Below are 71452 nucleotides of genomic sequence, written 5' to 3'. Positions count from 1 at the left end.
CGGATTGGTTGGAACTCTGACATAATCCTAAAAGTCGGCGCCCCCTCATTTACCCCAGCATCATATTCCCATCCAGTAGTCGCAACGCAGAAGGTAGCCCGCCAGGGAGACATGGAATCTTTCAGATTCTCGATCAACTTGGGCGCCCCCTGACGACGGGTCAGGTTCACCTGTCAGTTACACCCTTGGCGCCTCATGTAGACGAGTTCGTAGAAGTGTAGCACTTCCGCCACGGTCGGCCCCTCACAACCTGACAGACGCCACAGCGAGTTCAACACCATCAACAACCGCCACATGTTGGGGCAAATTTGCCCAAACGCATGATCGAAATCGCAGACCAAGATTTGGAGGTTCGGCAGTAGCGGAAGAGTGACCCCTTGCCGGAAGATGGCCTCGTGAACGGAGGCGTGTCCCGCTGGCAGAATCGATGCCCTTTCATCCCTCGTCGGCGGACGCAGCTTCACTACGCCAGGAAGGCGAAACACCCGCTTCGGTCGATTAACAGCGGCCGCAGTCATCGGCCCTCCTGCCTCGTCAACTGCAGTACCGTCACGAAGGACCCAGGATGACTCTATCTCCTCCCTGCCAGCCTCTCCCCCATCAGCAGAGCCGCTAGCGGCGCTGTTACTAGCCAGCCTCTCCTCGAGCCGCTGGCGGGCGACAGTGTCCTCCCTTGCCCTAGAACTCTCTCGACGCCCAACACGACCCATAGTACTTCCCAGGGTATGGTCTGTAACGGCTCGATGTTTAGCAGTGCCGACAGTGAGGTTCCTGCAGGGGCAGACGAACGCAACGAGTCAATAAATATCCTATCTGAACCGCTGAGCGACACGTCAGACCCGGAATCCTCACTGCTGGAGATCTCTACGACGTTAGCCATCACAAACCCTAAAACCCAAGTCAGTCAGTTCCAACAAGATCTAAACTATCCCTACGACAGTTTTCATCCAAGAATATCAAGAACAGTTACCCAGAAAACACCAAAACAAGAACACAATGCATATACACTCGAAACCCAGATGCGACCATCTACCAAATCCCTAAACCTCAACTCTCTACCACACACCTAAACCCATCCCCAAAATCATCTTAAATCCTCAGACGCACCCGAAAATAGCAGAAATCACTCCAAATACCAAAAACAGAAACTGACAGAAACAAGAACTAATAAAATAGGGACGGGGCTCAGATAACCAACCTGAAATATGGGAACTCTGGTGCGCTTGATGATACTCGTCTTTGCTTCAAGAGGTCTCCGTCCTCCAAAGATCAATAACCTCACACGAATTGCAGAACCTTCTTCTCAGATCTCAGAGAAAAGCTTGAAGGCGACGATATTAGTTCAGAGTGCAGAAAGTGTTGAACCACTCGGTTTCCCTCTCTTTTATGTCAACATCAAGCAAATCTAAGCCGTCCGCTAAAAAACGACATCACACGACAGCCGTACAAGTGCCCCACGATCGCACTTACTCTTCTGATTAACAGAGGCGTCGCCTCGGTTACAAAATCCATAATGACTCGCATTGATGGTGAAGATACGGGCATGCTGAGGAGATGTTATCCCACATGCTAACCCAATGCATGATGACCACGTGTCGGGCACCGTCAGACGAAGCGTCTATCCAAAGTAACCGTCAAAAAGGAAGTTCACCAATCATCGAGATAGTCTCCGCTAGGCGTTTCTCCCTTCCATCTTGCAAGAGAGAGGCTCCGCTAAGCGCAACACCGCTAGCGGGATTTCTCCCTTCCATCCTGCAAGCGAGTCTCCGCTAAGCGCAACACCGCTAGCGGGACTTCTCCCTTTCATCTTGCAAGCGAGAGTCTCCGCTAAGCGCAACACCGCTAGCGGGACTTCTCCCTTCCATCTTGCAAGAGAGAGGCTCCGCTAAGCGCAACACCGCTAGCGGGATTTCTCTCTTCCATCCTACAAGCGAGTCTCCGCTAAGCGTAACACCGCTAGCGGGACTTCTCCCTTTCATCTTGCAAGCGAGAGTCTCCGCTAAGCGCAACACCGCTAGCAGAACTTCTCCCTTCCATCTTGCAAGCGAGTCTCCGCTAAGCGCAACACCGCTAGCGGAATGTCTCACTTCATCTTACAACAGTCTCCGCTGAGAGTAGCACCGCTCGCTAAGCTTCAAGCCAGAAGGTCCCCGCGACGCTTCTTATCGCTTTTTATTAGCGAACGGACTTCCGTCAACGGCGATTCCCAAGGCAACGCCTCATTCTGACAACGACCGCCACGCAGCGTTACAGTCAAGCTACGTCCCTCCGGGCCAAGTAAAGGGACATATCAACCGTCTTCGGCGGCCCTGATCAGGCACGTTGACCCCCGACACTCGGGTATCAAAGATTGGGCTCGCTACCCAACACCCTCTGTTCAGTACAGATCCCCCTCATCAAACAATATGTCGGCCAAACGGAGGCCCATCTTAGCCGGGGAGTGGGGGACTCCCTGGGGGGCCTAGCAGGGGCCCACCTGAAAGGGTATAAAGTGTTCGCTCAGAGAATCCATGGTTAACAACGCACTGACGCTAATTATGCTGTCGCAAGTCTAGCAGAACGCTTCGAACCGCTAGGCAACTCCCCAACCAAGATTGCCCTCCTTGATTGGGGACTTGGGGGACTTGTACTTACATAAGCATTTGCCAAGCATAATTAGCTATAATGAGTCACGCTCATGCTACCGCCAGCAGTACCAACTACCACCAACGGTATGACCTACGGAAACACAGCCAAGCAGGCTACCACCTGAGCCCCAGCTCACCCCTAGATCACCGCTGACGCTCAGCCACGCGCTGCGCCAAAACAGCACCAGAAGCTCCACAAACTGGGAACTGAAGCATATCAGTTCTACATCGAAAGCAAGGAAGAGGTCAGCCTCTTCCCCACCTATAAAAGGTTCACTCATCTCTCCTCATTAATTACGCATTAACTACTTACCTACTGTTATTCTGTCAACATAAATACATTGATTAACTTAGGCATCGGAGAAGAGAAGACCGCCCAGCGCGGTCTCCCTCTGACGCCCTTTGTATTTTACTTGACAGGTAGTTGGAGTATTGAGCACATCATAAGTAGCGGTCCGCCCATCGGACCAGCATTAACCAAGATTTAGCCACCGCTGGATTTTAGACATTAACAAATGTCAACAAGTATGGTAAAGGAAAACATACGAAAACCGAAATCAGAAAAACTTCTTCAAAATATCGCAAACCAATACCCGAGTACGGTTTCGAACAGTACTCAGAAAATCTTAAGTGAGATCATTCTCATAGAACATGAGAAAGAAAAATGCGATTATTAAACATAACACTATTTTCCAAATCGTTAAATAATAATGCGCGAGATTAACAAAAAGCAATAAACATGTTTTAGAATTCTCTTCAGAAATCACAACATCTTAACAAGCCATATAGTAAAACCATTTCTGAAAATCACAACCAATATCCAAAAATAATACCAATCTCAAATCATTTTCCGAAACCAAGTCATAGTCCAAAATCATATTATAAGCTAGATAAGAAAAACGATATTACGAAAAATCATGCATGCATTTATCTAAAACAAAATGTCCAGTCACTATATAAGGCTAACGTAGCAAAGTGTAGATATCCTCGTTGAGCGATGGCTAAGTATATCGTCCTGTACAAAATTATAATTCATAAATGATAATTCAAAATTTGAAAGTTAAATATGAATTCTCTAACGAACCTCGGAATTCCCTCTAACATAAATTCATCAGAGTTCCAAAATCACATCGGAATCAACCCAAACTTCAAGGGTTTCGTCAACTTAATTATTTTAACATCATGAAGAAATACGAAGACGATCCAACTGTCTAATTTTCCTTAAATCGTAACCCAAAAATCTGAAACACAGAAATTTTCAATCGATTTCAAAAGTTCACCATTCACAACAAAAACCATATCAACACTTTGGTACCGACAAGCTCTATCTGACAAGCCAAGGCAAAAAGCCATAAGCGGCCTTATGCGCCGTCGATTTCTGACTCATATTCGGGTCACAACACCTATGTCAAATTGTTCATTACAACATCCGCAACAACTTTTACAACTACCACAAGGTCCAATTTCAATCGAGGCCGCTGGAAATTACCTCAAGCACTTCAGGAATTTGAAATTCAAATCCCTTTGATTTCTCCTCCACACTTCGATTTGATGCAAGAAACTTGTGAGGTTGGAAAGAGGATGGAAGCAACTTCAAGACCCAGGCTGTTGATGAGGAAGTCGGGAGCCGCTATCTATAGAGTAATATGTCTGAGTGCTCTATCCTGATACCTGTTAAGACAGAAATATGTCAGAGGGAGACCGAGGTTGCCAGGCTATAACCCTCTGATGCCTAAGTCAGTATCTGTTATGAGATCAAGACAGGAAACAGTATAGAGTGGAATAGTGAACTTACCTGATTGGGAAGGATTTCCCCCTTTTATAGGAGATGTTGGGCGATGTGCTTGTTTGCTCTTCGATGTGGGAGTGCCTTCCCTCATATGTCAAGGTCTTCAAGGCTTCGATGCGTCTCTCTGGGCAATAATTGATAAAAGAAAAGGCCAGAAAACAAACGAGGAGGAAGAGGCGCCTTCAATCAGGTCGACGAAAGAGAATTGAGTTTCTGAAATTAGGGTTCAGGTGAAATGGAAAATGAACTTATCGTAAGTGGAAACTTTTCCTATTTATACTAAGGTTCGAAAATGGTAACTAGAGATTTTTAGCCCATAACTTCTTCGTTCGAACTCCGATTTGAGTGTGTCACATGTTCACAAACTCGTTTTAACATCCTCTACAACTTTCGTGAATGAAGTCTTTTTTTTTTTAAATGAAAGAAACAAAAAGTCAACTTGGAGCCCCTCTAAAAGTATCGAAACAAAGTTAAAAGTGAAAATAATTGTAGTTTACCGTCCAAATGACTTGTAAACTGTTAAATTAAGGGTCCTTGATCCAAAGCACCAAAATTGCCCAAAATTATCCTACTTACCCCACCAACATATTTTTATTCACACTAACCCAATTTAAAGAGAAATGACAACTGTGCCCTTAACATAATTAAGAAACCACATCATTGTCCTCTCTCTATCTCTCTCTCTCTCTCCTCCAAAATCCAATTCCAGACTCCGACGTCCAGCATCAAAATTCGAAGTGGCGCGGCATCCTGGAACCGCAGGGCAGTCTTAACAGTGGCAGCTGCGCCGGGCAGTCTTAACAGTGGCAGCTGCACCGAGCAGCAGGTCTCGGCTTCGTTCGTGAACTCCTTTCGAGTCACCGCCGTTGCCGATCCAGTCTGGAATTTGAAGTAGTTCTCTCCGGTATCGCACCTATAGCTCCAAGTCTCCTGATTTAGATTGTGTCATTGTCAACATCCTCTCACGACTACCGGCCAAATATCTGCTTCAATTCCGATGAGTGTGCAAAGCATGGCAGGCCTCGATCTCCGATCCTTATTTCATCCGAAAACACTTAAGCTGCATCAACACCAAAATCAGCACCAGCTACTCTCTCCTTATCAGAGATGAAATTTTTCGATCTGCAGAGTACGAAGCCATATTGAAGTGTTTGAGCCATGATGGTCCTCTTCCGAGCAGAAGGCTTCATGGTTTTCTCCGATTTGGTGCCCAAAGCATTTTCTGGGTAGCCAAATCATGTTTTTTTTTTTAGTAAACTGTGGGCTCCGAGAAGGAAAGAAAAAAAAAAAGTTTTATACAATTTTGTCTTGTTTTATACATGCAAAGCTTTGAAAAGAATTCCATCATGTAATTTGGTCTTGTTTTCATTATACAATCTATTCTTTTTCTTCTTCGTTTTTTGGTAAAATGGTGGCAGAAGGCCCAAAAGGAAAGAAAAAAAAAAGTTTTATCTGGGGGCAATAGAGGTCTATTAAAGGTCTATTGGGGGGTAATAGACGTCTATTGGGGGCAATAAATGTTTTGAATTGATGTAATCTCCTCTTTTTTTTTCTTAATCAAAGTTTTATTTGTCTAATTTTAGGGAGATTAATTCTCATTCCGGTGACTGAAAGTTCTATTAGGGGGCCATGAACTTCTATTGGAGGGCAATAAACCTCTCCGGCCGTCCCCCTATGAGGGCTCCGGAGAGGTTTCATAAACTTTAATTGCCCCCCAATAAAAGTTTATTGGGGGGCAATAAACGTCTATTAGGTGGAAATAAAGGTTTGTTGGGCGAGGAGGCAATAAACCTCTCCGGTGATCTATGAGATCTCCGACGACCTCCGGCTCGGTTTTCAGAGAAATCTGATGGCTGATGACCGGATTCCTATGATCGGATTCCTGCGATCGTTGACCGTAATCTGGCGGCCGATGACGGGACTCCGGCGAAGTCTCTTATGGCTTCTCTCTCTTCCATTCTCTCTCTCTCTCTCTCTCTCTCTCTCTCTCTCTCTCTCTATGTAACAAAGGGGTGAGGGTAAAATAGTCTAAAATTAAAAAATTAAAAATTAAATAAACTTCATTAGGTATTAGGAAAGACCTTATTGCCGGGCGTGGGGCTGAGCCTCCCAGCTAGGCTAGGTTCCAAACCCCTTTCAAAAAAAAAAAAAAAAAAGGAAAGACCTTATTAGAGTCTTTATGTGTAAGGGAGAATTAAAAAAAACTTAATGGAGTAAGTGAGATAAATGACCCAAAATTAGGATAAATTGACAAAAACCCTTAAATTAAGGTACAGGGTGTAACATTTGCTATGTGTCAACAAGAAAAATTCCAACACACGTGTTATTGAACGTTTAAGCTTAGAGATCTACACATATTTGCTCTATTTATGAAGATAAAATTCAATTAAAAATTCTTTGAATAAATACAAATTAAAAAAAAAAATCAATAGTAGTCAATTTCTTTATCTACTAGATATAGGGAGAATGTCAGGAATAGTCACTGAGTTATGACATATTCAACACTTAACTCACTGTATTTTCAACAATATCACATAACTCACTCAATTTTGAAACCGTCTTTCACATAACTCACTACCGTCTACTTGGTCGTTAAATAATTGATCACATGTAATATATTGAGGGATAATTTCGTCCAATCAAGCTATTCCTAAGCATCTCTCTCTCTCTCTCTCTCTCTCTCTCTCTCTCTCGTCCTGTCACCTTCAACCCGAAAGCCCCAAGCTTGGGCTCAACCAAAATCTGGAATTTAAGTCAGCAGCTAACCTCAAAATTCATTAATTTTCATTGAATATTATAAAGATTTTGTTTTTGTTTGGGGGTGAGGAGAGAGAAAGCTCAATGTTTTCAGATTTGATTACATCTAAATGAATGACTACAAAGCTGGGGGCTTTTCACAGCTGAAATAATGGAAAGAGAGAGAGTAGGGGGGTAGAGGTGTAGAGGTCCACTTTTTCCTCTTTTGTTGGTTTTAACCTTTTTCTTTTCTTGGATCTTTGTTTTCTTGTTGCTCAGAGAATTTAACTCACTGAATCAAAGCCCTTCTTCTTATTCTTCTCTCATGAAGTTCAAGCCTTTATTACTTTGAAATAGCACAGTCAATCAAACCAGCAAACCCAGAACACAACACTCAAACAGAAACCCGAAACCATGAAAGACATGGAGAAAAGCGTGGATCCTCAGCTATGGCAGGCCTGCGCCTGCGGCATGGTCCAAATGGCTCCGGTGAACTCCAAAGGCTTCTACTTTCCTCAAGGCCACGCCGAGCACGCCCAAACCACGTTGATTTCCCAGCCTCCGTCAGAATCTCATCTCTCATTGTCTTCTCTTCCTCTCACTCCCACTCTCGTCTCTCTCTAGTTCTTCCCCTTTTTGTTTTGTGATTTGAGAAAGTGGGCTCTAACTCAACTAAACAATATTTTCACAGTGAATTGGACAAAAATGACCCTTTCAGTTCAAATATTTAACAGATAATAAACGTTGTTAGACGATAGACGATAGTGAGTTATGTGAAAGACGGTTTCAAAATTGAGTGAGTTATGTGATATTGTTGAAAATATAGTGAGTTAAATGTCGAATATGTCATAACTCAGTGACTATTCCTGATTTTTTCCCACTAGATATAACTATATTTAAACTTTCAACTCTTTTATTCACTTCTGAGCACCACATATTACAATAGATGCTAATAAACGCTAACGTACAATAATTATTCCGTGAGTCGAATTCAGGACTTTCTACTTACTAAATAAACATTAATACCATTGGACCAAGTAATACTGAGGAAGAGGTGGGATACTTTGTTCATGCTTGAAAAAGTTTTGGAGATCAACCTCGGTCTTCACACGTACCAGCCTTTCAAAATTACCTTCAAAGTATTTGCTTCCATAGACTCTAGCAATGTTAAAGATGGTCTGATTATCCAAATTGGCCCCAATGTCAAGATCCCTATAGTTTTGGAAGGCCTCTCTTGGTCGCTTGGACACAAATGGAGTCATTATTTTGTGAAAATTTCTAGATAAGCTAAGGTACTTGTTTGTGGCCTCAATCCCTTCTTCTTCCCACGACCAAGAATATTGAATCATGAACAGGTTTCCGGCTCGGTGAGGGAAGGGAGTTGCCCACTCGGAAATCTCACTCATTCTTCCACCATAAGGGCTCCATTGCATCCAAGAGTTCTCCATCTTAAGTAGCTCCTTCAATATGTATTCTATGTCTTGTTTTGGAATTGGTTCTTTCACGTAGTCAGACTTACCTTTCATGCTGTGGTCTGGCCCCCTGGGCCTTTCGAGTAGAACATCTATGGAAGTTCCAACTGGGTGATCATCCCAAAATACCGTAGATTCTACCCAACTCATTTCAAAGCAATCTGTTTTCTGCAAAGCCAATTCAGGAAGACTCTCATTTATCAGTGAAAGAAGCTCATCACTTTGTCCCAAGAAGAAACCAATGAATGACACTTCCAAAGTCTTGTTACGCAAACTAGTACTCAACACTTGAGGCATTGCTCTGATGAAGACTTCTTTAGGTAGATTAGGCGCCACATGTTGCCACCGGTAAAGAACATCTGTAGCGCCTTGCTCAAGGGTCCTTCCGATGTTGAATACAGTCACCTTGGCTGGCACTGGAAGTAGCTTTATTTTCCATGACAAAATGACTCCAAAGCTTGCTCCACCACCTCCTCTAATGGCCCAAAAAAGATCTTCTCCCATAGACTTTCTGTCAAGAATTGTACCATTCACATTAACTAGTTTAGCATCTTCAATGTTATCCACTGTGAGCCCATATTTTCTCAGCATGACACCATACCCTGCACCACTAAAATGACCACCAACACCAACAGTTGGACCAGTTGCAGCTGGAAAGCCATGAACTTTACTTTTCTTTGCAATTTCATAGTAAAGTTCACCTACAATAGCCCCAGACTCAACCCAAGCACTCTCATCTGCGATATCAATATGAATGGCGCGGAGGTTAAACATGTCAAGAATAACAAAGGGGACATATGACACGTACGATAGACCCTCGTAATCATGGCCACCACTTCGGATTCTAATCTGCAAACCATGCCGCTTTGCGCAGATCACAGTTGCTTGCACATGGGATTCATGCTTGGCTGTTACAATAACCCATGGTTTCGGAGTTGTAGGGGTGTAATATCTGCTGTTTCTGATGTATGCCAGCAGAACGGATTCAAAAGTAGCATTTTGGCAGGTGTAAATGGCTTCAGAGATGGAGTAGTTGGAGTGAGATTGTTCTGGAAGGCATTTGAGGAAGTTTTCGAGAATGGGATTTGAAGTAGTTGCCCATGATTCTGAGAACCAAAGGGTTGAGAGAATGAAGAGTACTACTGCTACAGAACTTGGTAACTTCATTAGTGTTTTTTTCATTTCTTTCTAGTTGCTAGTGCTGGTTTTTGATAGATTCTACAAGGTAAAAGGAGTCTAGGACAAGGTGTGTAAGAAGGTATTCAGGTAAGGTGGTTTGGAGTTTGGACAAGAAGAAACAGGGGCCTTTTTGTGTTTTAGAAGCATGGTTGTATTGCTCCTTCCTTGATTATAGTGTACAAGAGCTCAGACATATTTATCGAAGTTAACCGACTTTGATGGACTGTAAGTCAATCATTAGTAGAAAACTCTATAACTCACCAAATGCACTGACGGACCCAGCCTTTGTATTACTATTGTGATAGTTCGATGTGATTTAGTTAGACAGTTAGTTTTGATAGTTAGTTGATGTTATTTTAGCTACCACAAATTTAGTCCAATGATTAACTGATTAACATATTCAAATCAAAATAAATAAGGAGATATGCGGGGCCATTGTTTCACAATTTCTGTCTAAATATGATACACGTTGATTAAGTATCAAGGAGATCCTTGGTTTTCTTGACTTTGAATCTAGGCCATTAGCCAGCCATCCAAAGACCCATAAAGGATCTACAGTTCTACAACTACAATCAACTTATGCTTCATAATTTCTGTATAGAAATGATCTACCCATTGTTCCTAAGAATTAATGAAGATTCAAGCATGCAACGACCTTATTGCAGACCTGTTTTATGGGCTTATCCCCAAGTTCTCATTCAGCAAATTTGATGATTGTGTGAGAAAATTGAACACCCAACTGAAAACCCAGATATAATTATAAATTTGATGATCCGATCAGGTCCTTTGGAGGCCGAAGAGGATGGTAAGGAGTTCCAAGAGATGACGGCGTGGGGATCCTATAGGGGTGGGTTGGGTTGGCCAATTAGGCACCCTAGTTCTCTTCTACATCCAGTTAGGTTGAGAGTCGTTGAGGCTGTGACTTCAGGAGATTGTTGGTGGTTGGTCAACGACTTGGCATCGTGATGCTTCGGTGGAGGCGCGGCTTGGTCTGGGTGGCCACCCGGATCTGATCTGGATCAAGTCCTACTGAATATAAAATATAAAAAAAACAAAGAGGAGCAACGACATCTTTTTTTTTTTTGAGAAGAAGGAGCGACGACATCTGGAAGTGAGAAGATCGAAAAGAGTTGAGAATTTGTGTATTTCAAACTTTTTCTACTGTGGGATATTAGCTAATAGCTACAGACTTGTGGAGAAGAAGAAGAGGTAAAAAATATAGGTAAGGATATTGACGGGAATAGATGAAAACAAACGTCTGTTTGTCTTGGAAAGCCAAAATTTTGTATTTTAAGTCCAATGCTGACATGGAACCTTATTGACCTTTGGATATGAAATGAAGGGTTGCGATTTAAACTCAAAGACAAACAAGGATGAAATGGACCCAAGGAGAGGTTCCAGATCCTACGGAGAAGAAAAAATTAAAGACCAAAACCTGCGGCAGCCAAAAAGGCTTTTTTGGTCAAGTCAATTACACTCGGAGCTCACAGACTATTTGTCTGTGGAAATGTATAAAAAAAAAAAAAAAAGTCAAAACAAATGCCGAGCGCTTCCTCATCATGAAAGCCATGCATGGTGAAAGAGTTCCCAAGCAAAGCTTGTTCCTTTACTTATCCAACACCGTGAACCATAGCTGGCTTCTTAACAAGAATTCAATTCTATTAAATTGGGTTGTAAGTTTTGGAATTGGGTGGTAATCACCCACCGGAGTTGCTGGCGGGAGAGTTCTCTATTAATGGAGGAATTGGATCTTACAAGTATAGGCTTTGACTCGAATTTGTCATGTCAAACTGGTATGAGCTTTATTCTTCTAAGTTTCCAAAAATGTAAGGCCTAATTTGGGATTGGTGTGCTGTGGATAGAAGTGCTTTTAGTTTTGCTGTGACCAGAAGTGTTTTTAGTTTTGTTATGAGAAAAAGCAGTGAGTATTTAGTAAATTGTTTTTTAAAAGTGCTATGAGAATGAAAAATAGTTTAAAGGTGTTTGGTAAACTGAATGTAAAAACCAAAAAGGATATGAATACCTAAACATCTTCAATCCACTCTCACTTCAAATATATCAATATAATTGACTTTATACTTTTACAGTCACAAATAAATTCTGTCAGTAAAAAAAGTTTTTTTTTTTTTTTTAGACTCAAATTTAAAACATTGATTAGCTAGAATATCATCTTAAGATTTTATTCAAAAAAAGAAAAAAAAAAAAGAATATCATCTTAAGATTCTGGCCATTGTAACAAAAGCATTCACAGATGTTTCACATAACAAGGGAAACTAGCGGTAGCAATATATATACACACATAGTAAAACACCAAACCAGTAGGAGGTCAATATCTTGCTCTTTCAGTTCTTCTCAATGATGCTGGAGAGTATAATCAATATCACCATCACAATGATGCTGGAGAGTATATCTCCATCAACACCTTCATCTATCTTTTTCACCTTGGTAGGGTTGCCAGACATCACAGTCCAAGTCACAGAGATTCTCAATTATTGGATCATAGTTGAATATAAGACTGTTGGAAACAATTGAAAACAATTGTTAACAAACACCTCCGTTACAAACAGTATACAAACCCCAACAACGATTGTAGATAATGCAACGTAGATTATAGATACAACATGCTGCTCCATTCAGTGATTGCAGTTGTCAGAGTAAAAAACAAGTAAAGAGCACATGCCTGCACACACCCACATCAAAATAGAAGCAACTATAATAATAAAGAAGGTACCACACTCATTTTTCTTTCATTGTTCCTGTTATAAGTGGTGGGTGCAAAACAATATCATATACAATTGGTTCGACTTAAAGTATATACAAATTTCGCCATCTTCAACCTTCTAGCTTAAATTCAAATGTGTCACTTGCTGGTGTAGCCCACTTGTTGGTAATTCCAATACCAACTAGAAAGGAACTAAGAATCTGAACTGCTCCATTGCAAAATCTGAAGCCATGACAGCTTGTCGAGCCTCTTGGCCACTGATCCCAACTCCTACATCAACCATTTGGATCATCAAAACATCATTAGCACCTAATAGTATTATGAAAAAAAGCTTCTAATGTAAGAGCAATCACACCAATAAAGATAAGCATTAAAGAGAGAATACCCAACCAAACAAAGGAAGGAAAAAAAAAAAAAAAAGGCTGTGTCAAAGAGCATAGAATCAACACAGGATAAGCCATAGAACAAAGCATCCAAGAACTTGTGCTGTAATTCTGCAAAAATTCATACCAAAAGCCAAATTCCAAAAGAAAAAAAGGGTCAAATAAGAATTGCAAATACATATAATTGAATAAGAATGGTCATCTGCAAGGGCGGAGCCACGTTGGGGCACGGTGGGTCTCATGCCCCAGTAAAATTTAAGTATAAAACTTTGCTAGTTTCATAATAGGAACGGTAGCTGTCTTACTGTAGTGGTAGAGGGTTTCCTCCATGTGAACTTGGTCCAACTTGGTCTCAGGTTTGAGCTATGTTACCAACAATGCACTTTTGTTTTTGTAAAAAAAAAATTTTAACAGTAATGTTGTTCTTTCTTCCCAACAAAAAACCATTAACACTATTCTTTTTTATGATTTTAAAATTCAAAGATAAATCATATTTCCATTATGAAATATTGTCCAAAATTTAAAAACTATAAGTTTGATTAATAAAATTTTATTTCTGTTATATTTCCTTAATTTTATTATAATTTTTATTTTTATTAAAATTTTGATATTTTTAAGTTTCGATTTTTTTTAAAACTTTCAAGTGCCCCACTTGAGATCAATTTCTGGCTCTGCCAGTGGTCATCTGGCTCATCTTGTCTACAAGTGTGGGAAACCTGGACTAGATAGAGGATGAACAGCCGGCATGGTGATCTGTCGATAGTTGCAAGTAAGATCGAATGTCTGAGATCAGATTAAGCTATAAATCATTACAACCCATATCAGAATCCCCCGAAAAGCGTCACTCATCCCCTAAGAATCGGTGAGACAATCACAGAGAGAATGAGAGGATGCTAAAAGAGTGTGACAGAACAAAGGACCTATCAATGTAAAACTTATAAAAGCACTAGGACTTATAAAAGCACTAGGACAATCTGGGCCGTTCATTATGTTTCATTAAGTCTTCCGCGTTCTTAACTTGATTCTCGCAGAAGCAGAAATCAAAAGCTGCTATTTATAGCTTCCCTATTTCCGCAGTTTGAAGAATCGCTTCTGGCCAAAAGCTGACTCTAGATAGTTTACCAAACACCTCAAACAATTTCAGAAGTGCTTTTAGGATCAAAACAGTTTTAAAAACATTCCCAAACTAGACCTAAGTCTTTTTTTTTTTTTTTGAAAAGCTTATTATATATATTTATATGCATGCTTTGCAGCAGGTAGCTAAGTTACCGGTTGGATGATCAAAACTCTACATTAATTGTTGTAGTAGAATTAAAAACCATTGACATGAATTGACCAAATTGCATATTTGGATTGGTCAAGTAAAGTCAAGTTTCCATTCTGGATTGTCCTAAGCCATGGTGTTGAGAATATATAGATCCCACATGGAAAATGGGAGATCTAGCCTATGCGTTTATAAGGGTTTGAGTCACTCCATCCATTGCCAACTGGTTTTGGATGTGAACTCCAAATTACTTTATCATGGTATCAGAGCGGGTTATCTCACGTGTGCATGTCTCACGACCACACGGGCTTCATGTCACTCAAAGTTATTTATGTATATGGCTTGAAAATTCGTCACACGTGCAGAGACGTGTTAAAAATATATAGATCCCACATGAAAAAAAGGAGACCTAACCTATGACATGGAGATATAAGTTTTGAAGAAAAAGTAAACAAAAGGAAAGATGAACTAATATTACTATAGCATGAGATACCATAAGCAAATTTCTTTGGGAGATTACAGGTCCACCACCGCTTCGGGGCATTACAGATGCGCCCCATTAAATAAGAGAAGAAACAGAAAAGCTTATGACCTAGATATAACCAAAAATATATATATATATATATATGATATGACCTACAAGCTTGACCGATAGAAATTAAACAAGGCAGCCCAAATTCCTAAAGCTAAATAGAATAAAATAAAACGTGAAGAAAAAATAGAAGAAAATATTCCAAGCAGAAGTAAAAGCTTTGACTCGTTTAGTTGGGACTAACACTGGAAGACAGAAAACTTTTCAAAAGCAACAAAAAGAAGATTTGTTTCTACTTCTTCGCTCTGAACCACGATGGGTTGGATTTTCATCTTCTCTCTATTTAAACAACAACTTTTTTTAATTTTCTAAAAGTGCCAAGTACGACTATTGTTGGATGCTTTAATAGTTTTTTAGATTATAAAAGATTGGCCTTCAATTAGCTAACAATTTTGATGCATGGTCATGATTTGTTACAATTTGTCCAGTAATTAATTTTATATTTTCTTGTATTTGGTCTTATTTATATCTTTTCACTTAATTGAATAGATTAACTTCATAAGTATGGCAAACTCTAGCCTCTCTCTAACGGCGCTCTCTCTTGCGCTGATCCTAGTGCTGTTACCGAGCGGCACCAAATACAGCGGCTCTGGCCAATCAATATCGAGACGCCTATGTCCCCTCCCTCTCGATGGTGTTTCGATTTCAGCAATGGTTGGACCGCCCTCTTGGGCTGGTTCCTCTCCATCTCAGCTTTTCTAGTCGCGGTTGGCTTTTGCTTGGCGATGGCCGAATCTTAGTTTGCACCAAGGCATGCCGTGTTGTGTCCTGAACCCTGTCTAGAAGGTGCGGATTTTGGGTCACCAGAGTTTGCTTGGCTTCAATCGGAGACTTCTATGACGGTGGCAGGATCTGTGTGCTACCAATATGCGAGGACGCAATCGAGGTTGTCACTATGCTGATCCTAGCGACGATGCTGGTTGTGTCGTGCTGTTCTTGGGTTGGGATAGATGCGTCGGTGTGGCTGAGACCGGAATTTTCGAAGGCTGATGACGGCGCAATCGTGACTACCACGTCGCTGCTGACAGTGGCGGCAAAGGGCGACTGTAATGGGCGGAATACCTGATTCCTACACTGCTGGTGTTTCCGGTGGTTGCCGGCAGTCCGATGAGGGAGACTTCGCAATGCCTGGAGATCGGTGGCCAAATCAATCTGGGCCTTCTTGAATTTGGGCTTCAGTAGGGCCCACTACACCATGAAACCCTACTCGTCTTTGGGCTGGGCAAGGTTCTAAAAAGCGCTAGGCGCTAGTCGGGCAGTCGATAAGGGACTAGGCGGTTTTGTATTTTTTTAATTTTAATTTAGATTTTTATTGCATTTAAGTAAATATTTATTTAGTTAACTATTTTTTTAATTAAGTAGATGTAATATTGCCGTAGTATTCAATTATCCAACACCAAGCAGAAGAGTATTAAATATTAATTATGCTTCTTATTGGCCTGATCACTTTTGTGCCTATCTGATCTTTTTTTCTCTCTCCTGACTTAACAGCAACCACACAGTTTTTAATTCTATTCTACTCTCTCTTGCCTTGAAACAATAAACTACCCCATTCATGCATTTTCATTCCCTTCTCGTCCTCTCTTTCGCGAAACCAGTAGCAGTAGCCATCAGCACCGAATTCTCTCTCATATCTCTTCAATAACCATTCAAAAGAACTGAAAAATAACGACGACGATGATGATCATATTCTGACTTTGTGGTTTAGCTACTCTCTCTCTCTCTCTCTCTCTCTCTCTCTCTCTCTCTCTCTCTCTCTCTCTCTCTCTCTCTCTCTTTCTCTCCCGTCATCCATGAAACAACCTGCAAATCCACTCTCTCTACCGTCAAACTCCATAAAACAACCTGCATATCCACCTAGAAAGGCCGCCTAGCACCCAACCACCCCCGCCCAGGTGCCTAGTTGCCCGCCCAGGGCACCTAGGCAGCCGTCCAAACCCAGTCTGCCCACAAGAGCCGATTTGTGATTAGTCGAGTTGGAGAGCAGCCGCCCAGCGCCTAGGCGGCCGAGTTTTAGAACACTGGGGCTGGGGCCTGGGATTATGTGGATCCAGCTGGTCTAGTGGGCAATTGGGCCTTTTATGGGCTCAATTCCAAGCCAATCTCTTGGGCGGACTTGGGGCACTGAAGATGCATCCCAGACATCGGTCTCTTGGGTCCAGGATAACTATTGGGTTTCTATACTCATTCTTTAGTTAGTTTTCTATTACTAGCCTATTACTATGCGTCTTGATCATAGTTGAATAGGCTCGCTTTGAATAAGTGAGCATGACATGTCGAATGAATGGTTCTATCCTATGTATCACCGTAGTGTTTCTTCACTGCAACTTCTTGTCTATATGTACATGGTAGCGGAAAGATATGTAATGGTTATTCTGGCTTTACCCCTATTAATGAAATCTATATGATTATTTATCAAAAAAAAAAAAAAAGATTAAGTTCATATAATTAATTAAATTACCATGTTACATAATTGAAATTTATTTTTGGAACTTATGACATGTAAAGATTATAGAAACATCAGAGTTGCCACACCTTAGAGAAGTAGATGTTGGTAGTTCAAAGAAAAGTCGCATAGAAATCAATATGCCTGCAGATCCTCCTTTTTTATCATGTCTTGTAAACTTCGATTTTAGATTACAATCCAAATATTTAAGATGAAATTGGAAGACGTTATTTACAGCAAAGGCCGGCATTGTCAACTGAAAGATCATGAATTTCCTTTTACTCCCTTTGGGAAAGAGCAACTGTGTTTTAACCCCTATTTGGTTTAATAAAATTTCTAATTGGTTAGAATAGATGATCGGACAAATATTTCCTATGTTTTTAGTGCAATTATCTCTACATTTTACTTAGTTATTCTCTTAACATTATCATTTCTAACTTAGTTTTTGTTTTTAGGTACTTTTGAGTCTAAAATGAAGGCAAGGAGGAAATGAGGTGCAGAAATGGAAAAAGATTGAGAAATGATGTTTTTCCAATCCTACTAGGAAAAGGAATCCCAGTTGAAGTAGGAATCCTGAGTCAACTAAGAGTCAAGCTCGTGGAAATGATGACAGAAATGACAAATGACAGAATCCCAGTTGGACTAGGAAAACTGTTGGCGCTAGAAGTCCTGATGATACCAGAATACCTGAGTAGACTAGGAGAGCATAAAGAATAATCATGAAGCTTCTAGATGATGTTATGGACGACATGTACAAGGTATGTGGCAGCAAAGCAATCAAGATTAGACAAGGAATCCTAATTGGACACAAGATACAACGCATCAAAGTCAAACTCGTTTCAAATTAGGAATTCTGTCTGTGCAGATCAATCAACTTCGACAGAGTCCTGAGAGCAGCTCAGAACGAAAAAAATTATGATCTTTATATGGTTGGAAATCTACGGATGTCTAGTTTTTCAGAGATTTTTACGGTTCATCAATATCAATTTTCTAGAAGAAGTTATGGCCGATTTAGTACACGAAGGTCAATCTGCCCGAGAATCTGTTTTGCGCGAATAAGGAGAGTTTGGCCGTGAATATCTTTTGGGACGAGTTTGGAAAGGTCTCTACTCCATATTTGATCTGATTTTGAGGATATATTGCAGCCATAATGATGTGGACTAATAACAAAATTCGAGAGGAAATCTACGTCAACACAAAGAAGGAAATTGAATCAGAATTGAAGGCGGAGATCTAGGGTTGACGTCTAAAGCTTCTCTATATATACACACCTATGTTGGACGTCCCAAGCATCTTCCTTCACTCCATTCAGCCATCTCTCTCCCTCCATATACGTCCATCCATTCCACAACTCTAAAATTTCTCCAACCCTGAATCAAATTTCACAATCCTCCCCTTTTCTCTCTCAAAATGCGGTCACCATCCTCTCTTCAAGTCAAGAAGCCGTGATCAAGCTCCATCAACATCTCATTGCCGTAGTCCTCATCTTGCCTCCACCGCCTTTGAAGCTTTCTTGCGTTCTTGAGATCTTCAAAAGTGTAACCATGTCTTCTTCTAGTTTAATTTCGGTTTTCTTCTCTTGTAATTCAAAACAGATTTTTGTTTTGTTATTTTGGATGTTTAGAATTCTTGTTAGATTAAAGTTTGGATGTTAAAGATTGATTTTAAATAACCATGAAGCATGTTTTGTTTTAGGTTTTTCAGATTATAATTTTCGATTTCAAATATGTCTTGATTGTTTGTTGATTTTGTGCTTCAATCCCACATTTTATGTGTTTATGTTCTTTGGTGTGCAACTTAGAATTATAAGCATGTAATTTCATCCAAATTAAGATGTGCTAGTGTTCTAGGTCTTAATTTCTTAAGTGAAAAACCTAAAGTTCCTTAGGTAAATCTACAATGAGCTTTGCATGATAAGATTAGCGTTCTAACTTGTTGTCTTTGCTTAAATCAATCAAACTTCCACATGTTCTTAATGCGTTAATTGTGTTTTGTTATGGAATTGATCACTCACTAGCTTTGCATGATTAATAGGGTTAATTATGGTGCGTTCATCTAGTTAATCTAATTAAGGGAAGTAATAAGGACTTTGTATGCATTCATCTCTGTTCTTGATTGATTTCTTTCTAGCTATAACATGTTTGATTCGAAATTTATGTTTGATAATCTGCTTAACGTGTTAATGGTTGTTAATTATATCTCTACTTCCTCCATTCATCTACTTCTACTTTGATTTAGATTTGTTTGATCATTTAGGTTAGATAGTTAGTGTGTATTTATAAAACAAAGTATATATTTACAAAGTATATACTTTGTGAATAATACTAATTTGTTTGATGTTTTTGACAGGAAGTATACCCCAATCCCCGCTTAGAACGATACCCTACTTACCCTTTACTACAATCTGATGCAGGGTTTTAAATTGGCACTCACTTTGAGCGTATCAATAGAAGAGAGAAAAATGAGAGAATGAATTAGATATGAGGCTCTTGTACAAAAGAATGAGATGGAGTATAGTATTTATACTAGAAATTAGGGCTATAGATTAGCGAAATGGGTTACATAGCTAGCTAAAACCCTCCTCAGCTTGATGGGAGATTCGGAGCATCAAGCTGCTGCAAGGAAAAGATATGCTACTAAGAACATAGGCCTATGGTGAAGATATTAGGCTAGACACTTGCTTTAACCAGGAGGAATGAATGGCATGGAAGTACAAGGACATGGTTGAGCAGAAATGGAGATCGACTGACTTGAGTTGACTTGAGTTGGAGATCGACTGACTTAAGTGGCCATAGATTGAGGTTTTGCAGAAGTTGGTGGTTCAAAAATATAGTGATGCCTATGAAAACATTCTACTGCATTGTGACCGTTTTTAAAGCAAATTTGACATTGTGAAGAAAAATCATTAATTAGCAACAACTTGCCTAAGAGCAGATTTTTTCAGACAAATTTTAGCGACATATCCAAATTGCGAGCATATTTGACAAACTTGACCAAAAGAGGAAACACCTTGAGTGAATTTGTTAGATGTAGATACCTCTCACTATGCATAGATAGTTTGCTACCTCACCAAGCATAAACAACACCCTCATGGGATCCAACCGCTACTTGTATCTTGTAGCCCTATGTTCAAGCTACGCTACGGTATCCGGAAGCGGCAAATACGTCGCCGGGAAGCCACCTTCCCGGCCTTGCCAACATGCCCTCACAACTAGGCTTTATGCACTAGAATAGTGTTGATTGCCAACATGCCCTCACATCTATATAGTTTCCCACAGACGGCGCCAATGTTAATGTTTGGATCCGTGGGGATCTAATTAACGATAAGTAAAAAGAGAGAGAGAGAGAGAGATAACGACACGAGCCAAGTATAGTGGTTCGTTTCCCGCTTCCCGCTACGTCCACTTGAATGTTTAACTAAGTGTGTTGGGCCTTGCGGCCCAAAGGAGGATTACAAAGTATGTAATGGGATGGATATGGAATGTCTTGAGTTGTGGGAGGAGGCATTCCTTTTATAGGTGAAGGAAGTCATCTCCTTTACATGGTTTTCGATGTGGGACAAGCAACCACCATTTCTAATCTAAAAAGCCTAGTTGTGAGGGTATGTTGGCAAGGCCGGGAAGGTGGCTTCCCGGCGACGTATTTGCCGCTTCCGGATACCGTAGCGTAGCTTGAACATAGGGCTACAAGATGCAAGTAGTGGTTGGATCCCATGAGAGTGTTGTTTATGCTTGGTGAGGTAGCAAACTATCCATGCATAGTGAGAGGTATCTACAAGTCCCCGAAGTCCCCGAGTAAGAGGAGGTTCTTGGTTGGGGAGTTATAATCATGCAGTCATCAAGCATAAACAATGTCTGAGAGGCGCCTAGCCCCTACAAGTCCCCGAACTCCTTAAGTAAGAAGGGACTCGTCTGACCTGCACAATGAGACAAAAAAACGCGCATATGTAGAATGCTTTGTTGTATTGGTTACCGCTCGTATTAATGGAATGCGAAAAGAATTCGATTTGTTGCAAGCGACAAATGGTAGAAGAATTCAATATTGCATTAATGTGTATGAACATGTAAAATATTGGTATTTGTATATGTGGATCTTATGGCCATATAACACGCACAATAGATAGTGGCAAGTGTAATGGGTGTCCAAAGAAAATTGTGAGAGTAGTCCCGGTGACATAGTATGAAGCGTTTGTGAACTTAGGGCTTAGGTAAAGCATGTTGGACATGATCGAGCAAGTTAGGTGTAGTTGAGCAAGTTGGGTGTAGTTGAGCGTGTAGGCGCTGTGCGAGCATGCGGGGCGTGGCCCAAGCGCAAGTCATGGCCATACTCGATACCCAAGCGAGTCGTTACCCGAGCAAGTCGTTTATCCGAGCATGTTTAATTAAGTCGTAAGTGTCACAAGCTTCTAGATGAATGTCACATGAAAGTGAATTTAAGCATGTATGTGTGTAGCATGTACTTGTAGTAAAGTAGCTAATAACATTGTGTAGGCATGCTTAAGGGTCATGGAGACATGTATAGTCATGGCAAAGGCTCTAATTGCAAGAGCGTAAGAGATAATATATAGTGACTTATCTTATGCCGATTTGGAGCGAGTTGGAGTTGGCATTGATGTAAGTACTCAAATCATGTTGGAGTTGTCCAAGCATGACGCTCTATTGCTTTTAGCGAGTGTACCGTAATAGATGATCAATGCTTCATTGATCGAAGAAATGTTCAGTATGTCTCCTGAACAAGATAAGCGATTTAGCATATAATTTGTAATAGTATTAAATGCTTGTAAAATGTATTTAATGGATAGCAATGGTAGTGAGTAGAAGACACGTATCAGATGCTTGCTATATTTATATGACGCACACCTGGGCCATGAATAGCATACAGAAAAGTTAGCATGTGATAACGACACATGCTAGTGCTTCCAAGTTTCGTGTAAAGCAGAGTATACATGTGTGTGGTTATAAGGGTGCTTCAAGTATACGTACTTGTCACACCACACATAATATGCGAAGTGGTCTAGAAGAATTAATTTCTAGAATTACATTTCCTACATGTGGAAATCTTGGTTTAATTTGCTATATGGTTTTGCAAGTTAATTAATTTATCAAGAATTTAAGGATAAAATGCAGTTGACATTGTAAAGAGGAGAATAAATCCTGCAACTTAGAGAGACAACAGTATACTGTGGCTTATAGATGTTATAACATCTATCAAGGAAGATGACTATTCTTCGATCTGTAGGTTATACGTACGTATGATTAAGTAAATTAACCATGCTAGCTAGTCATCATGAGAGACCCAATCAGTAGATTACTTACATTTGTGGAAATATTTGACTTTGCCATATGATCAAATTCAAATGATTCAACTCAATGTGATTGTGAGTTAGATTAATTTTCCTACACATGAGAGTTAATACACGTGAGAGTTAGTCACTTTGTTAATTTTTTTCATTAAAAAAAATACTCATTGGGTGACTAAAGTGATTGAGAGTGTAATAGTTGAGTGACCAAAGTGATATATTTGAAACTTCAGTGACCAAAGTGTCGAATGAGTCATAGTTGAGTGATCATTTGTGGAATTCTCCCTATTTATTTATTTATTTTTTTTTTTTTTTTTTTTTATGAACCTCCACAAAGGAATTTATTCAATAAAAATAGGATTAAATACTTGTTACTCCTCATACTTTTCCCTGAAAAACAGTTTGGTCCCTCGCCTTTTAAATTAAACTGAATAGTCCTTATTCTCTCTAATTCTCATATAACAAGTCCAAAATGATCCGAAATGACTATTATGCCCCTCATTTTCTATTTTTATTATTATTTTTATATTTTTCTCTATTTTTTTAATTTTTCTCCCTTTTTTTTATACTCTCTCTCTCTCTTTCTCCCTCCCTCTCTCCTGGCCGCACGGTCTCTCTCTCTCCCTCGACCTCTCGTCTTCTTCTCTTCCTCTGCCATCACCGGAGACCGCCACTTCCGGCCACCATCTCACAACGCCACCATCACCAGTTGAATCCAAACCATTTTTATCAAAACGAAGCCTCTGAAAACTTAGAGAGAGAGACAAAGCGACGAAGCAGACACTCAGATCCAGAAGAGAGAGAGAGAGAGAGAGAAGAGCTATGGCAGACGACGAGCAACCGATCGTGACTGGGAGGCGCCGGAGCCGAGGACTCGAGGCGTCGGCGCGGTCCAGCGATGATGTGAATGCCAAGTTTGCGCCGGACGAGGCTGATAGAGAGAGACGGAGGAGGGCACAGCTGGCGAGGAGTTTCGTTCTGATTACCGGAGTTAAGAGTGAGAGAGGCGGTGCATGTCGATGGTGAGGCTTGGGCTTGGATCGGATTTGGGTGCTGGATCGATTGGAGGTGGCGGCGTGATGAAATGGTGGCCGGAGATGGTGTTCTCCGATGGTTGCAGAGGGAAGAAGAAGAGAGAGGTCAGGGGAGAGAGAGAAGAACGCAGAGGATGAGGTTCTCCGGTGTTTAGGATCTGGGTTGTTTCTGGGTGTTTATGATCTGGGTTGTGTGTTGTTATTGCTCGATCTGATCTAGGTGTTTCTGATCATTCGTAATATGTTGGATGATGATAGTGAGGTGGCTTATTGGTGGGAGTGGTGGAGGATGAGGAGGAGGAGAGGTGGCTGAGCTTAGTGGGGACGACGACGGAGGTGGAGATGGAATTGTGGCGGCGGAGCTTCCATGAGGGGTGGAGGGGGCCCACCAAGCACTGCAGAGTGGTAGTGGGTGCGGTGGATCGAGTGGATAAACTCGAGGTCGGATACGAGCTTGGAGAGAGAGAGAGAGAACCAGCCAGAAAAAAAATAAAAAATAAAAAGAGAAAAAAAATAGAGAGAAATTAAAAAGAGAGAGAAAAATAAATAAATAAAGGATCTTGGGGGTAGAATAGTCATTTTAGACCTGTTTTGGACCTGTTGTGTGAGAATTAGAGAGAATAACGACTATCCAGTTTAATTTGGAAGGCGAGGGACTAAACTGTTTTTCAAGAAAAAGTTTGAGGAGTAACAAGTATTTAATCCATAAAAATAAGTAGTAAAGCAAAGAGGGGGGTCAAACCAAACCTCTTCAAAAAACAACATCTAACGAAGAATTTGTCATATTTACCGTGAAGCAAATGGTGTTGCTGATAGACTTGCGCACCTTGCTAGTTTGTTTGCTATTGATAATGTTTGGTTAGATGAGACTCCTGCTATTATTCAGGATGTTCTCTATGAGGATTATTGTAAGTGTTTTCCTGTAGCACGGGGTTCAGGTTTTATGTCCCCCCCGTTGCAAAATCATACTATTAATATAATAAATGAAACCGGGCGTGGGGCTGAGCCTCCCAGCTAGGCTGGGTTCCAAACCCCTTTCAAAAAAAAAAAAAAAAAAAAACAACAACATCTAACGAATACGGAAATTGGGAAGACCCAAGTAATCTCTATTGCAGGAATCAAAAATAAAAGGTGGTGCAAAATACCACCAAACTAGACCATTAGAAGAACAACCAAAATTAGCAAGAGTATCTGCAACTTGATTACCTTCTCTAAAAATATGTGAGGAATGAAATTCCATTTAAGATATTTGATGCAAACAATTGCCCCCTACAACTTGAAGACGCCAAGGCACCAAATGAAGAGAGCGAAGGAAACTAAGAACAAGAGATGAATCAGCCTCTAATTAACCAAATATGCTTCCAATCTCTAACCCAAGCTAAATCAATTGCTTTGATAACTGCCATGACCTCCGCATCCATCAAACTTGGAATGTCAAGGTTAGAATAGAATGCACCTATGACCATTCCCCTGTGATCTCTAAAGACACCACCATAACCAGCTTCATTGGATGTACTCTTCCAAGGCCCATCTGTATTTATTTTAATCCAACCATATGGCGGGGAATGCCAGTGAACCTCAGTAATGCGAGGACCATGAAGCTCCAAATCGTTTGACAACCCTAAGATCTTGAATCATGTTATTCATGGGCTCAGATGCCAAACAACTAGAGGCATTAACACACCCAACCATCAACCTTTGAACCCTGGAGACATTAGGCTTTATACTCTCATATCTAGCTTTGTTACGTGAGTGCCAAATGAACCATAGAGTAGAACAAAAGCATGCAATCCAAAGCTTACCGAATTTTCCGATTCCGTATTTTATGAACAAATTTTTCAAAGTATTTTTCACTAAAACTTACCGAACTATTCACGTATGTATTTTTGACGCGTAATTCTCGTCCCGAATATTACTAACTAGGCAATCAATATCCAAAAATAATACCAATCTCAAATTATTTTTCGAAACAAAGAGATAATCTGAAATCATATTATAAGCTGGATAAGAAAAAAGATATTACGAAAAATTATGGATGCATTTATTTAAAACAAAATGTCCACTTACTATATAGGGCTAACGTAGTAAAGAGTAGGGATCCTCATCGAGCGATGGCTGAACACGACGGCCTGTACAAAATTATAATTCGTAAACGATAATTCGAAGATTTGAAAGTTAAATATGAATTCTAGAATGAAATTCAAAAATCCCTCTAAAATAAATTCGTCAGAGTTCTAAATCACATCGGAATCAACCCAAACTTCAAGGGTTTCATCAACTTAATTATTTTAACATCTTGAAGAAAAACGAAGACGATCCAATGGTCCGATTTTCCTTGAATTGCAACCCGAAAATCCGAAACACTGAAATTTTCGATCGATTTTAAAAGTTCACCAATCACACAAGAAATCATGTCGACACGTTCGTATCGCTAAGCTCTATCTGAAAGCCAAGGCAAAAGGCTAGAAGCGATCCTACACGCCGCCGATTTTTGACTCCCATTTAGGTCACAACACTTATGCCATAAATTCATTACAACATCCGCAACAACTTTTACAACTACCATAGGATCCAATTCCAATCGAGAGAGCCGAAAATTACCTCGAACACTTCAGGAATCCAAAATTCAAATCCTTTCTATTCCTTCTCCACACTTCAATTCAATGCAAGAAACTTGTAAGGTTGGAAAGAGGATGGTGGCATGTTCAAGACCCAGGTGGTGGCGCAGCCTAAGATGGCCGAAAAATCGAGAACATACCAGAAACGTAAAACGGGTCAGCCCTAAGCTTCAAGGCTTTGATGTGTCTCTTTGGGCAAGAATTGATGAAAAAGTAGGCCGGAAAACAAACGAGGATGAAGAGGCGCCTCTAACGATGCCGGTGTGGCGACCTGGTACTGCCAGACGGCTGAGAACACGTCCCGTCGGGTCAGGTCGGATAGCTGAGTCGACGAGAAAGAATTGAATTTCTGAAATTAGGGTTAAGGTGAAAAGGAAAAATGAAGGATTAAGTACTCGTTACTCCTCATACTTTTGCATGAAAAACAGTTTAGTCCAAATTTTTTAAATTAAACAGTTTAGTCCTTATTCTTTCTAATTCTCACACAACAAGTCCTAAAATGACTATTATACCCCTCACTTTTTATTTTTTTCTCCTCTCTCTCTTTCTCTCTCTCTCTCTCTCTCTATATATATATATATATATAGAGAGAGAGAGAGAGGTAGAAAAAATAACAAATAAAAAGAGAGAAAAATAAAAAAATAAAAGTGAGGGGTATAATAGTCATTTTAGGACCTGTTGTGTGAGAATTAGAAAGAATAAGGACTAAACTGTTTAATTTTAAAATTTTGGACTAAACTGTTTTTCATGCAAAAGTATAAGGAGTAACGAGTATTTAGTCTAAAAATGAACTTACCGTAAGTGGAAACTTTTCCTATTTATATTAAGGTTCGAAAATGATAACTCGAGGTTTTTAAACCATAACTTCTTCGTTCGAACTTTGATTTGAACATGTCATGTGTCTACAGACTCAATTTAACGTCCTCTACAACATTTGTGAATGAAATTTTTTTTTTTTTTTAACAAAAGAAACCAAAAGTCAACTTGGTGCCCCTCTAAAAGTATCGAAAACGAAGTTAAAAGTGAAAATAATTGTCGTTTACTGTCTTAATAACTTTTAAACGGGTAAATTAAGACACGGGGCGTAACATTTTTTTGAAATAATATCATGTTGATATATTAATACTCGGGCCAAAAATGACCATTACATATCCTTCCTCTACCACCTATGGGTAGATAAAGAGTTTGTGGTAAACCACAGCAATACCTAAATTAGGTCCGATCATTTGACGGTATCCATGCTCACTTATTCAAGAAAGCGTATAAACTATGTTACTGAAGACAAGTAAATAGGCATAGTTCAAAAGAAAATGAACTAAATTTTTCTCCTTGCCAGGGCTACATTTGCTATGTGTCAACAAGAAGAATTCCAACACAAGTGTTATTGAACGTGTAAGCTTAGAGATCTGCACATATTTGCTATATTTATGAAGATAGAATTCAATTCAAAATTTTTTGAATAAATACAAATTGAAAAAATCAATAGTAGTCAATTTCTTTATTTACTAGAAAGAACTGCATTTACACTTTCGACTCTTTTATTTACTTCTGGGTACTACATATTACACAGTACACACTAATAAACGCTAATGTACAATAATTATTCCGTGAGTCGAATATAGGACCTTCCACTTACACCCCCTAATACATTAAACTAAATGATACTGGGCAAGAGGTGGAATACTTTGTTCATGCTTGAAAAAGTTTTGGGGATCAACCTCGGTCTTCACATGTACCAGCCTTTCAAAATTACCTTCAAAGTATTTGCTTCCATAGACTCTAGCAATATTAAAGATGGTCTGATTATCCAAATTGGCCCCAATGTCAAGATCCCTGTAGTTTTGGAAGGCCTCTCTTGGTCTCTTGGATACAAATGGAGTCATTATTTTGTAAAATTTTCTAGATAAGCTAAGGTACTTGTTGGTGGCCTCAATCCCTTCTTCCTCCCACGACGAAGAGTATTGAATCAAAAACAGGTTTCCGGCTCTGTGAGGGAAGGGAGTTTCCGACTCAGAAATCTCACTCATTCTTCCACCGTAAGGGTTCCATTGCATCCACGAGTTTTCTATCTTAAGTAGCTCCTTCAATATGATTTCTATGTCTTGTTTTGGAATTGGTTCTTTCACATAGTCAGACTTGCCTTTGAAGTTGTCTGTTGGCCCCTTGGGCCTTTCAAGTAGAACGTCTATGGAAGTTCCAACTGGGTAATTAGCCCAAAATACCGTAGATTCTACCCAACTCATTTCATAGCAATCTGTTTTCTGCAAACCCAATTCAGGAAGACTCCTATTTATCAATGAAAGAAGCTCATCACTTTGTCCCAAGAAGAAACCAATGAATGACACTTCCACAGTCTTGTTACCCAAACTAGTATTCAACACTTGAGGCATTGCTCTGATGAAGATTTCTTTAGGTAGCTTAGGTGCGACGTGTTGCCACCGGTAAAGAACATCTGTAGCGCCTTGCTCAAGGGTCCTTCCGATGTTGAATACAGTCACTTTGGCTGGCACTGGAAGCAGCTTTATTTTCCATGACAAAATGACTCCAAAGCTTGCTCCACCACCACCACCTCTAATGGCCCAAAAAAGATCTTCTCCCATAGACTTTCTATCAAGAACTGTACCATTCACATTAACTAGTTTAGCATCTTCAATGTTATCCACGGTGAGCCCATATTTTCTCATCATGACACCATACCCACCGCCACTAAAGTGACCACCAACACCGACAGTTGGACCAGCTGCAGCTGAAAACCCATGAACTTTACTGTTCTTTGCGATTTCGTAGTAAAGCTCACCAACAATAGCCCCAGACTCAACCCAAGCACTCTCATCCGCCACATCAACATGAATGGCGCGGAGATGAAACATGTCAAGAATAACAAAGGGGACATGTGACACGTAAGATAGACCCTCGTAATCGTGGCCTCCACTTCGGATTCTAATCTGCAAGCCGTGCCGCTTTGCACAGATCACAGTTGCTTGCACGTGGGATTCATGCTTGGCTGTTACAATAGCCAATGGTTTCGGAGTTGTAGGGGTTAAATATCTGCCGTTTCTGATGTATGACAGCAGAACGGATTCAAAAGTGGCATTTTGGCTGGTGTAAATGGCTTCAGAGATGGAGTAGTTGGAGTGAGTTTGTTCTGGAAGGCATTTGAGGAAGTTTTCGAGAATGGAATTTGAAGTAGTTGAGAGCCAAAGGGTTGAGAGAATGAAGAGAACGACTGCTAAAGAACTCGGCAACTTCATTAGTGTTTGTTTCATTTCTAGCTTTCTAGCTAGTAGTGCTGGTTTTTGGCTCCTCTACGTACAATCGTAGGCCATATTTATAGATCGAGTCCTTAAGAGATGCATGGATAGTTAGAACTACCCAATGTCGTATGTATATTCGTTATCGCATTTTCTGCCTAATAGCTAGGTAGTCAAACTTCTGGGTTGTCGATTAGCAGAGATAAGAGACGTATGGTTAGGTTTCTTGCCGACTTTGGTTTTCCACCCAATTCGTCTACGGATCGATGATCCATTTGATATCCTTTCTTTCGATAACTTGATAAGCATAAGTGGAGAACTCTGCCCCCGATGATTTTGAAACATTTGACATTCACAATAGAAGTTTAGTCCAAATTCATTTTCTCACCTCCATGACGCATCTCCAAATCTCTAATAGAGCAGCTAAGTTTGATTTTTAACTATATAAACAGAATAGTTATACCTAAGTTAAATTTAACTTTAACTAATTCTCAAAAAAAAAATAAAAAAATAAAAAAAAATCTTTTACTAAAATGACTAACTTTATTTAGCTAGGGATGGTTCTAGTTGGACCTCCAAATTTGCTATTTGGATCTCTCATACTTAGTTTACCTCTAATTTACTTTTTAGAATACTTGAAAATCTAAGTAGACCTCCTTATTTTTACCAAACACCTGTTTGGACTCAAAATGAACATTTTGGCCTGACAATGCACGTCTTGGAGAAATTGAGCCAATATCAGTGGCTCAAGCTATATATTGTCGACAAGTTCGAAATATATATTTAGAGGCTAAATAAAGCCTATTATGGAAGCATGGAAGCATGGAAGCATGGAAGTATGACAAGTCAACTTTAGCATATTTTCCTACTTCGGCTAGGAAAAAACCGAGCTAGACAAGGAAGGAGGGGTGGCAGACTAACCAAATGAAATCGAAATGTGCTGAAACTTTCCAGATCCATTATAGACAGCCCAAGGATCATTTCTTATGAAGAGTGCCAGAGATGTTTTTGAGTGGAAGGCCTTCAAACAATCAGTCCAATCTTTTGCAGAAGCAAAACTGGAAAACTGGACCTGTAAGAGGTCCAGCAGCGTTTTCGGCCCAACCACTATACCAAAAATTCTGAAATTTTTCCAGGGTGATCTAAACTCATAATAGAACATTTTTTATGAAGAGGTCATAGTGAAATTCGGAATGCTTGTTGGAGAAATAATTGAAGGAATAAAGGGGCAGAAACTGACCTAAAACCAGCTCAATATTCACATGTTCATGTTTCCTACCCACATGAAGAAAGCTAGATGCTTTTCTTCTTTTCCTTGGATATATTTTTCAAGACAATCTCTTTAATAGATCATCATCACTTCCATGTTGTTGCACCTTCATGCCTTGCTTTCATTTCATCATTTCTCTATCTTTTCCATATTTTACAAATCACTTTCATATTCCACTTTCATTATTTTTCTTCCACTCATCATTTCACTCTTCTTTTTCTTCCCTATATAAACACCTTCTCTTCGATCTCATTCTAAAACACACATTCACAACACAACAACAACATCTCTAAGATGATCTAAGTTCTCTCTAGAGCAAACCTCTCTAAGAGCAACTCCTCTCCCTCTCTTTCTCTTTCTCTTAGCGGTGATCTCACTCCTAGTCCTAGTCTTCTCAGAAGCCGACTTTCAGTGCCACCAAACCCTCTGTCAACGTGCTTCGGTCCTAGTCTCCTCGGGAGCCGACAGTAGTGCCGCGACCACAACGGTTACAGAACCAGCCAAGCAATGGTAACGCCCTAGCAACCCAGCCAAGCTAAAGTCACGCTTTAGCAAGATCTCAACATTTCCCGGTGATGTCCCTCTGCTCGATCTACAATATTGAGTATCGATTGTGTTAACAAGAAGCTCAGCAAAAGTCCTCGCCACGAGGCACAAAGAATCCCACGACGAGGTTGGTGCTTTCCTCGTCCACAATTGCTTGAAAGAAGTCAGGTCAAGGGACACCCCCGACGACCGCACCCGAACGGTGCTGGCACGCCCGCGCAGAAAAGAGACTGTTGACCAGCTGCAACACAATTCTTCAAAACAAACATTTTGGCACGCCCAGTGGGACAAGGTTAGAAATTTTTCTCTTGAAGCACATTCAACCACCGGGCTTCAAAACAAACATTTTGGCACGCCCAGTGGGACAAGGTTAGAATTTTTTTTTTCGTCATCATTGAGATGCCAGGGGAAAATCTTTACCAAAAGAAATTCCTAAAGTGAATTGATGGACAATGTTGCCACCATTGGCGATACCGCCATTAATGATGAGTTTATGCCTATTCCCATCCCAGAGGGGGCAAGCATTGATGAACAGCTCGCGATCATCATGGCCAACATCGAGAGGAATAAAGAAAAGCAAGTCAGGGACATGGCCATTTTGATCGAAAAAACAAAGCAGAGGTTTCGCGATTGGGACCTAGAAATTGAGCAGAACGCTCGAGAAGAGGTCATTTATGAGGCTGATTTGCCTATAGGTGGCAATCAACCTAATGGCCTCACTGGTGAATCACAGCCTTACATAGAGGCTACTTATGGAGAACGTCATCAACAAGATTGTTCTTCAGACAAGAAAATTGTCTCTGAAAAAATATCTGATGTCTCCACTGATCAAGCCAAATATGTGGCTACTGATCAGATGCATGGGGGGCAAGATATGACCCATGATCATCCCTTTGATCAAGAGAAGTTGGCGACAGTTGGCGACAAAGCCGATCTTGGGACACCGTCATCTTCCAAATTACAATTGGAGATCATGTCTCGTCAACCAACAAAGATACTTGGGGGGCAAGAATGCCCCTCTCACGAGCCAAATTCCTCCAAATTCTTCAACGAGAAGTATCTTTGTTCTTTTTCTACAAGCTCTCATAGGAGGGATTTTTACCCTACAAATTTTGATACATCGGAGCTTGGAGTGAAGCATAGATGGCCTCCCCCGTGGCCTTCTAGAGGTTAGCCAAACATAGTGTTGCTAGCTTCTTTCTTTCTTTGCTTTTAATTTTTTGTTAATTTTTCGTTTCTATTTTTCTTTTCATTAAAAAAAAAAAAAAAAAAAAAAAAAAAGAAGTTGAATTTGGTAAAGGGGTTGTGAATCATAACGGAATAGGTGAAGTCTCTTTTGTTAATATTGGCCTAAACTCCTTATTGGTGCCTAGTTCAGGTCCCTTAAGGTTAAGGGCGGCTTTTATTAACACTTGTTGAACTGTCTTCACACTTATGACCTTTCTCATCTTAGTAAGTATAGCCTATGTGAAATGGTGTCTAGAAAGGGGACAACGTTCATGACAGGTTCTTGAATCCAGAAGTGCGTGCAAATGGGCCTAAACCACTATGTGGGAGTAGCTCATGCCAAAATGGATTCTGCCTCTCTTGTTCGCCCTCCCCCACCTGGCCATTTCAGTAAGGTTGCCCAAAGGATTTGAAAGAAAATTTGTGTCTAGGCGACTATACTTGGGCCGCATGTCTAAACCTTGATTCACATTGTCTTATTGAATTCAACTACTTATAAAAAAAAAATTAAAAAAAAAAATTATATATATATATATATATAAAATAATAATAATAAATAAAAAAATTTTAAAAAGTCATAAATACAACTCTTAGGGGGCAATTCTAAGTGTTCCTACACTCGCAAAGCTACTAAGCCGAGTCAGCGGCTCCAGAAACTTTTTCCAGCTTTGCCCTCGCAGGAAAGGCTGAGCTCAAGGGAAATGTAAGAGCCACCACCGTGACCGCCACCTCCATCGGAAGTAGTCTTCATGTTGCCAAAGATGTCCTCACCATGCATGGGAAACAGAGGAAGGGTTTCAATCTCCATGTTCATAGATCCATAATCGCCATAGTTCCCCATCTGCCCGTTAAAAGCAATCATCACACCAGCGGAAGAAGAAGCAGGTGCAGAAGATCCAAAGTTAATATACTGATCCTCATGTTTCCAATTGGTAACTTTGTCATCACCAACAAGCCCTGATCTTTGCATGGGCACATGAACATCCGAAGTGGACCTTTTCTTCTGCTTCTCTCGAGACCTTTGGTTCACGAACCAATAATAGACGTTCTTGAACTCGATCTTGCCGTACCATTTCAGCTGGAGACAGATTCTCTGAACCTGCTCTATAGTTGGGGACCTAACTCCCTTGTTGTAGAAAAGCTCATTGAGGATTCTTATATGATCTGTAGTGGGAGTCCACCTGCTCCGCCTACAAAGCATGTTAGCACTACTCCCGGCTGCTTTGTTGCTTCCTCCATCCTCGGTTGGTTGCTGGGTTTGTGGTTCCATTGGTGATGGATTGAGAGAATGCGAGAATTGAAGAGTGATGATGATGAGTAATTGCTGTTAGAAATATTCGAGTTGATGATATGATTTTGGGATTGGAAATTTGGGTTTATAATGTGGAGGAAGATATAGGCATGCAAATATCCACCCTTGGATGGACGGTCAAAGAGAAGAGTCAAACTAAGTGTCAGTAAAGCGTGATTAAAGTTGCCTTAAATCTCGGAAAAGAATGGATTATTGGCGCGTGGGGAAACCGAACGGTTTCCGAGGAGGTAACTGTTCTTTTCACGAGATTATTTTTCATGACTGTTGTTTTTCAACGAGTGATTAGTGCCTTAAATCTCGGAAAAGAAGGAGTTATTGTCGCTAAGAGTTTTGAGTTGGGAGCCAGCAAGTGGATCCAAAAGATACATATGTCCTCAAAAACCTCGCCACGAGGCTCTTTTTGACGCGGAGCATATTTTAAAAGTTCATATTATTTTCAATATACAACTATGGGGGCCTATATTTGGGGTCTTGTGAGACACAATTATTGGCTTCTCACAGATATTTGGATATCAGGATAAGAAAATATTATTGTATTCATAAAGTGGCTTTGCGGCCAAAAGCAATACATTCATTACAAAGCCAAAAGTGGCTAGAATACAAAACAAGAATCTTCGGATTATCTTCTAAATCTTTTCTCAAGTGGAAGCAGCTATGGAATCCAACGTCGGGTTGAGCCGCGCCATTATCTCCTGGAGGGGCAGAGAGTGAAGGAACCGAATATCAACTTGAGTCTCTGCACCCCTTCTAGCCTTGGTAACCACCATTAGCTGGACGTGAAGTATAGGAACAGCCATTCTGTAGCTTGAACCCATTCCTTCAAAGAGTCCATCCCTTCTCATCCCTCCAAGATTCTATCAAGAAGAGAAAGGGGGAAAAGGAGGTGAGAACCAAAGCCCCTTCCATCTGGAGGGCACAACACGGGCCAGGTCCAGAAGAAAGGAAACAGAGGAGGAAAGATGAACCTCAGAGTGGCCGTCCTCCCTCTCCCCGTTTCGCTCCGCGTATGGGATTTTCTCAAAAAATGATCTTACATGACCGGAGATCCCACACTTGGAGCCCCCTCGTGTTTCTAAACCAATCTGAAGCCTGGCATTTTTGTTGCAGAACTCCAGAAGGACGAAACAAGGGGTTGCCTAAGATTACGCCATGAGGCCTAACCCAGGCTTAAGATTACGCCATAAAGCCTAAAATTTAGAGGCTAAAGGTCATTTCATGAGGGGAAGATTTGTGAAGAAGGAGAAAAAGAAGCAAGGATTGAAATGCCATTTCTCGAATATTTTAGAAAAGTTGTTGTGAGTATTCCCTTCCTGAAATACAACTATTTATAGGGACTTCAGGCAAATCCCCACCCTTGGATGAAGCTCAATTTCAAAACCGATGTCAGTAAATCGAGATTAGTGATTCCAAATCTCGGGAAAAAAGGGACTAGCAGCATGTGAGGAGCGATTTTTGAGGAGTTAGCTATTATTAGAGGAATAATAGCATGTGGGGAAACCGAACGGTTTTCAAGGAAGTAACTGTTCTTTTCACGAGATTATTTTTTCACGACCGTTGTTTTTCAACGAGTGATTAATGCCTTAAATCTCGGAAAAGAAGGGATTAATAGCATGTGAGGAGACCGAACGGTTTTCGAGGGGGCCTACAGAGATTGGCCCGCGAATCTCAATCTCAAGCAAAGTTCCTCCACGCGGAGTTCCACCACAATGGCACCAGCTTCGGTCTGAGTGGCCCATTCTCTGGCACGGGCCAGGTTGCGGCCCATTTCTTCAGAAGCAGCCAAAGGTTCATCGAGTTGGGCTTCTTTTGCAGCAGTTGCATTCTCAACAGAGAGCCCGCGAACAAGGCAGATACTTGTTGCTATACACATGGCGAAGCTACCACCAAGGAAGAGAAGGATCCTCATTCGCGATCAAAAGCAGTCTCCTTCGCATGGGGGGCACGCTAAAGTTTTGATTGCCTACAACCTGCCCAAGTTTCGCTAGATCCATGGGGGGCAATAAAGTTGGCAAAGGAAGCATCAGTTCATAACAAAGGCAATCCAGATTGTGGCATTCAAGCTTTATGGACTATTTAGAGGCCTATCTGGAATCAGTCAAGTATTATCATTCAAGCCAATACAAGTGGCTTTGGAGCAACGACATTATAAGAGGAGTGCTAATTCAAGACCTCTTCAGTCAAGACGAAGACCCTTTGACTTCGAGGTCTGGGGGGCAATGTTTGGACCCAAAATGAACATTTTGGCCTGACAAGGCACGTCTTGGAGAAATTGAGCCAATATCAGTGGCTCAAGCTATATATTGTCGACAAGTTCGAAATATATATTTAGAGGCTAAATAAAGCCTATTATGGAAGCATGGAAGCATGGAAGCATGGAAGTATGACAAGTCAACTTTAGCATATTTTCCTACTTCGGCTAGGAAAAAACCGAGCTAGACAAGGAAGGAGGGGTGGCAGACTAACCAAATGAAATCGAAATGTGCTGAAACTTTCCAGATCCATTCTAGACAGCCCAAGGATCATTTCTTATGAAGAGTGCCAGAGATTTTTTTGAGTGGAAGGCCTTCAAACAATCAGTCCAATCTTTTGCAGAAGCAAAACTGGAAAACTGGACCTGTAAGAGGTCCAGCAGCGTTTTCGGCCCAACCACTATACCAAAAATTCTGAAATTTTGCCAGGGTGATCTACACTCATAATGGAACATTTTTTATGAAGAGGTCATAGTGAAATTCGGAATGCTTGTTGGAGAAATAATTGAAGGAATAAAGGGGCAGAAACTGACCTAAAACCAGCTCAATATTCACATGTTCATGTTTCCTACCCACATGAAGAAAGCTAGATGCTTTTCTTCTTTTCCTTGGATATATTTTTCAAGACAATCTCTTTAATAGATCATCATCACTTCCATGTTGTTGCACCTTCATGCCTTGCTTTCATTTCATCATTTCTCTATCTTTTCCATATTTTACAAATCACTTTCATATTCCACTTTCATTATTTTTCTTCCACTCATCATTTCACTCTTCTTTTTCTTCCCTATATAAACACCTTCTCTTCTCATTCTAAAACACACATTCACAACACAACAACAACATCTCTAAGATGATCTAAGTTCTCTCTAGAGCAAACCTCTCTAAGAGCAACTCCTCTCCCTCTCTTTCTCTTTCTCTTAGCGGTGATCTCACTCCTAGTCCTAGTCTTCTCAGAAGCCGACTTTCAGTGCCACCAAACCCTCTGTCAACGTGCTTCGGTCCTAGTCTCCTCGGGAGCCGACGGTAGTGCCGCGACCACAACGGTTACAGAACCAGCCAAGCAAGGGTAACGCCCTAGCAACCCAGCCAAGCTAAAGTCACGCTTTAGCAAGATCTCAACATTTCCCGGTGATGTCGCTCTGCTCGATCTACAATATTGGGTATCGATTGTGTTAACAAGAAGCTCAGCAAAAGTCCTCGCCACGAGGCACAAAGAATCCCACGACGAGGTTGGTGCTCTCCTCGTCCACAATTGCTTGAAAGAAGTCAGGTCAAGGGACACCCCCGACGACCGCACCCGAACGGTGCTGGCACGCCCGCGCAGAAAAGAGACTGTTGACCAGCTGCAACACAATTCTGGAGCCAAACAACACCTTTGAACATGAGATACAACAATCGGTTACTCTACTTTTGATCTCTATCTTCAATCATGAGAAGAATAATGAATCAAAATCACATGATATTGCTCTATTATAAGTAGGTCTCTCTTCCACCAAAATTAATCAAAGGTTCTCGATCTTGATATATTGCTGGAATCGTTTTGAATTTGCTAAAAGAATGAATTTCAAGGGTTTTGGGTTGGAAGATCGAGTATTAACTATATCATAATACTCAATGAATTTAGTTTAAGAAAATTTCAAATCAGATTGTTAATTTTGAATTTATTTTTATATTAAATGATGTGTCACATATAGAAATTATTATTTTTACTTAATTATTTTAGGTAAATTTTAAAACTATATGTCAATATGTAAGAAGAGTATTTCTTTTCTTTCTTTTTTCATTTTTTTCTCTTTGTCCTTATATGTCTTTTCATATGACTTGACAAAGTCTATTAATAATTGAAAAAAGTTGGAGGTCTAAATATCAAATTTAGAGGTCCAACTAGAAAAAGTTATATTCATTTCTCCTCTTTTTGTCAACATGTCAGTTTACGATTTAATAATGATATCATTTACAAATAGCTACTATTATTGGAGCAAAATTGTTAAATTAATAGCTATATCACAGTATTTCAATTAAATTTAACTAAAAAGAGATTTCTATCATTGGACATGCTGACCATGCTCCTCTTCATTCTCGGTTTTTATAGACTTGTATGTTTATATTAGTTTTTTTCATGGTGAATCACCTTTAGAATTAAATAAAATTAAAAATATAAAATAATTCAAACATTGCATTATTTTCTCTACCTTCGAATAATTATAATTTTCTTAATTAATTGCTAAACACATGAATATGAATATCATTGTTCAATAATAAAGAAAAAATGAATGTTGAATTGTCCATATTGAAAAACTTCAAGTATACGTACTTGTCACACCGCACATAATATGCGAAGTGGTCTAGAAGAATTATAATTTTCTTAATTAATTGCTAAACACATGAATATGAATATCATTGTTCAATAATAAAGAAAAAAATGAATGTTGAACTGTCCGTATTGAAAAACTTCAATTATACGTACTTGTCACACCACACATAATATGTGAAGTGGTCTAGAAGAATTATAATTTTCTTAATTAATTGCTAAACACATGAATATGAATATCATTGTTCAATAATAAAGAAAAAAATGAATGTTGAACTGTCCATATTGAAAAACTTCAAGTATACGTATTTGTCACACCACACATAATATGCAAAGTGGTCTAGAAGAATTAATTTCAAGAATTACATTTCCTACATGTGGAAATCTTGGTTTAATTTGCTATATGGTTTTGCAAATTAACATCTATCAAGGAAGATGACTATTCTTCTGTAGGTTATACGTACGTATGATTAAGTAAATTAACCATGCTAGCTAGTCATCATGGCCAATTAGTAGATTACTTACATTTGTGGAATTGAAAATTTGACTTTGTCATGTGATCAAATTCAAATGATTCAACTCAATGTGATTGTGAGTTGATTAATTTTCCTACACGTGAGAGTTAATACATTTTGAATGAGACATTCTAGAAGACTCTTTTTATCTGTTTCATACCCCTCTACATATTTATCAGTTCAGTACTTCTTTTTTATGTTTCAACCTGTTTGAACTCAAAAGTAATTTTTGGCAATATTCTTGAAGAGGGTTGAGCACAGTGGGCCGATACCTGCGGCCCAAAAATAAGCCTACTTGATATTGGGTTATAGCTTCGCCCATTCCGAAGTCCATAAGAAAAACGAGCCTTTATAGGATTCGGGTAGCAGAGACCGATTAGGAATCTTCAATCAATAATCCTTCTATGGCAAGGAATAGTCGAAACCCTAATATAAATACCAGGTTTTAAGGGACAACAAAAGAACGACTCTTCAATCAACTAATCTCTCAAATTATCAAAGTCTTTTCGGAGCAAACCTACCTTCAACCTAGTTGAAACCAGCGAAGCAAGGGTAACGCCCTCGCAACCCAGCGAAGCTAAAGTCACGCTTTAGCAAAACTTGTGCTTTCTCCTACTTCCCAGTGATTGCTCTGCTTAACCTACAACGTTAAGTATTGATTCGGTAAACGCAAGAGATGACACCACAAGTCCTTATCCGTAAGGCGAAAGTCCTTTTTCCGAAAGGCAGAAGAAAGAGCCTTGCGATGAGATTGGTGCTCTCATCGTCCACAATGCTTGAGAAGAAGTCAGGTCAAGGGATGCCCCGACAACTACACCGCAAGGTGTTGGCACGCTCGCCCACTCAAAAGAGACAGTTTGCTACCTGAACTGGTTTTGGAGCCAAATACAACCCCTTACTTTACACCGTCCAATATCACCTTTGCCCACCTCAATCCACCACCTCTACTAACATCCATCGCCATCTTACCACGGACACTGGTGCTACCACCCGGCCACTTTCGGTAATTGAGTAAGAAACAGCACATTTGTTTAAAATTGGATAAAAGTTTTACATGGTTCTTGTGGTTTTAGGTTAATGTTAATCTTGACCATGTGGTATAAAATATTTAATATCGTCGTTGTGATCATCTGTAAAATTGACTAAATGTCATTTCTGGCTAATCAAAATGCATGTGCAGGTCATGTGTGAGGATAAATTTGTAATATCGTAATTAGTTGAAAATAAAGAAAAAATTTTATAAAAAAATAAAAAAAAAATTATCAGTTGGACTGACATTGATAATTTATTTTGTTTTTGTTTTTATTTCTTTATTTCTTTTTTTTTCTTTTGCATATTTATTTCTAAAATGTTTGAATGATTGAAATAACGAGTTTATCCTTGCACATGATTTGCACACGCATTCTGATTTGTCAAAAATTAACAGTTGAATTAATATTAATCAATTTTGCAAACCACAAGAGCGACATTAGACATTTTGAAACCAAACTAATTTGTCAAAAATTAACAGTTGAATTAATATTAATCAATTTTGCAAACCACAAGAGCGGCATTAGACATTTTGAAACCAAAAGGCCAAGATTAACATTAACCCTAAACGACATGGACTATTTATAACTTTTTACCTCTAGAGTGTGCATGAAAATTAGCCCTATTACACCTTTAGTACTCAATTTGGATATGAGTTAAGCCTTCTCAGCTTGTGTTTTTAAACGTTTGCGGCACGGTAACGTAACCAATTTGAAGAGGTATAAATTAGGTCGTTACATCTACCCACCTCAATCTGTCACCTCCGATAACATCCATCGCCATCTTAACTACCACTGCCACTAGTGCCACCACCCACTTCCGGCAATCGAGTAAGAAGCAGCAAGTTTATTTAAAATTTAGGGGCTCTGATCCAATGCACAAAATTGAGTCAAGGTATTCCCACTTGCACCACCAACATATTTTCATTCCCACTTACCCATTTTAAAGCAAAAAGATAATTTTGTCCTTGAAATAATTAATAAATCACAAAACGTACCTCTCATACTCTCTCTCTCTTTTATAATCTCATTCCGTCTCTCTCTCTCTCTCTCTCTCTCTCTCTCTCTCTCTCTCTCTCTCTCTCTCTCTCTCTCTCTCTCTCTCTCACACTCTCGGCCAGATCCCCGCCTATCGTCCTTGTCGGCATGGTCGCCGGTCATCAGGAACGAAGATGATGGTGAGATCGAGCAGGCCGTCGTGGTTTATGTTCCTGGTGAGGCCTTCATCTCTGGTTTTTGGTCTAGATGCCGGCGGTGATGTTCATGGTAGATGACCGCTGCAACATCACGCCGGATGTGCACAACGACAGCGAAGAATAGAAGCTAGAGATCTACTCTTCAATCAATGGAGGAGGAGGAGTGGTATGCCAAGGTCCGTCTATTTCTTATTGGAGAAACCATTCTCACTCTCACCGATATCAAATGGCCTCGGCTTCATTGTTAATCCAGAGATTTGGTTTTAGTTTTAGTAAGCTCTCTTCGATTGTGAGAATTGTGTCGGTGATGTTTATATGTTTTGGATTCTGTTGGTGAAAACTTTGTCCTAATTGATTGAATAATGAAAATTGGTGATGTTTATGTATTTTGGGGCTTTGTTAAGTTAGTGTGGAGCAGAGTTGATTGAATAATAAAAACTTTGTTGGTTAGTGTTTATGAAAGTCAGTGAAAACTTTGTGAGCAATTGGATATGCACTGGGCCTTGCTTTAATGGCTTTTGACAAGGGCAAATTTACAAACTGCACCCCATTTCATTTTTTTAATAATATTTCATTTCCCATCTTTTTAGACTTCCTAAGATACCCTCATCTTCTTCCTACGACTTTCCTTGCAGAAGCACTCCAGAACCCATCTTTTATCCAAAACTTTGCTCAGAAGAGAGAGAGTTGGTGTTGGTATTCAAATAGGTCGAAAACGGAGAACTGCTATCCTCAGTGTGGAGAATTTGCAAGAATTTTTCTTGTTTTCTTTTTGGGTCTTCTCAGCAAAGAAAAGAGCTCGTTTTAGGGAAAATGGACTGGTTTTTAAAAATGACTGCATATCCTTAATAGTGTGCACAGAAGGGAAGGGGAAGTGTTTGCATTACTTACAGAGCAGTATGCGGGCTCTGAATTGCAGCTCCATTTTGATGTAGGAACACAAGACAAATAATGACACCAAGAATAATGTTCATTTGCATCAACTCCCCGAAGAAGCATAACCAGGCCAACGGTAAATCTGTTAAATGAGCCAAACAATATTCAGATTTTACATTTTATACAGTATATATAGCAAAATTCCATGTTCCAATAGCTTTTTGGAAGATTCAAGACTAACAAACTGCAGTTTATATTTTCCTCGTGTATTCTTCTCACCCCCCCCCCCTCCAAAACCACGAAGAGAGAGACCCATTTGCAGAGCATTGGAAGAAATCCAATATTGACTACAATCACACCTCCTGCCAGTTCCGGCCATTACAGCCAACTCTGTTATACCTAGAGCTAGCCCTCCAGCCGAAATTGTCCCCAAAGCACGATTAAACCCTTTGTTCAACATCACACCTTTACCATCAAAACGACAACAAAACCATCACTACTGAATCACATCACACAAAAACCAGAAATGAGATTGAGATCGGTATAGTAACAATACCTATGCTGAATTCGAAAACGACGACAACGGTGAGAATCGCCAAGATGGAATATTGGCTAGCATCTTTGAGGGGTTCCTTGAAAAATATGAGCAGTGACACAATCGCCAACGACAAGCCCATCTTGGCGGCGAAGTAAGCTTTCCGAGGATCGGAGCGGCCCATTTGATACAGTTTAACTGAAACCTCCTGAACGCTGTTGCAAAACTCGACCAACCCATCGGACATTTTCCCAAACCAGCCGCACTTGACTCTCTCATCGCCGCATTCGGAGCTGTTGAGCCCGAAATCCGAGTACCCTTTTCGTGAGAGCAGCCTCTCCTTGCTCCTCTCCGAGAAGCTGTGCCGGAACGACCCAATTTTGGCCGACATATCTCGTTTCTTTTTTGAATGAAATGAAACACACTTGGTACCAGGATTTCATAGCAAACGAAGAAGATGAGGGTATCTTAGGAAGTCTAAAAAGATGGGAAATGAAATATTATTAAAAAAATGAAATGGGGTGCAGTTTGTAAATTTGGGGGTGCAAATTTCACCCCCCTTTGACAATTATATGTTACTTTGGTGGTATTGCAATAGTTGCCATGTGCCATGTGCTAAATGTAGCTGATGGACATTCTCAAATTAAATCAATTCTGGATGCCCAAATCATATATTTATTTTTATTTTTTTGGTAAAATGGGGTAGAATGCCCAAAAGAAAAGGAAAAAAAAAGGTTCTATTGGGGGGCAATAGACGTCTATTGGGAGGCATCAAATGTTTTTAATTGATGTAATCTCCTTGTTTTTTTTTCTGTAATCAACGTTTTATTTGTCTAAATTTAGGGAGATTAGTTCCCATTTTGGCGACTAAAAGTCCTATTGGGGGGCAATAAACGTCTATTGGGGGCAATACATGGCTGATAGACGTCTATTGGGGGCCAATAGACGTATTGCCCCTCTATTGCGGGGCAATAGATGTCTATTGGGGGCAATAAACCTTTCCGGTGAGATTTTCAGAAAATTCCGGTGGGCGGCAGCCGGTGACCGGATTCCGGCGGCCGATGACTGGATTTCAGCGACCAATGACCGGACTCCGGTGAAGTCTCTATGGTTTCTCTCTCTTCCATTCTCTCTCTCTCTCTCTCTCTCTCTCTCTCACACACACAGAGTAATAAAGGGGTGAGGGTAAAATGGTACTAAAAAAATTAAAAAACAAAAAAAAAATCTTAATGAGGTATTAGGGAAGACATCCTTAGAGTATTTTGGGTAAGAGGTAATTAAAATGGACAAAAACCCTAAAATTTAACTAGAAATAGAACAGAAAAGTAAAAAAAAGTTAATGCCCTCGTCACTAAATCACAATGTGACCCAATGGATGTGGGGCCTAGGCACAGAGCACGACCGTTGCATAGGCACCCTCGTACCAAGAGACATTCAAATTTCAAAATTTCAAACTCTGGAGTCTGGTGTGAGTAATAAAGCAAAGCTGCCACTTTTCTCGCTATAACCTTGGAATCGGAGCATCCAATAAAACAAGTCTGCAACCCAGCAAGGAAAGCTCCACTTCAAGCTTTATACTTCAAAAGTTCCAACCTTTCACCCCAGACAATTTGAACTTGATTCCTCACCCATCTCATAGCTCACTGTGTTTCAAGACCAACCCATGCTTCAATTCCATTCCAAAATTTAATCCATTTGTGTAGAAAGTTTGGATTTTCACAATGAGAGAAGAGAACCCAGCTGAAACCAGAGCAAGAGCAACCAAGTTTTCTGACCAAAACCAGGCACCAAGGCCTCAAAACCCAAAGGGCAACAGCAACTCCTCAAAATTGAAGTCTGCTTCTTCATGGGGATCTCATATTGTCAAAGGGTTTGGAGGAGACAAGAAGACCAAGGTGCTAAACGCAGTTACAAGCAAGAAGCCGCCGCTAATGGGTTGCGATTTGGCGAATCCGAAGACCCAATTGCCATTAGCCCCTGCTCACTCACGGGTCAAGCGTTCGCTGATCGGAGACTTATCTTGCTCAGTCAACAATGCTAATCAGATTCACCCTCAGATGTACCAGACCCACCGGAGACAGTCTTCGCGGGACTTGTTTCTCGAGCTTGATCACCTGAGGAACCTGCTCCAGGATTCGAAAGAGAGGGAGTTTCAGTTGCAGGCAGAGCTTTCGGAATGTAAGAGAAATCCGAGGGTTTTGGAGCTAGAGAGGGAGCTGGAGGAGAAAAGGAGAGAGGTTGATGGTGTGATGAGGAAAGTTGAGGTGCTGGAAGAGGAGAAGGCTAGTCTAGCTGAGCAATTAGCATCGATTTCCGAGAGGAGCGAAGAGGTGTTGAAGAGAGAAGACCAAGAATGTGCGGTGGTTTCGGCGTCAGGGAGTGTGGAGATGGAGGTTTTAGAGTTGAGAAGATTAAACAAGGAGCTACAGCTTCAGAAGAGAAACCTTGCTTGTAAACTTTCCGCTTTGACAGCCCAATTGGCTTCTCTAGCAAAAGCTTCTGAGGTACTTACTTTTAATTTCATTGATTACTTAAATTTTGTGATTGGTTCTGTTTAGGTTGATTTGTTTTTGGTTATTGAAATCTGTATTGGTTATTCTCAGAGTGACATTGTTGAGAAAATCAAAGCCGAGGCGTCTATTTTAAGGCATACAAATCAAGATTTGTGTAAACAAGTTGAAGGCTTACAGATGAATAGGTTGAATGAGGTTGAGGAGCTAGCTTACCTTAGGTGGGTCAATTCGTGTTTAAGAAATGAGTTGCAGAACTCTGATAAGCTGCAAAGCCCGAATTCGATTGATAGGAGTAATAAATCAGCGGGAGATTTGTCAAGTAGGAGCAATGAGTACTTGGAATACAAGGGCGTGAAGAGATTGAATTTGTTAAAGAAGCTGAAAAAATGGCCTATTGCTAATGAGGATTTGCCTAACATGGAATCATCCCCAGATGAGCTATTGGATAAAAGTTGGGTTGATTCAGATGAAGGAAGAAGTCCTAGAAGAAGACACTCGATAAGCGGATCCAAATGCTTTGCAGAAGAGTTGGTGCTCACTAATAAGAGAAGGCAATCTGATGGTTTTATGTGTCCCCCAGAAATTGAGAAGGATATAGAGCCAGTGGCTTCTCAAAAATATGACTTGGGTATGCTTCAATGCCATGAAATCCATAAAATTCCGGCTTCGTTTGATGTTGAGAAAAGGGCATTGCGCATTCCGAATCCCCCTCCTAGGCCTTCGTGTTCTATTTCTAGTGCAACCAAAGCGGATGAGTCTATGAAAGTTCCACCACCACCGCCTCCGCCCCCTCCACCTCCTCCTAAGTTCGCAGTGAGGACTAGTACTGCAGGAACGGTGCAAAGAGCCCCACAAGTAGTTGAGTTTTATCATTCACTCATGAAAAGAGATTCCAGGAAGGATTCTTCAACTGGAGGAATTTGTGATGCTCCGAATGTTGCCAACGTTCGTAGTAATATGATTGGAGAAATTGAGAACCGATCATCACATTTGCTTGCTGTAAGTGCTCGCATACCTGATTGTTTGATTCTGTCTGTTTGAAGTGCGGTTTCTGCTCAAGCTATCTTTTTCCTTTCATAACTTGTTCAACTTCCAAGCTGATTCTTTGCCAATTAAACTCTATCAAACTGCTGAATGCTACCCTTTTAAAATATATAACCAGCAAATATTTGTTCTAGCTCCTATTTTTCACAACAATGAGATAGTGTAGAACCAAACTTACTGTTAGTGCGAGTCCTTACTGATCGTGATCACCAATTTCTAATGCAGATAAAGGCAGATGTTGAGACTCAGGGAGAATTTGTAAATTCACTGATAAGAGAGGTGAACAATGCTGTGTATCATAGCATTGAAGATGTTGTGGCTTTTGTGAAGTGGCTCGATGACGAACTTTGCTTTCTTGTAAGTTGATCTTTGTTATGAATCATGACCAGAAAAACTAATTTAAGTTGTGTCTGCAATATATTTTGCCTAGTGTAGTATAAAGGTGGAAGTGTTCAGATGGCAATGGGATACTAAGCATGAATTAGGCAAATATCAATGTCATTCATAAAGGAACTTGATGTCCAGTTAGTGCATATTTTTCAACATTACCATATGTAGGATCTGCTGACTCCTTGTTATTATGCTTTGCTTATGTTAAAGGTGGACGAAAGAGCAGTCCTAAAGCACTTTGATTGGCCAGAAAAGAAAGCAGACACACTGCGAGAAGCAGCATTTGGCTATAGAGATCTGAAGAAACTGGACCTTGAAGTGTCTTCTTTCAAAGATGATACTCGATTGCCCTGTGATATTGCACTCAAGAAAATGGTTGCCTTGTCTGAGAAGTAAGCAGCGATCTTTAGTGTTTTTTCTAGTAAGTAATACGTGGTATCTACATAAACTTATCAGTGTTTTGTTACCTCTTGCAGGATGGAGCGTACAGTTTACAATATTCTCCGAACAAGGGAGTCCTTGATGCGTCATTGTAGGGATTACCAAATACCAACAGACTGGATGCTTGACAATGGCATTTTAAGCAAGGTACACTTTCTTTAATAGAAAATTGAACACCTTTCTCGCCTTTGCATTACGCCTAATTGAAAGTCAATCTCTGTAGATAAAGTTTGGCTCAGTCAAGCTAGCAAAGATGTATATGAAGAGGGTGGCTATGGAACTACAGTCAAAGGCGGCAACAGAGAAAGACCCTGCAATGGACTATATGCTGCTTCAGGGAGTGAGATTTGCCTTCAGAATTCATCAGGTTTGTTAGCATAAGAAGAAAGTCCTCAGTGCTTATTATTTTGAATTTTGGGTTTCTTTTTAGAAATGTAGAAGATTGAGATATATTTCTTGCTTGATATGCAGTTTGCAGGAGGATTTGATGCAGACACAATGCATGCATTTGAGGAACTTCGCTACCTTGCCCATCTTCTTAACAAAAAGTAAAAGAAAAGTAGAAGACTTTTTTATGGGAACAATTTTTGGCTTACAATCTGCAGTAGTGCATTGGATGGGAACAGTTTTTAGCTTACCATCTCAGTAAGCTTCATTGGGAAATATGTATATCTTCCATAGAAAGAAGCAACGTCTTGGTGTAGTTCTGTGTTCTGTGAAAAATATAAAGAGAATCTGTTTAATGATTCAAAAATTACCAGAAGTGAAAATTTAAGAAAGACCTTGATGAAAACTTGGCGTATAAATTCTTGTGCAAGCTCATTAGAGTGCCACATCCAACACACGCGGTTCTAATCCAATATCAAACAGAGGTCACTGAAATGCTATATTTTGGAAATGGTGGGTGGACGTAGGGTCGTTTGGACAAGCAACTACTCAGAGATTGTGACAAATGTGGTTGAGGTATCATAGTGGTAGACAGCAAAGCAGTGGTTGATATAGCAGCGGCCGATTACTTTGACACTTACAAAGTAGAGAACATAGAAAGCAAGTTACACACTTAAGTAGCATTCAAGGTAAATCTGATAACCAAGTCTCCAAATATATATGCAAAAAGTAGTTGCAGCAATACTAATTCTTTTGTTTGTACTTTGTAGGGTTCTAGATTGTTTTGCCTGTATAGGCTTGGCCGTATTTCTGGCAGACATAACAAAACACAAAAACCAAAGATACATGCAAAAAGAAAATTGGGAGAATTGCTTAAACAAACTCATTACTCATTTTCAGTTAACTATTCACACTCGCATAAAGGCCTGATTTAGAATTAATTTATTGTCAGACTTCGTATAATCTTACAAATGAAACTTTCCGCAACTGTGATATTCTCAAGCCCTTTAATGCCTAGTTGAATCTTCTCCTGGCTCTTCTCCATAGTGTAACCACTCTGGCCAAGAATAACTGTAAGCTGCAGAAGCGAAAACATCAAAGTTAACCACATGTGATATAAATCAAAATCCATCTTGTTGGCTGGGTTTCCTCAGAGTGTAAAATGGCTTTAGAAAGATATTAGCTAAGAAAGATCTGGCTATTTACACTGAGAAAAGCCAGCCAACAAACTAACTAGATTATGTCAATTGATACAACCCTTCCTACAACTCCCGTAGGTTTATCATATGAAAGCTCAAAAGTAGCTCTAATCAATTCTACACTCAACTACAGTTCTCATGTAAGTAGGCTTCTTAACTGTCACCAGTACAACCACATAAAATTAAAAAAACAATTGATAGATCCAACACAAGTATTACTGCCGGTAACACATGATATGGTGGATCTACTAAGGGGTTTCAGAATATAATGTTGGAATCACATAGGCCAATACCCAGAACAACACCCTTTTGTAATAACCAAATAAAACAGTAACCTCTGGCCAGTGTACAAACTATACTTTTTAGCTGAATAAGTGGATAGATCATAGGAGTAGAAAAACTGGATTTAGTTTGAAGCTAATCCATGATGAATTGAATTTAAAGGTCTTGCAAAGAAAACCCTAAAGTCCTATTAGACAGCCATACATGACTAACTCATGATACATCCCATAAGATGCTCATAAAAATAATAGATGATTCTTGATACTATCAATTAAACAAAAATAAAAATAAAGAGAACCTGCATTTGACCTATTTAAATTCAGAATTTCTTATTCATCTTTACTGGTAGCATCAATCATCTTTAGTCAACCCAAAATGAAAACTTAGTTTCTGGCTTCTTAGACGTCTAATGCCTCACAGGGCAGCGGCATGAGAACTGCCTCAAATCGGCACAAATACACTAGAAATCTAGTATCTATAGTTATTCAGGTCACTGCTGCACAGATACAAAGAAAAACAAGCACTTGGACAGGATGCTGTTGCAGTTTGAACTAATCTGCCTAATATAAGGACGAAAAAATGACACCCTAAACTAGGGCCATGAAAGCCTCTTGTTTCAAATCACCCCTTGCTTCCCCAATGCTCCCTACCTACACCCCACATCTCATTCAGAAATTCCTGTCACGCATTTCTCTAATAGCCTAATGGTTTCAGGTCCATTTCCAAGCTTCCCATAAAAATTCATGTTCCGCGAACACTTCCTTTTGGTCTATTAAGGCCAAACAAAATTCATAATCATATTGACTTAATCCAAATGGAAAATTAGACACTAATCCAAGATGAGTATCCAGTCGCACAACAGAACCTATCACAGTCTAGATAAAGAAGTGAGAGAGGACATTGGACTTTCAGTAGCCTAAGAGCTCACCAATTCAATCATGAAGCTTTGCAAACGGAGTAGTAATGCATCAATTTAACTCTACCAACGAAACTCGCCGGTCCAATTTACAACAAAATAAACCAATGAAGCCGCCCCATCTTGTAAAAACTAAAATAAGCAGAAATCATGGGTTCAAGTTCACAAGTTGGAGAAAGAGTAGGCAACATTCAATCTTGAACATTCTTTCATCAATGAAAATGCAACTCACAACCCAGCACCAAGTCAATCCGAAAACAGATTTAATGAACAAATACTATACAATATGAACTATTGCAAGAAAGTCAAGCAATACAGTAGCTATGAATGTAAGAGAAACACGAAATCAAGATTAAAGCTTTGCGAATCACCATTGCAGATACTCCACGACCCACTTGACATTCAGCACCAGATTCATAGCGCGCAGCTGCAGACGTAGCTCAAAACACGAAACGAAGCAAGAACAGCAACGGTGACGTAAGCAGCACACCAAACTCCAACCGCAAACACCAATTTCAGGACATCACCTTGAGCCATTCACATCTGGGTCATCAAGATTCTACATGTAAATTACATTGAAGCAGTAGTTAGATTGACTTGGGAAGAAAAAAAGATTCAAACTTTAACAAAATCTAAGCGCGATCGATCATACAAAAGACTTGGGTCGCAATATACTTACGTCAAAAAACGTGGGATGGATTAAAGGTTTGGTCTTTGATCTGATTTGGATGGAGAAACCAAAGGTTGATGGAATTGTAATGCAGGGAGGAGTGTTGGGACTTGGGAGAAGAATAGAGTCGAGAGTTGGGAGAGGTTTTTGACAACTGAAATGTGGAGGAGGAGGCTGGGAGCCAATGAGAATGGCCCAAATTGCTTAATCAAGCCCAACAACTGGGTTCCAGATCAGGTCCTTTTGTTTATATGATAAGTTATCCTCGTGAGCTTCGGATTCTTTTTTTAATTTTGAAGATATGATAAACTCATAAACATGAACTAGAAGCCCCTCTTTAATCAAAAAAGGCTAGAAGTCCCTTGTGTTACATGTGCCTTGATTAGAAGATTAAAGTGGAAGATTTTTTTTTTTTTGGAAGGGAAAGTGTAAGATTCAGAGACGATATCGGTCATTATTTATAGACCATATGATGTATTTTTCCATGATATATCATTTTGGTTTATTTATTTATCGACACGACGACATCGATTAGGTCATTCTCTCTCATATAAGTGATAAGAGCGGTTTTAGTTGTCAAAATTTTTATATTGTAAATTATTTGCCTTTTTTATTTTTGTGGGGTGGTATAGTAACAATAATCATAACATTCTCAAAAAAAAAAAAATATATATATATATATATATATAATCATAATCGTTCATTTTTCATAAGTTCGCTTGCTACATTTATTCTTTTAAACTTACTTTCTATGTACATCGCATGTTGGATATTTCTAATAGAATATGGATATAAATTAGATCATGTTCAAGTATGATTGTTATATTAGGGTTGAGAGCGGCTGCCCTTGCGGTCTGCTTCTGAAACTTCCTCCATGAATATGGAGGATTTGGGTGACTCCGGTGGCGTGGTGGGGATTTGGCGTAGCGGCGAAGGTTGTTTGCCCAGTTTCTCTTCCTTGCGGCGGAGTTATTACTGTGATTCTCGAAGCCATTGGAGGATCAGATGGTGGAATAGCTTTCCGATTCTGGTGGTGGATAGGGGTAGTACGGTGGATGCGGTGGTGAGCAGGTCGAGCGGTTGTCAACCAGCAATGGAGGCAGGGAACCTAGTCCCTGGTCGTGTACGACAGACCTGGATTTGCGTCTGGAAGGTCAGATCGCTCTGGAGGCGTGCGGATGCTGAGCCGATGGTCGGAAGATTTTCTGGGCTGAAGACGTCTCGCAACGGCATGGTGCAGACTGGTCCAAAGATCTGGATTTGGGATCCGGGTCGGATCCAAATTTGGGTATGGTGCTCGTTCTGGATCTGGATCACGGGTCGGGTCTGGATTTGGACTTGGTACTGGGCCTGGATGTGGGCTTTGAGGTTGATTTTCATTTGGTTTTCATCTTTTTGTTTCATATGTCATTTTGGTGGAAGATTGATCTCTGTTTGGCGTACTTTTTACGTGGAAGATGTTTGGATGGTCACATCACCAATTACATTGTTAGAAGATTGCCCTTTAGTGGTCGGTCACACTATCGATAACTTAAGTGGAAGATTGTTTTCTTTTCGACGTAAGATGTACAAGGAATCTGTTTGGTCGGTCATACCACCGGTTACTTTGATAGAAGATTGCCCTTTTATGGTCAGTCATACTATTAGTAACTTTTCACATAGCACGGTTTACACCCGATGCATCCTCAGATGTATTTTTGCATCAAATCGTATCTTTGCTAGGTTTTATGTTCATTGTTTTATTTTCGTACTTTTCATTTATGATGTAGTTTCTACATTTGTCTTTTGTAATCTTTCTTATTATTAATGGAGTTGACGTTTATTCTCAAAAAAAAAAAAAAAAGTATGATTGTTATATTGATTTTTACCAAATAAGTTTGTTTTGTACATGAATGACACAGCAAATTTGTTTCTTAAACTCAATATCATTTTATTTAATGATGTTAGTTTTTATTTTACAAATAACAGATCACGAGTTCGACTTACAAACTACTAATTATCGTGTACTCACAGTTGTTTTTAAAACACTCTGTCGATCACCCAGAGATTTTTAACATATGAAAGTTGGTGATTCACATGAGACTCGGTCCACTTTTGGTATTCTTTCACCAAAATTACACACATGGTAAAAAGAAAGATCATGTTACCCAAAATTTAACAATTAATAAATTTATATTTTTCTACTCAATTTGGCATAGCCTGCAGGTTGCAGCTGCCACATGCATGCAAACAATTAGAAGAATCTTTCATCGAAAAAACAATTAGAAGAATCTTAATAGTTTTTTTTTTCAAAAAAAAGAATAAAATTACAAAAAAAATCCTCTAATACAACCAACCCGCAAGTTATCAAAAAACAAAACATACAAAGGCGAGAGGGGAAAAGAGTGACTCCAAGTATGAGCTTGATAGGGGAAGAGAATAAAAAAACCTTAATAGGTTACTCTACAAGCTTTCATGTCAAATTGCCAATTATACCATTATGTTATTTAGCATGAATTTTATTTTTGAAAAGAAAAACTAACGCATAATTTCAGTGTGATCGGAAACTACAAATTTCAAAGTAAAAGAAAATTAAATGGAATGTATATAGAATGACTACATATACAATGAGTGTATACACTACATTTGAATTGGATTTAAATAATTATATACGTGCAATTAGCTAGTTATTTGAAATCTATATGTATTCTTTTTCATCTTCCAACTCATACCTTTTTTTTTTTTTTAAGAATAAGAATCCTTTATTGAAAATAACCAAATATTGCATAATATGAAAATGACCGGTAGTGGACATAAACTCCCCACTCTCCTCCCTAAAAAACGAACTAGTTACGGGTCCGTCATTAAGATTGACTTCTATAAGCCAAAAGAGTCCAACTCCTAACAAACTTTGTCGCCCAACCTCACAGGCTACAAATAATCCCGAGAATCTCGATAACACCTCATAGACAACCGCTAGAAAAACCAACTCCTTCTTCCACACCGCGTCCCAATGAAGCCAGACCATGTACAAGGATAGCTTGTCAGCACATTGACCATCAGATAAAACCGAAAATAAAACAACTCGTCCCTAGGAAAGACACCACCTCCATGGCATATCAATTTGACCCAACCTTAGCTCAACAAAGTAGGGACCAACTATTGACCAAAATAACCTAGCCAACAACCTAACAAAAACAAGACTCTAACCAACCTAACTAAAAACAAGACTAACCAAAAATAAAGAGACGCTGCCATAGTACTCCTCTTCCTTGTCATCAGGTACCCAACTGACAGGCCACCACCTCAAATCCATGCCTTCAAGCTCCCCAGGTGGATGATACCATGCAGCAGACTACACCAATTCTATCACCGATAAACCGGTGAAAAAATTACCGTACCTTGCCACCGCCATGCCCACCAACTTGAGAGCCCAAATCCACCACAGTTGCCGCCTCTGTCTAACAACCCACCGCAGAGTAGAAGTCAGCGCCAAACGATCCAAGGCATACCGCTGCCATGATCTGGCCTCTGGCTCCTTCCTCCACGCTGATCGCACAACGTCTGTCTTCCACACCATCACCGCCGCCTGATAGAAGCGAAGAACCATACTCATCCTGAACCAACAAAACGAATCACAGAGCAGGACCCCTGCGATCCCAAGATCCCGTCCGACAGCACCCGCCTCTCGTCAGTGAGGCAGAGAGCCACGGTCAACGCGGGAAAGCCGCCGGATAGGTTGAAGAATTCCCTTTACTCTCTCTAACCCTAGTTCTCTCCCGTTTTGTCGGTGCTCTCCCTTATCGCCCGCGACTCCCTAATCTCCCCAAGGCTCCAACTCAGACCTTGAAATCTATATGTATTATTATTCATCTTCCAACTCATACCTTGATAACGATAGATCGCAACAGTATACAATTATACTCAAGCAATGGATCTTAAATACTTGAACAAAATCACTAAATTTGAAATCACTCGGTCCAAATTGAACCTAATATCTTTTTGCATTACTAAAAAAATTAGACAACAACTGCGCTAATATAGTTGTTACTGACTCTATAGTTGTTATCACCTAAAAAAATTTTGGTGCACAATTTGTATAGCAATCGAAATGAAATATATAAAAAAATTAATAATATAAAGCTTTTCAAATACAATGATACTTTTTTTTTTATAGAATAAATACAATGATACTTTTGTCCTATATGAAAAGTTGAAAACTACATCAAAATGTCACTAAAGTAGACAAGTTTAACATCATCACTTTCCATGATCTTGTTGTAATCCCAAATCAACTTTATCTATGTACCAGTCCTAATTCATCATCTCGACTCTTTCTCACCAAAAATAGCTCTGTAATGATAATCTGTGTTAGGGTATAAGATATTTGTTTCTGAGCCTTGTGTCTTAATGCTTCCCATTTACCATCATTCATATCCGTTCCTGCTAAAATATTGCTCGGTCTGAAACTCGGAATCAGTTATCAACACATTACCTCTTCTATCGAACATCATTTTGGTGTGGCAAGGTCAGGTTACATTAAGTTGTTTTCATACATGTTTACACACAGTGATACAACGTATGTGTAATTAATGTTTTTTTTGCAAGTCATTAATGATTAATGTTACGATATCATATTTTTCCAGTTCATTTTAATCCTTTTCAAAATTCAAAAGTTATGATTGACGTGAGTGTCACAACAAAATGCGTCTTCATAATTGGGTGTGACACAGACAGCTTAATTTGTCCAGATATCTACCCCTATAGTTCTCGCACCAAATTGAAAACCTTTGTGCAAAGAACAATCACTCATCCAGGGCCGTTTCTTTAAACCACATCCATCGTTTACAGGTCTCAAAAGCACATGAGGATGAAACCCTTTTAGGCATATACCAAGGCTGTTTACTGTTCACTGTTTCACTATTCACTGTTCACTATTCACTGTTCCGCCTTTTGAAATAGAAGCAAAACCCTGGACCAAAATAAGGGATTTGCAGCTGAGATCTTGGTGACCCACGTGAAAACGTCCAGTGCTGGGTAGCTAAATCTGGCAAGCAACAATGTAAAGTGGGACTAGCGTTAGAGTCTTTTCTGATCTGTGATTAACTCATTCAATCGGAAAAACCAGAACCAGTGGACAGAAAGAAAATAAGAGAGGGAGAAAAGAAAAAGAGGACGAAAAATCAAGTACCCTAGTCCCATCGGATTTGACATGTTTGACAAGATGGAACATTGCCCCTACCTTCTCCTCCTCAACCCTATTCTACCCAACTCATTCATTTTCAGTGCTCTACAATAAATAAGATTCAAAGCAGGAAGCAACAAAAGTCTTTGGGCCGGGGTTGGCACTGCACTGTCAATCAATATGAGTGATCCGTGTACTCTAATCATGTTGGGGTTTTGATTACCTTTACCTCCACAAATGCTTCTTTTGAGGATTCTCTACGTGCCCATTTTTTTCCTTCTACCCTTTCTTTACTTTGTTCTTGCTAAAAGGTACAAAATCTTTCTACTGTGGAGTGATTCATAATGTTACTGATTTGATAATAAAAGTCGTAAAAGACTAAAAGTTGATAATTCCTTCCGAATGATGAGCACCATATTATTGATAGTGTTTCAAAATCAAAATCCTATCAAGTGATAGCGAAATAAAAGAGACTTCAACGACACGCAACTGTAATGTTATAACTTTATGATATTGTTCTATGTCAAAAATCTTGTCAGATCATGTTAATCTACATATAATGGTCAATGTTGTCTCTTAAAACAATAATATACCGAAACATGCACCTAAATATACGAAAAATTTAAAATTTTTAAATTTGGTAGCTCAAATAATCAAAAACATAGAAAAACATGATTAACGGGAACACATTTAAGATTTAAACCACAATAGAAACTCTTCACCGTTTTTTTTTTTTGCACAATTTTGCTTAGTAGACCTTAGAGCAAGTTCACCCGTTGGGTCACCTATTATTCACTGCTTTTTAGTGTATATTTTCATTCTCTGGGTCACGAAATACACTGTGCTCGTGACCCAGGGCACGAAATACACTGTGCAGGTCACCATGGTGACCCAGAACACTATACCGGGTGACCTAGGGCACGAAATGCACTGTGTTCGTGACCCAGGGCACGAAATTAACACTAAAAAGTAGTGAATAGTGGGTGACCTGGTGACCCAACGGGTGAACTTGCCCTTAAACAATTGAACATTTTTTTAAATACAAAAAGAGTATGGATACTAGGCGGTAAAAACTATTAATATTGGCTACTTATAAGAAATAATCTACCGATTTAAACACCTAGATATACAAAAATCATACGTTTGAAAATTATTATAACTTGAAATTTTCACTTTAAAAGACAATTTTACGGATACATATAACTTAAATTTCTGACTTCACAGAACTTGGGCATGCCCCTGAGTAACATTTGGAATCATCATCTTACCCTGTACGTATGTTCATTTAGCATCATTAACTCCGGCTATTTCTGTGGTAGAATACGGGAACTAAGTATGGAGCATGACGGAGAGAAAGATAGTGACACAAGCATGTATAGTGATTCACCTTGCCTATGAGGCAAAACTACGTCCACTTAGATATTTCACTATGAGTGAGGCTAAGTAGCCTTTGTAATATACAAGTGTGGGGATCATGGATCCCATCCTATTCTAAGAAGGGGAGGACTTCATTTTATAGCTAAAAGAAGTCTCATTCTATTTTACATTTCCGATGTGGGACACAATGCACATATTACTTCTCTTGAAGCCTTTTGGAAAGCATGGGAGGGTGACCTCCTGGCAAAATACCGGCCGATCGAACCTCCACCATGGCGAGGCAACTCAGGTGTCGATCTACCCGATGCATATCATAGGCGGGACCTACCATGTCACGAAGACCACGTACGAGATCGTTGCTTATGCATGGCGGTATGTGGTATAAGTGGTATCAACACCGGCTGTATTCGTTTAATTGGTTATTTGTAAACATACATGTCCACACTCTTGTAAACATACATGTCCACACTCCTATCTCATCTGCCTAATAAAACCTTAAACAGTCAAAACTCTTTTCTTTGGAACAAAAAATGTACTGTGCCTATGCATGTGAGGTGGAGAAGGCCGAAAAGCTTCAAATTGCCACACCAAAATGGCAAAATTAGGTCACAAAAGTCTACACCACCAAGTCACGTCCATTGCGTAATCAGACATACAGATATTATGATCAAGTTTTAGCCTCTGGTGCTTACTATTCACAAAAGAAGCAAAAATTAAAGGTCCTGGTTTCGTACATGAGAGATTTGACGTTTTTGGAAGTGATGAGATTCAAACTGTCATCACTTTGCGTCGGGCCCTCCCTCCTCCTGTCTCCTTCCCTCATGGCCCTCCCTACCTTCCTCCTTCACTCCTCTCTCTCTGAAATAATGTCTCCTTTTCTCCTTGCTCGGCCCCTACTTTATATATTCTTACACGTCTATATATCTCTCCTCCATCAGTAACTCATCCATCTCTTCATAGCTGGCTAGCTAACCCAAAACCCCAATCTCCAAAATCAAAGCCATTTCCTTCTCCGAGATATTCCATCCAACAATTTGTATAACACCGGCGATCCTACATACCTAGTTTTTCTTTTAACATGTCAGCAGCGGCGGCCGCGGCAGCTGCAGCTGTGGTGGTGAGCCGTTCGAGCTCCAGCAACAGCAGCTCGAGCGCGGAGACCTACCACCACCTCCACCATCACCAATCGTTCATGGCACCGTCGCTGCCTGTGGCGCCTCAGCTCAGCCGTTACGAGTCGCAGAAGAGGAGGGACTGGATCACTTTTGGTCAGTATCTGAAGAACCATCGCCCGCCGCTGACTCTGTCACGGTGCAGCGGAGCCCACGTGCTGGAGTTTCTGAGGTACTTGGACCAGTTCGGGAAGACCAAGGTCCACGGGAGTGCCTGCCCTTTCTACGGCCACCCCCACCCGCCAGCGCCGTGTCCCTGCCCGCTGCGGCAGGCCTGGGGCAGCCTGGACGCGCTCATTGGGCGGCTGAGGGCAGCGTTCGAGGAGAACGGCGGGCTGCCAGAGACAAACCCTTTCGGCGCACGCGCCGTGAGGCTGTACCTGAGGGAAGTGAGGGACACGCAGGCCAAAGCTAGAGGGATTGCTTATGAGAAGAAGAAGCGAAAGAAGCCAACGCCACCACAAAGGACGACACAACTGCTGCAGCAGCATGAGGAGCAAGGGCAACATGGCAATTTTGTTTCTGGTTACGGTGGTGCTGGGGTTGGAGTTGGGGGTGGCTCAGCTCAGCCAAATGGGGTTATGCTCGGTGGAGCTTCGTCTACTGCTGCGAGAGGATCCATGATGCCGCTATCAGTGTTGAACTGCTAAGCTGCTTAGTAATATGTATGAATGCGAGGCCTTGATAAGTTGATATATTTTGTGGTTAGTCTTTAAATTCTTCGCAGAGAATTAATATTAGATGTTTAATTAGCTCGTGTCCATGTAGTTTTTTCTTAACCGACTCTTAATGATCAGTTGAACGTGAAAAGCATTATCATCGCTAATAAGTATGCGAAGCTCTATTTAATCTCCAAGCAATTCTTATTCTAATTAGTAGATAATTTGTTCCAAGAAAATTCAACTTGTTGAACAGTCGAGAGAGCCAGCTAGTTGAAAGGGACCAAATTCTGATGCATTGCAGCATTAGCCTTCCGAGCAAGTAAATGAGCTACCTCTTTAGCAAAAGGGACTAAGGGAGGAAGCCAGTAGGGCAAAATAGAGAAGCCTTACAATGTCCATCACCAGAAAGAAGAGAGAGGCACTAGGCTATGGTTATGGCAATTGGCAAAGAGAAGTCTCCTGCAGGGCATGGAACTGGCATGCTTTGGAGAAGAAATCGGCGGCAAGGATCTAGACAACATGGCTGGAAATGAAGCAACCATCCGAATCACAGAAAACAATACCGAAATTCCAGGTGTTCCATTGTTGGCGATACAAACTATCAACATTCAGTTTAACCTACCATGTATCGAAAGCTTAAGCTATGGAAACCGAAGAAAAGTCTCTCTTCCTGGAGAAAGAATGTGCACGAGTATGAACTGTATGATCCTAAAACCAAACCAAAGTGCAAGCCAATATTATTTGCACGGGGCATTCGAAACCCTATAAAAAAGATCCTGGCCATTATAATTTACATAAAAACGAATCATTATATTTTAACGAGAATTTATTGTGAGCGGCGGATCATATCAGATGAGATGAATAATATATATAATTAATAATTGAAAAAATCTAAAGCATCTGAAATATGGTAAAAGTTATCACATTTTATTTTTATTTCTTATTAATAAACTTCTGAATTAAAAGTTATCACATTTTAAAGTTATCGATTGATTTAGTCGTCTTTTAATCGTGATGGAGTTGCCTATAAAGTTTGGGTTTTGAGGTGGAGTGTTCTAAACCCTGCCTATAGACTGGGAGGCTTCCTCTGTAAATCTTTTAGAGAGTTGAACTTTGTGTGTGCCACAATTCGGTGTTGTTTATTTGTAGGGGATGAGCTGGTACACATTTTTGAGTTTTACGCTATATACAAACTCAATATGCTTAAAGTACACAGCTCGAGAAGGCCAGAAGGGTAGGCTCGCAGCTTCACTCATAAATTTACTTGGCAAGAATTGTACCCATAAATCTAAGATACTAGCATCGGCAGCTTTAGGAATCATCTAATAATACATGAAAAATAAATCATATATAAATTAAATGAAGACTCTACTTGACTAGCATTTCCTCTCGAATTGAAATCACAAGTTCATAAGTCATAACTAATGGAACAAAATGTGTGACAGATCGACAATAAGTGAACTTCTGGGTTAAAGATAAACATACTGAAAATGTTTAGAAATTAGACAAGGAAAAATTAACTGAATGAGGATTCTAATTTTTGGCACACATACGAGACTTTTAGTGACAGACCATGAAAAAAACAAGACTAGTCGTCTCAGAAAGGTATAGTTAAACAATAAGACAAGGACAAATTGACTAGAACCGAATTCAATGTTGTGGCACATGATTGCCGCAAATAGTTCTTCTTCTTTTTTTTTTTTAACCAAAAAATAACACCATTAAAAATCAGAAGTACATACTCATCATGAATATTTAGGCAAACAAAATACTCCAAACTACTGAAAAAACAAGTCTTTTGTTCTCATAACACTGAAGGTTTTGCCAAAAAGCTTAATATAATTCCAGTCCGCCTACCGAGTTGCTTACTTGAAACAGACATTAATAAACTAATCAGTGACAATGAATGATCGAATTTGGTTGAAAAAAAAAAAAGATAATAAATGAATCAATCCCCGATTCCCCGGGGCATTTAGGGTGTTATGAGTCGGGACAAAATCAATATTGTTTTTCAGTACTTTTTCTTCTCTCCTGAAGTAGACCTCCCTTGAATCATAATTTTTCATCTTAAAAATTACTGAGTTGTTTTCTAACTTCGGCAATGCAATGAAATTAACAAGGACGACCATGAGCAAGACTTCAATTATTAGGATGTGAAAAATATATACGTAACACTCTACTAAATGAGACTACTCAAATAAAAATATCGAGTCGCAATATACATCAACATTTAGCATCTCAATTATTTTTCATAAAAATTATAACAGTACTAATTTAAGGGATTAAATACAAACAATTTTCTTGAATCCGCACACCTACTAAATGTGGAGAATGGAGAAAATTGAGACACCAATACTAATATACATCGGCTTCGTTAGTGACAGTGGCTATGATTCATATGGCTTTTGCATTAGTGGTGGCTGGATTGATTAGGATAATCATATGTCGCAATTAGATTTTTTTTTTTTCCTCACGGTGTTCCTAACGCATACTATTACATTACTACTCTCATTAGGAAAGATTAAGATCTCATCTCGACACCTCTGACGGTCTGACCTCTCATTTCCTATCTTCAGAAATTGTTGCTAGTGGTCGAGAAAGGCTACCTAATTCACGTGTGTTGCACATTCTTTTTCAAAGGAATATTATTCCATGTACCAACTTTAGTCATATTACAAAATGAATTACGAGTCAACAGTGGTATGCTATTTCATCATCAGTAGCATTGCTTTTTCATGTCTTTCTCGTTGTCTTTCCCTTACCGGAGCTTGCAAATCACAACACCAAGGATCTGTAAGTGGAGTCTGAGATCACGTTGATTTTAAATTTATGCTGCCATTTGATTTAAACCCATAATTCTATATAGTTTATGGTTCTAGGGATTAGGGATTAATTTAGCTTGAAATTTAGGTTTGAAAATTTAGCTTATGAACTATGAACGTAAAACCTCTGTACAATGTACATATGCATACTTTATAAGATAATCGATAAGTGCGATCAAGAACTTAAACTGTCTATATTATTAGAATCAATTAAAAGTTAATATTACAGAAATAACGGTGTTCCAGACTAAAGAATTTATAATATTTTTCTAATTTGCTGGGTTCCATGCAGATAATATATTATTAATGGATATGGCAAACCCTAGCCAAAGGCAATGATTCTGATTAGGACCCAAAGTTACAAATGGTTCTGGTAAGATAAGGAGATTAGGTCCAGGGAATTATATGGATAAATGGGTGTTGTCCCAACTTTAAGCAACAGAAGGTGGTGGGTTTAGAAAGTTCTTAGCCAAATAGCCAGCTACCTACTGCCCTTAGGCTAAGGTCTCCAGAACTAATCATACTATTGACCCAGAGCCAATCAAATGCTAGATCGAGGTATGGACTATTATTCTCTTTATGTCGTAATGTCTAATCGAAGATATCAGCTAGCTAGCTGCCTCTCCCATTTTGTTAATTACGGTTTGTTTAGAACACATTGAATGAAAGCCATGAGCACTGGTGAATGCTTCCTGCACAAAAATGGCTTATGATTTAATACCATGAGGTACATGGAAGAGACTTGTAATTACATATTTGGGTAAAAATCATTTCGATTTTCTCCTCATTTTTGGGACAGTGCTGACTGCTGAGACACTTTAGCAAGCATGTGGATTCAGTATCATTTTTAGTATATTTCTTGCAAGATGGTCAATCAATTTTGTTCTAGCATGTAATGAAATCATTGCTTGGAATCAACGGCAAGTGATGTAAGAGGCTGGTTTCCTCAAGTAATTAATTTACTACATAAAGTCATGTAAGTCATATTACTACCAGCTTTCTCTGAGCGCTGTACGTGGTTAAGGTCTTTGGCTTCTCCGCATGATGGAGAGGTTCGAAAGCTGGTATGAGTGTGGTGACAATGGAGGTGGAGTTTTTGTTGTTTGCATTGAACATGAAACTTCAGAGAACATATAAAAAAAGTTCACAATTTTTTTTACAAGTTACTGCAAAAACAAACGATATTAGTTTTGTACTATTCTTATTCTATGAACTAGGGTCATACAATTGGTATGAACTCTTTATTTTCAAAAAAAAAAAAAAAAACGATATTAGCTTATGTCAGTATCATTTTGTGATATAAGTCTCTCATTCGTAAATAAGAGATCGTGATGAGTTTGACTCACAAAATATTAGTTACTGTAATTTTCAGTTGTTAATGTAATAAAAAAATGATATTACTATGTAAACAAACATGTTGTTATTATAAACTTGAAATAATAGATACCCGATGGATGTTAACCAATGTGTGAATTATTTATATCTTTGTATACTTATAATTTTAATTTTACATTATGAACCCTAATTGCTAACCGTTTTGAAAATTTTTAAATATTTAAAGGGTACCTTAGTACATTATTTTGTTTTTTACTTGAGAAGATGTGTTCTCTAAAAATGATAATTTGTTTGTTAGGATCGATGTACACGTGCATGTCGGATTCCTGCAGAGTGATTACTTGCACTTGTTGCCACGCTCAGTGCTTGTAACAAATGGGAATTCCTCATGAGAAGTGGAATGTATTTTAGTTTTTACCCGCATGTTATGAGTATGTTTTTCAGTCACTTAACTAAATTACGATCTTCTAGTCTCATCGATCTCACATGTTGATTGATGGAGCTGCAAATAGTATTGATCATAATCCCGCTATATCTTCACCTTGCAACATCTTAAAAGCCACTTGCGGATATGAGCAATATGGTGGGATTTTGTATCATTCCTAACAAAATATTATTTGATTTATATTTTTTAAGATATTGGTGTAAATTAAAATTTTATAATATTGTAATTAGATCATTGTTGGTGCGAGATTAGGATATTAGATTCTTAGCATTTGCAGTGAGTGCAACTATTGACAATAGAATTTAAAATTAGAAGGGAAATTAGATAACATTCAACTGAACCTCTAACATCAATTTTAGGGAGATTGAAAAATGGGCAATCGTTTTATGTTCGCTGTGGCCAATGAATATTGTACATATAATTAGTCAGTATGTATTAACAAATTTTAGCTTCATTTGGACTTTGGAGGAAGTCAATTTTAACAGGTCAATTGTAATAGATCGGCGGATTTAATATATTTATTAATGCACATTGAATGTTTTGATATAAAAAATAAAAATAAATTTTTTTTTGCTGAAGATCATCAAAATATATTACAACATAATACAGTAGTAAACTGGTAATGTAGTAATCAAGAGGCAATCATCCAATCTCTGATGTTTGGAACTCTTCACTCTATTCTTCAATTTTTTTTTTCCTTATTCACTTCTTTCATCACCCCACTATTTTGCGTAGTAATTTAAAGGAATTTAAACTAATGGTGAGATTAATTATGTTTATTGGCAATGTTATGAAATACATTTTGAACTTGTTAACACCGATTAAGACCATGCATATTGGATTGGACCAAAATTCAAGTTTGATTTCCTTCAATATAATTACACGCACAGAATGTTAAACATAATAAGAATGAGCTTAAATTCACATTTTCGTTATTGCACCACATTCCCAGGAACGTTTCTGTTTTAAGGAATAAAACTATAAAAAGCTTACTGAAAGCTAAAGATAATCATTCTGAGAAGAACATGTCACAACATGGCACCAGTGGTCTAGTGGTAGAATAGTACCCTGCCACGGTACAGACCCGGGTTCGATTCCCGGCTGGTGCATTTCTTTTTGCATATTACTGCCTGCTCTTTTTCTCAAAGTCACACCGCCTCTCTCACCTACCCTTTGAAACTGCGCCTTTTCTCTAACCATGGTTAAGCTTCCCACGCGTTTTCAAACGCAAGCATCCCAACCCCGGTTACCCAAAATTCACGGCCACGATTCAGTTACACGTTACTTCCAAGTTTGCGCGCCTTTACGCCCATCCGACGTGGCCGCACCTTCCCCCCTTTTTTCGTGCAATCACGTTCGCCGCCACGTGTCGGTCCCCAAACTCCCCCAACTTCCGGTCATCTCCTCCCCTCAGTACCGGTCACGGGTCACCTAAACAAACCCCTTCCCGCGACGGCAATTCCCCCCCTCTACGTCATCCACGCCTAGAAATCACCGTCAAACTCACACTTCCCCAGACTACGCCCCACCACCTCCCCCAAGGTAGACAAGTCAGAAGGGCAGATCCGTCATTTCAACAAGCCCTGTCAATTTTAACGAAATTAAATTAAATTTATTATCCTTTCCTTCTTTCCTAACCTTGAGTCTCCGTGAAGTAAAAAAAAAAAAAAAAAAGGAAGGAGTAGAGGAAACTGCTTCCCCTGCTCTGGTTTGATTCAGTCGCCACAGTTTCCACGTGATCTTCCGATGCGATCTCCTTTCGCTTATAATCCTTATCGTTTCTGATCCTCCATTTTTTTTTTTCGGTTGAGATTTTGTTGAATATAATATCACCGATTGAAAAATTTGACTTGGATTGGACTGGAAAATCGCAGAGCCGCAATTGACTGAGAAGCTCTCTAGGTTTGTTGTTCCGGCTATGGATTCTGCTCGGAGTTGGTTTCAGAAGTTTCAGCCGAGAGCGAAGAAGAAGGGGACGGAAAATGCTAGAGATGAAAGGCCGGCGGCTTCTTTGGACGACGAGGCGCCGTCGGCTGCGACCAAGCAGAAGGTTGAGGCGGCGAAGCAGTATATCGAGAATCACTACAAGGCGCAAATGAAGTGCTTGCAGGATAGGAAGGAGAGGTAGAGTGAAGTGAATTTTGTATTTGGATTGGAGATAAGGATAAAAGGCTGTGTTTGGCGATTGATTTTTTTTTTTTTTTTTTTTGTGTGCCCTAATTGCAGGCGGTGGATGCTGGAGAGGCGGCTGGCGGATGCCGAAGTTTCGCAGGAGGATCAGATGAATGTGCTGAAGTATTTGGAGCAGAAGGAGACGGAGTATATGCATCTTCAGAGGCATAAAATGGGGGTTGATGACTTTCAGCTTTTGACGATTATAGGAAGGGGTGCATTCGGAGAGGTGTGATCTTCTTGCCTTGTTTCGCAATTTAGTTATGTTGTTGTCAATGGAGTTGTTATTTATATCAAATGCATTGCCTTTATGGTGTGTGTGTGTGTGTGTGAAAAAATGCAGGTGAGAATTTGCAGGGAGAAGTCTACTGGCCAGGTGTATGCCATGAAAAAGCTCAAGAAATCGGAGATGCTCCGAAGAGGCCAGGTACTGCATGACCAGTGTACCTTTTATAAGCACAAAAAATGCTATTTCATACTCTCATATGAAGAACTATGTCTTATGTCTGTAAAATCTTACTGAAGAACTATGATTTTCATCGTAATTGTGTTAAGTGCACTTGTTTTTTTTGCTCTGCGCATCAGTAATGCAGTGTGAGTTTCGTCTTGTTCATGATTCTTAATACTTATACTTTTTCCATTTCTCTCTGGAAGGTGGAGCATGTTAAAGCGGAAAGAAATCTTCTTGCTGAGGTTGATAGTGCTTACATTGTCAAGCTCTATTGCTCCTTTCAAGATGATGAATTTTTGTATCTTATAATGGAATATCTTCCGGGAGGTGACATGATGACATTACTAATGCGCAAAGATATCTTGACTGAAGATGAAGCAAGGTTTTATGTAGGAGAGACTGTCCTTGCCATTGAGTCTATTCACAAGCACAACTACATTCACAGGTTTTACCTCAATTCTTTGTTCATTGCTGAGTTGGATCACAAATACCATTGATTGGACTAGACAATTATGCTATCCCCACAATACTACTGTAGGCAGCACTTTATAGGAGCCCTTTACTATTATCCAAACAGAAATACCACTTTCAAATATTTTGCCTTCAAAAGTATTTAGACCTGTCTTTAGTTATGCCCAATGGCCAATAGATTTCCCAATTACTTTTATTCTAAATTTAGTCTTACATGATCTCATTGTTTTAATACTGGTTACGGAAGTGACGAAAGTAATTAACTTACTATAAATCCTGTCAAATCTTTGATTATGAGATGCAAACCTTTGGCCAAGTATCCACGCAGTCCTGTCATTAGAAATTATAAGTAGGGTTTCAATCTGTTCGCTTTAGTTTATTGTGTACCTGTGTGTGTTATTTACTTCTGAGATTTTTACTTCAAGTGTCATGTGGTCATGATTTTTTGTTCTTTTTGGTATTGTTTGATAGGGATATTAAGCCTGATAATTTACTGCTCGACCGCTATGGCCACATGAAGCTTTCAGATTTTGGGTTGTGTAAGCCTTTAGGCACTAATAGCTTTCCGGATCTTAGTGAGAATGACTCAGCAGTCGGAAGGAATTTAAAATCCTCTTCGCAGAGTAACCAACATTCTAACCCTCCTACACCAAAAAGAACCCAGCAGGAACAGTTATTGCACTGGCAAAAGAACAGACGAATGTTGGTATGTTTTTGTTGTTTTCTACTTTGGGAATCTTTGCTCGGTATGGGACATGAATCAGAACTTTGGTCGGGTTGTTGCTATAACTATGGCAGATGAACTCTATATATTGCTGCTGAGCTTTGAGGAACAAGTACATGCCAGCATAGAATGGTTAATGGTGTTTAAAGTCATAGATATATCATATACATGCCATCAAGATCATAATATGTTACCTTCAGGGAAATAGTATTTAAGTGCTGTTTGTATTTATAATACAAATGGACTTTCTCCTAAATTCCTTCTGTGCATTAATTAGGATATGCTTTTGTTTCTTTACATATAAATATACCTGTCATATGCCATTTAGGCTTATTCAACGGTTGGGACTCCAGACTACATTGCTCCAGAAGTACTGCTGAAGAAAGGATATGGAATGGAATGCGACTGGTTAGTTGAACTTGTCTGCACATATATCACCTAATTGCATGGGATAGTGATATGTTTCTTACAAGATATTTCTGTCAGGTGGTCTCTTGGTGCAATCATGTACGAGATGCTTGTGGGCTTTCCACCTTTCTATTCCGAAGAACCCATGTCCACATGTAGAAAGGTACATAGAGTGTTGACTTCCTGCCTTACAATTTCTAATGTCTATTCATAATTCTGATTGGGTTTTGCCACACAAATTTTAGAAATTGAATCATCATAAATCCTTATTAAGTACTTAAGATATTAAGGACTAAATACTCGTTACTCCTCATACTTTTACATGAAAAACAGTTTAGTCCAAAATTTTAAAATTAAACAGTTTAGTCCTTATTCTTTCTAATTCTCACACAACAGGTCCTAAAATGACTATTATACCCCTCACTTTTTGTTTTTTTATTTCTCTTTTTTTTTTTTTTTTTTTTCTGCCTCTCTCTCTCTCTTTCTCTCTCTCTCTATATATATATATACACACACACACACACACACACATATATATGTGTGTGTGTGTATATGTGTGTGTGTGTGTGTGTGTGTATATATATATATAGAGAGAGAGAGAGAGAGAGAGAGAGAGGCAGAAAAATAAAAAATAAAAAGAGAGAAAAATAAAAAGTGAGGGGTATAATAGTCATTTTAGGACCTGTTGTGTGAGAATTAGAAAGAATAAGGACTAAACTGTTTAATTTAAAAAATTTGGACTAAACTGTTTTTCATGCAAAAGTATGAGGAGTAACGAGTATTTAATCCATATATTAATCATTGTTAATCGAGGAATCTCCTGCTGATGTATTGTTTTTATGATGATATCAAATAAACGATTAGTTTTTCCATGCAGATTGTAAACTGGAAAACTCATCTGAAATTCCCAGAGGAAGCAAAACTCTCTGCCGAGGCTAAAGATCTCATTTGCAAGCTCCTCTGCAATGTTGAGCAAAGGCTTGGGACGAAAGGAGCTTATGAAATAAAAGTTCGTCTCTCTCTCTCTCTCTCTCTCTCTCTCTCTCTCTCCACAATTTTTTATATTAGTTGATACTTGTCCTCTTATTTAGGCACACCCATGGTTTAAAGGGTTACAATGGGATAGATTATATCAGATGGAAGCTGCCTTTCTACCAGAGGTTAACAACGAGTTGGATACTCAAAATTTTGAGAAGTTTGAAGAGGTGAGGAGTTATATCTTTTCGATGTGGTTGCTGTAATACTCTTTTCCATCCTTTTGTTATCACACCTGGCATTATTCAGTTATATAACTTTGATTATGCTTGGAAGGTAGCAAATATTAAACTTTCTGAACTATTATCTATAGCTGCTTGAATTGGGTAACCCTCTCATCTGTGTTTAGAAAGGGCCGATCTGGAATATAAAAAAATTTGCTTTCTGTTTTGAATATACATCTATTATAAAGTGTCCTGGGCAATTTAGATGTATTAAAGGAGCTGAACTCTTCTCCCCTTTCCTGCTTAGGATAAACTGCATGCATTCCACTCAAACAATACAATGAATACTTGCTCTTCTTTACCATTCCTGGCAAGTCGTTAGTAAGAAGATAATAGAAACTGTTATCCCTGGTTTTCAATTTTGTCATTGTGGTTTTTTAAAGAAAGATTAGATATTCTGGATAGTTGAATACAAACATTATTTTGTTTTGTGCTTGTATAAAACTTTTCTCTCCAATCTAGTTTAAGCATATGTGCTATCTTTGTTTTCTCCCCTTGTTTGTTGATGCTTTCATATGGCATTTGTGCTTATGTTGTCTTTTCCATGGTTGCAGTTGGGGCCTCAGGTAGAAACTCCATCAAAATCCGGTCCATGGAGAAAGGCAAGTAACTAATTAAATTACAACAACAAAAAAAATTGGTTTGTTTTTTTGTTTGCACATGGCCTTTTTTGGTATAGTCTGTTGACTGATGAATCATGTACTTTCATTCATTTCAGATGCTTTCATCCATGGATACAAATTTTGTTGGTTATACATACAAGAATTATGAAATTGTCAATGAGCATCATATGCCTGGCATTGGTAAGTATTAACCAGTATTCATAGACTATAGCGCAAAGGTTGACAATATCAATGTATCTGAATTACTAGCATGATTATTTTTGAATCTCCATCAAATTAAGGTTTCCTTCCTTTCCTTTTTGACCCATGCATGGAAACTTTAATGCAGCTGAGTTGAAGAAAAAGACTAATAAGCCAAAGAGACCTTCTGTTAAGGCCTTATTCGGTATGCGCTCCTTGCATTCAGTGTTCCTGAATATCATGTGGTCACTCTAGATTGTATTTGCATTATTCAGTCTCTAAACTCCACTTTGTTGTTTCTTTCCAGACACACCTGATCCTCCAGACCCCCCAACACATGGAACTTCTCTCAACCAAATGTCCACTCTGCCTACTGTCTCGGAAGGCTCTGAGCCATCTAGGCAATCTACTAGACCCCCACAATATCCACACAAACCTCCAAGAAGATAGCAAGCAAAGTTCAGTTTACAAGTTGTTATCCAGCTGAAGGAAATTTAAAGAGAAGTTCACAAAACGGTGGAGGGAAAGATAGGAAATTGGTATCTAAATACTGTAAGTCTTAGTTTTAAATGCGTTCATTAGTAATCCTCTAGTGTATTACTAGTAGTGATGTTCATTCACCATATAATCACCTAGATTAGTCAAAAAGAGGCCGAGCTTCATATTTTAGGGTCTGATCAATGATTTAGATGATTTATTCATAGGTTCGTAGGTGATATAGTAAATTCCATCAAAATTCTTGTCAACTTCCAAACTTGGTAGTGAGCTTTGTCTCGATGTTCTGTTCATATAGAGATTTAGTGATGAAGTGAGTGAAGTGCTACGTACTTTTTTCTCCCTACCGAAGGAGGCATGTAAATTCTTTTAATTATTTCATTATAATTGTTATTATAAGCTGTGTGCAAACAGGAGCATTTCATGTATGGAGGCTACGATCATATATGGCTTGTAGAGCCACTTCTTTTCACTTGTTGTAAAGAGTTTTCATCATTGGAGATAAGTTGTACAAATCCATGTTTAGGATCCAAATGTAGAATTTGAAAAATTTGAACGACGAGATACATGAATGTGCTGTGAATCTATGTCCAAAATGTAATTTTCTTTTCTATTTTTGTATTTTTAGGGGACGAGAGGCACAGACCCCCAAAACATTAACCTTTCTGAGGTCAGAACAACATAGTTTCAGCCGTCCGTATATTCAAGTCCAAAAGCTATTACTAATGCGAGATTGGAAAACTCCTAATTTAGTTCCACTCTACTAATTATTCACAAGCCACAGCCTCCATGCATAATTAAAATAAAACTGGATATATTTTTGCGGAGTGATTAAAACTTCGCATGTAAGGGACACACATATTAGGCGAAAGCCTTCTGTAAAACCAAACACAACTTGACCGACGAAAAGCCCTCTAAAGAAGAAAACTTATCATAAGGGAAAAGAAGAATTGAAATTCCTAAATTCGACTCCAATTTTTCAAGAATTGAAAACCCATTTAATAGTTGATATTGTACTTATTTTTTAGAGATGTTATGTATCTTATGAATTTGAATTTCTATAATGGGTTTTTACATAGTTTGAGGTTGGTGCTGCTGTCCTCAAATCTTAATTACGTTAGTTTTTAATTATAAAAGAAATAAGAAAATTAATAAAATAATAATAAAAATTTAATTGGAATACATTCATCTTGTTATATAATATTTATTTTAGGTCATTTTATAAAACTTATATTTAGCAGATGTAGCCTCGAGGAGACATAACGTTGAGCAAATGTAGCCTCGAGGGGGTAACCAATTCCCTGAGTTATGCGTTACAAGTAACGGCCTTGAGTGGCTGGCTCCAAATCTTTTGGCTAGTAACTTGTGGC

At 39.3% G+C, this 71452-nt stretch overlaps 5 protein-coding genes, 1 long non-coding RNA gene and 1 other non-coding gene across 9 annotated transcripts; 4 read left to right on the top strand and 3 right to left on the bottom strand.

Annotated features, from left to right (window-relative positions):
* Positions 1 to 8085: 8085 nt before the first annotated feature.
* Positions 8086 to 9957, bottom strand: LOC133732742 (berberine bridge enzyme-like 17). Its single transcript, XM_062160330.1, has one exon. The coding sequence runs from the start codon at positions 9804 to 9806 to the stop codon at positions 8172 to 8174; it is 1635 nt and encodes a 544-aa protein (XP_062016314.1). The 5' UTR covers positions 9807 to 9957; the 3' UTR covers positions 8086 to 8171.
* A 17674-nt stretch (positions 9958 to 27631) lies between these two features.
* On the bottom strand, positions 27632 to 29444 carry LOC133732883 (berberine bridge enzyme-like 17). The gene has a single exon (XM_062160485.1). It carries the CDS (start codon positions 29425 to 29427, stop codon positions 27811 to 27813), a length of 1617 nt encoding a protein of 538 aa, XP_062016469.1. The 5' UTR covers positions 29428 to 29444; the 3' UTR covers positions 27632 to 27810.
* A 14544-nt stretch (positions 29445 to 43988) lies between these two features.
* On the top strand, positions 43989 to 47581 carry LOC133729060 (protein CHUP1, chloroplastic-like). Its single transcript, XM_062156538.1, has 7 exons — positions 43989 to 44984; positions 45084 to 45992; positions 46263 to 46394; positions 46638 to 46819; positions 46904 to 47015; positions 47092 to 47235; positions 47340 to 47581. The coding sequence occupies exons 1-7, from the start codon at positions 44202 to 44204 to the stop codon at positions 47418 to 47420; spliced, it is 2343 nt and encodes a 780-aa protein (XP_062012522.1). The 5' UTR covers positions 43989 to 44201; the 3' UTR covers positions 47421 to 47581.
* On the bottom strand, positions 46638 to 50544 carry LOC133729061 (uncharacterized). Of its 3 annotated transcripts, XR_009856200.1 has the most exons (6): positions 50332 to 50544; positions 50024 to 50211; positions 48225 to 48333; positions 47507 to 47581; positions 46895 to 47085; positions 46638 to 46812 (listed from the first exon to the last, which is right to left on the bottom strand). It is a non-coding gene; the product is annotated as an uncharacterized LOC133729061 (long non-coding RNA). The 3 variants fall into 3 exon arrangements; XR_009856201.1 differs by lacking the exons at positions 46638 to 46812; positions 46895 to 47085; positions 47507 to 47581 and adding an exon at positions 47867 to 47891 and having other exon boundaries at positions 50332 to 50529; XR_009856199.1 differs by lacking the exons at positions 46638 to 46812; positions 46895 to 47085; positions 47507 to 47581 and having other exon boundaries at positions 48108 to 48333; positions 50332 to 50522.
* A 7153-nt stretch (positions 50545 to 57697) lies between these two features.
* On the top strand, positions 57698 to 58796 carry LOC133729059 (protein LIGHT-DEPENDENT SHORT HYPOCOTYLS 4-like). The gene has a single exon (XM_062156537.1). The coding sequence runs from the start codon at positions 57942 to 57944 to the stop codon at positions 58683 to 58685; it is 744 nt and encodes a 247-aa protein (XP_062012521.1). The 5' UTR covers positions 57698 to 57941; the 3' UTR covers positions 58686 to 58796.
* Positions 58797 to 64337: 5541 nt separating this feature from the next.
* On the top strand, positions 64338 to 64408 carry TRNAG-GCC (transfer RNA glycine (anticodon GCC)). The gene has a single exon. It is a non-coding gene; the product is annotated as a tRNA-Gly (tRNA).
* A 549-nt stretch (positions 64409 to 64957) lies between these two features.
* LOC133729058 (uncharacterized) lies at positions 64958 to 70667 on the top strand. Its single transcript, XM_062156536.1, has 14 exons — positions 64958 to 65034; positions 65174 to 65423; positions 65526 to 65700; positions 65815 to 65898; positions 66126 to 66367; positions 66865 to 67099; positions 67446 to 67525; positions 67604 to 67688; positions 68403 to 68534; positions 68617 to 68730; positions 69339 to 69386; positions 69503 to 69587; positions 69736 to 69792; positions 69895 to 70667. Exons 2-14 carry the CDS (start codon positions 65218 to 65220, stop codon positions 70035 to 70037), a joined length of 1686 nt encoding a protein of 561 aa, XP_062012520.1. The 5' UTR covers positions 64958 to 65034; positions 65174 to 65217; the 3' UTR covers positions 70038 to 70667.
* Positions 70668 to 71452: the final 785 nt, after the last annotated feature.

This window comes from Rosa rugosa, chromosome 2 (genome assembly GCF_958449725.1).
Source record: "Rosa rugosa chromosome 2, drRosRugo1.1, whole genome shotgun sequence".
NCBI classification, from domain to species: domain Eukaryota; kingdom Viridiplantae; phylum Streptophyta; class Magnoliopsida; order Rosales; family Rosaceae; genus Rosa; species Rosa rugosa.
This window is presented reverse-complemented; position numbering and strand designations above follow the sequence as displayed.

Coding starts and splice junctions, on each gene's coding strand:
- LOC133732742 (XM_062160330.1), bottom strand. CDS start 9,806: ATGAAAAAAACACTAATGAAGTTACCAAGTTCTGTAGCAGTAGTACTC.
- LOC133732883 (XM_062160485.1), bottom strand. CDS start 29,427: ATGAAACAAACACTAATGAAGTTGCCGAGTTCTTTAGCAGTCGTTCTC.
- LOC133729060 (XM_062156538.1), top strand. CDS start 44,202: ATGAGAGAAGAGAACCCAGCTGAAACCAGAGCAAGAGCAACCAAGTTT. Junction 44,985..45,083: donor CTCTAGCAAAAGCTTCTGAG/GTACTTACTTTT, acceptor GGTTATTCTCAG/AGTGACATTGTTGAGAAAAT. Junction 47,236..47,339: donor TTGCCTTCAGAATTCATCAG/GTTTGTTAGCAT, acceptor CTTGATATGCAG/TTTGCAGGAGGATTTGATGC.
- LOC133729058 (XM_062156536.1), top strand. CDS start 65,218: ATGGATTCTGCTCGGAGTTGGTTTCAGAAGTTTCAGCCGAGAGCGAAG. Junction 67,689..68,402: donor CCATGTCCACATGTAGAAAG/GTACATAGAGTG, acceptor TTTTCCATGCAG/ATTGTAAACTGGAAAACTCA. Junction 68,535..68,616: donor AAGGAGCTTATGAAATAAAA/GTTCGTCTCTCT, acceptor CCTCTTATTTAG/GCACACCCATGGTTTAAAGG.
- LOC133729059 (XM_062156537.1), top strand. CDS start 57,942: ATGTCAGCAGCGGCGGCCGCGGCAGCTGCAGCTGTGGTGGTGAGCCGT.